This window comes from Arachis stenosperma, chromosome 2, assembly GCF_014773155.1.
Source record: "Arachis stenosperma cultivar V10309 chromosome 2, arast.V10309.gnm1.PFL2, whole genome shotgun sequence".
Lineage (NCBI taxonomy): Eukaryota > Viridiplantae > Streptophyta > Magnoliopsida > Fabales > Fabaceae > Arachis > Arachis stenosperma.
Window position 1 is genome coordinate 88,945,965 of NC_080378.1, and position 72,089 is coordinate 89,018,053.

Consider the following 72,089-nt stretch of genomic DNA (forward strand, 5'->3'; position numbering starts at 1 on the left):
CTGCAGATGCTGTTGGATTCTGACCTCCCTGCACTCGAAGTAGATTTTCTAGAGCTACAGAAGCCCAATTGGCGCGCTCTCAACGGCGTTGGAAAGTAGACATCCTGGGCTTTCCAGCAATATATGATAGTCCATACTTTGCCCAAGATTTGATGGCCCAAACCGGCGTTCAAAGTCACCTCAAGAAATCCCAGCGTTAAACGCTGGAACTGGCACCCAAATGGGAGTTAAACGCCCAAACTGGCACCAAAGCTGGCGTTTAACTCCAAGAAGAGTCTCTGCACGAAAAATGCTTCATTGCTCAGCCCAAGCACACACCAAGTGGGGCCCGGAAGTGGATTTTTATGTCATTTACTCATTTCTGTACACCTTAGGCTACTAGTTTTCTATAAGTAGGACCTTTTACTATTGTATTTTCATCTTTAAAATCTTCGGATCTTTGGAACCTTTTTCTTTAGATCTTTTGATCACATTGGGAGGCTGGCTTCACGGCCATGCCTAGACCTTGTTCTTATGTATTTTCAACGGTGGAGTTTCTACACACCATAGATTAAGGTGTGGAGCTCTGCTGTACCTCGAGTATTAATGCAATTACTATTGTTCTTCTATTCAATTCCGCTTGTTCTTTGTCCAAGATATCACTTGTTCTTCAACTTGATGAATGTGATGATCCGTGACACTCATCATCATTCTCACTCATGAACAAAGTGACTGACAACCACTCTTGTTCTACAAGCATCCGAGGCCCTAGTGAATATCTCTTGGATTCCTGATTGCACGATGCATGGTTGATCGCCTGACAACCGAGTGCTTGCCTGACAAACGAGCCAACCATTCCGTGAGATCAGAGTCTTCGTGGTATAGGCAAGAACTGATGGCAGCATTCAAGAGAATCCGGAAGGTCTAACCTTGTCTGTGGTATTCTGAGTAGGATTCAATGACTGAATGACTGTGACGTGCTTCAAACTCCTGAGGGCGGGGCGTTAGTGACAGACGCAAAAGAATCACTGGATTCTATTCCGGCCTGATTGAGAACCGACAGATGAATTCCGCTATGCTGTGACAGAGCATATGCAATCGCTTTCACTGAGAGGATGGGAGGTAGCCACTGACAATGGTGAAACCCTTGCTTAAGCTTGCCATGGAAAGGAGTAAGAAGGATTGGATGAAGGCAGTAGGAAAGCAGAGAGACGGAAGGGAAGGCATCTTCATGCGCTTATCTGAAGTTCCTACCAATGAATTACATAAGTATCACTATCTTTATCTTTTATGTTATTTTCGTTCATCATCATATACATTTGAGTTTACCTGACTAAGATTTACAAGATGACCATAGCTTGCTTCAATACTAACAATCTCCGTGGGATCGACCCTTACTCGCGTAAGGTTTATTACTTGGACGACCCAGTGCACTTGCTGGTTAGTTGTGCGAAGTTGTGTAATGCCATGGTATTGAGCTACCACGTTTTTGGAGCCATTACCGGGGATTATGAGAGTTGTGAAAAAGTATTGTTCACAATTTCGCGCACCAGCGTTTCACTTGCCTATGATGCAAGGAGATGAACGCCCCTACACTAGAAGGGTCAACTTTAATCAAAGGTTGGACCAAGTCCTTATGGACATATGTGTGGAAGGAGCCCAATGGAGAATAGACTCCAAAGGCAAGCCAGTCCAACTAAGAAGACTGGACCTCAAGCCTGTAGCTAGAGGATGGTTGGAGTTCATCCAAAGATCCATCATTCCTACAAGCAACCGATCTGAAGTTACTGTGGATCGGGCCATCATGATCCATAGCATCATGATTGGAGAGGAAGTAGAAGTTCATGAGGTCATCTCCAATGAACTCTACAAAATAGCCGACAAGTCCTCACCCATGGCACGGCTAGCCTTTCCTCACCTTATATGTCATCTATGTTACTCAGCTGGAGTTATCATAGAAGGAGATGTCTCCATTGAAGAAGACAAGCCCATCACCAAGAAAAGGATGGAGCAAGCAAGAGAAGCTCCTCACGGCCCTCAAGAAGTGCATGAGGAAGCTCATCATCAACAAATTCCTGAGATGCCTCAAGGAATGCACTTTCCTCCCAACAACTATTGGGAGCAACTCAATACCTCCTTAGAAGATTTGAGCCACAATGTGGAACAATTAAGGGTGGAACATCATGAGCACTCCATCATTCTCCAAGAAATAAGAGAAGATCAAAGAGCAATGAGGGAGGAGCAACAAAGGCAAGGAAGGGACATAGAAGAGTTAAAGAACATCATTGGTCCTTCAAGAAGAAGACGCCACTAGAGGTGGATTCATTCCTTGTTCTTTATTTCTTTCTGTTTTCGGTTTTTAGTATTGTGTTTACCTATGTTTTTGTGTCTCTACTTCATGATCATTAGTGTGCAACCATGCCTTAAAGCTATGAATAAAATCCATTAGTCCTTCACCTCTCTTAAATGAAAAATGTTTTAATTCAAAAGAACAAGAAGTACATAAATTTCGAATTTATTATTGAATTTAATTTAATTATATTGATGTGGTGACAATACTTTTTGTTTTCTGAATGAATGATTGAACAGTGCATATGTCTTTTGATATTGTTGTTTATGAGTGTTAAAATTGTTAGCTCTTGAAAGAATGATGAACAAAGAGAAATGTTATTGATGATCTGAAAAATCATGAAATTGATTCTTGAAGCAAGAAAAAGCAGTGAAAAAGAAGAAGCTTGCGAAAAAAAAAATGGCGAAAATTTTAGAAAGAAAAAGAAAAAGCAAGCAAAAAAAGCCATGAGCCCTAGGCAAGGGTAAAAAGGATCCAAGGCTTTGAGCATCAATGGATAGGAGGGCCCAAGGAAATTAAATCCAGGCCTAAGCGGCTAAATCAAGCTGTCCCTAACCATGTGCTTGTGTCATGAAGGTCCAAGTGAAAAGCTTGAGACTGAGTGGTTAAAGTCGTGATCCAAAGCAAAAAGAGTGTGCTTAAGAGCTCTGGACACCACTAACTGGGGACTCTAGCAAAGCTGAGTCACAATCTGAAAAGGTTCACCCAGTTATGTGTCTGTGGCATTTGTGTATCCGGTGGTAATACTGGAAAACAAAGTGCTTAGGGCCACGGCCAAGACTCATAAGTAGCTGTGTTCAAGAATCAACATGCCTAACTAGGAAAGTCAATAACACTATCCCAAATTCTAAGTTCCTAAGAGACGCCAATCACTCTGAACTTCAAAGCAAAAAGTGAGATGCCAAAACTGTTCAGAAGCAAAAAGCTACAAGTCCCGCTCATCTAATTAAATTAATATTCATTGATATTTTAGAATTTATAGTATATTCTCTTCTTTTTATCCTATTTGATTTTCAGTTGCTTGGAGACAAGCAACAATTTAAGTTTGGTGTTGTGATGAGCGGATAATTTATACGCTTTTTGGCATCGTTTTTAGGTAGTTTTTAGTGAGTTTGAGCTACTTTTAGGGATGTTTTCATTAGTTTTTATGTTAAATTCACATTTCTGGACTTTACTATGAGTTTTTGTGTTTTTCTATGATTTCAGGTAAATTCTGGCTGAAATTGAGGGACTTGAGCAATACTCTGAAGAAGGCTGACAAAAGGACTGCTGATGCTGTTGGAATCTGACCTCCCTGCACTCGAAATGGATTTTCTAGAGCTACAGAACTCTAATTGGCGCGCTCTCAACGGCTTTGGAAAGTAGACATCCAGGGCTTTCCAGCAATATATAATAGTCCATACTTTATTGGAAGAATGACGACGTAACTTGGCGTTGAACGCCAAGTTCATGCTGCTGTCTGGAGTTAAACGCCAGAAAAACGTCATGATCCGGAGTTGAACGCCCAAAACACGTCATAACTCGGAGTTCAACTCCAAGAGAAGCCTCAGCTCGTGGATAGATCAAGCTCAGCCCAAGCACACACCAAGTGGGCCCTGGAAGTGGATTTATGCATCATTTACTTACTCATGTAAACCCTAGTAGCTAGTCTAGTATATATAGGACATTTATCTATTGTATTAGACATCTTTTGATCACTTTAGATCTTAGGATCATATCTCTGAATGCATAGTTCTCAGATTATGGGGGCTGGCCATTTGGCCATGCCTGAACCTTTTACTTATGTATTTTCAACGGTGGAGTTTCTGCACACCATAGATTAAGGGTGTGGAGCTCTGCTGTACCTCAAGTATTAATGCAATTCCATTGTCTTTTATTCAATTCTCTTTTATTCTTATTCCAAGATATTCATTCGTACCCAAGAACATGATGAATGTGATGATAAGTAACCCTCATTATCATTCTCACTTATGAACGCACGTGATTGACAACCACTTCCGTTCTACATGCAACAAGAGCTTGAATGTGTATCTCTTAGATTCCCCAACAGAATCTTCGTGGTATAAGTTAGATAGATGGCGGCATTCATGAGGATCCGGAAGGTCTAAACCTTGTCTGTGGTATTCCGAGTAGGACTCTATGATTGAATGACTGTGACGAGCTTCAAACTCCTGAAGGCTGGGCGTGATGACAAGCGCAAAAGAATCAAGGGATTCTATTCCAACCTGATTGAGAACCGACAGATGATTATCTTCATTCGCTTATCTGAAATTCCTACCAATGAATCTGCATAAGTATTCTATCCTTTTTATTATTTATTTTCTTATTTCAATTTTCGAAAAACCCATGAACCAATTTAATCTGCCTAACTGAGATTTACAAGGTAACCATAGCTTGCTTCATACCAACAATCTCTGTGGGATCGACCCTTACTCACGTAAGGTTTATTACTTGGACGACCCAGTACACTTGCTGGTTAGTTGAACGGAGTTGTGATAACAACTGATGCCACAATAATGATTTCATACAACTTAAAGAATAGTGATCACAATTTCGTCCACCAGACACCAAACTTAAAGATTGACACAAGACTCAAACAAAGGCAAAGATTACTAAAGAAAAGAAAAGATTTTGAAAAAATTTTGAAAAAGAAAATAAGAAATAGGTAAGACTCAAAAGTAAGAAAATCAAAAGAAAATACATAACCAAAAACAGAAAAGGTTTTGAAAATTTTTAGAAGAAAGACTCAAGAAATTCGAAAATTCACAAGAACAAAAACAAAAGATTCAAACCAAAAACAAAGATTAAACAAAGAAAAGAAAAGATTTTTGTTTAAAAAAAAGTTTTTGATCTTTCGAAAAAAAAGAAAAATAAAATAAAAGAATCTAACAAAATTAAAGATAATACCTGATCTAGAAAACAAGATAATCCGTCAGTTGTCTAAACTCAAACAATCCCTGACAACGGTGCCAAAAACTTGGTGCATTGGGCCATCCAAGTAATACATGAGCGAGTCAAGGTCGATCCCACGAGGATTGTGGTTTGAAGCAAGCTATGGTTATCTTGCAGGTCTTAGTCAGGCAGATGGAAGAGTTATTGAATTTGTTTAAATACAGTTTGATTGTTTAAAAGTAAATAAATAAAAAGGGTAATCAGAACTCAGAAGTCGTGTAAACTATGATAAGAAGATGGTTAAAGCTTGGAGTTGCTTTGTCCTTCTGGATTAACTCTGGTTTTACTGTCTTCTTCAATTGTGAATGATTTCTTCAATGGCAGACTGTATGTGATCAACACCTTTATTGAGAGGTCGTCAATGCTCCTCCAGATCTGAACACCAGGGTTAGTGCGCATCCAGCTAATTGAGGGTGAAGCTTATGCAGTCCATTCTCCTTAATGATCCTACTAAAAATGCCAAAGATAATGTCGGATCTTCCGGATCAGAGAATGCTACATCTTTGGATTCTAGCCTCTACCATAGAGACCCTAATCTCCCCATACCTCGGCTGAACTGGTATCTCGAGAAGTCCCCAACAAAGTTCTGGATTAGCCGTCTGAGAGATGTATAATCAAGCTGGCAGTTCGATGCTTTCCAATCACGTATTCACAGGAACTCAAGAAGACATGGGTGGTTGTCAAGAACGCGGTCTTAGTATGAAGAACGGAGCTAATTGTCACGGATCATCCCATTCATCATGCTGAAAAATGAATATACATCTTAAAATTAAACCAAACACGGATTGAAGAGAAACAATAATACTTTTATTAATTCATAGAACTCAGCAGGGCTCCTCGATCTCCTCAACCTAGGAAGTTTAGAAACTCATACTGATAGTAAATACAATGTGAAAAACGAAATATAGCTGATCTCCTTCAATGAGAGGTGTAAAAGTTTTTTAAATATTAAGCTAATGACTAAGGATTACATAAGAAAGGGTAAAATAGTCTTTTAGTGCTAAAATTCACTTCTGGAGTCCACTTGGTTAGTGTTTGGGCTGAGTTTTGATGAGATCCACATGCTAGGAGGCCTATAGGGCATTAAGTGTTGGCTAGGGGTCCTCTTTGGGCATTTGGAAGCCTGGTCTCCTCCTTTGGGAACTTGACGCCTGGAATTGGGCAAGAGGCTAGCATTGGACGCCAGTTTTGGGCCTTCTAATAATCTAAAGAAAAGTATGGACTATTGTACATTTCTGGAAAGTTCTAGAAGTCAACTTTCCATAGCCATTTAGAACGCTCCATTTGAACTTCTATAGCTCCAGAAAAGCTCTTTCGAGTGCAAGGAGGTCAGATCCGGACAGCACACTGAGATGAGTTATGTCAAGACAAGGACGATGGTTAATCTTGCTTGTTAATGATTTTTAGGTAAGGATGGTGGTTAATCCTACATGCTCGATATTTTTTTGCAATGGCAAAGACGGTGGTTAATTCCGCTTGCACATTAACTGATATTTGTTCTGTGATAAAGAAGGTTAGTTAATCCCGCTTGTTCTATGTACCCGGTAAGGACGGTGGTGAATCCCGCTTACTTGTGGGTTAATGTAATAGGCAAGGATGGTGGTTAATCCCGCTTGCGTGTTCTAGACAACGACGGTTGGTGAATTCCGCTTGCTTGTGGAACCTAGAGTAAGTACAGTTGGTTAATCCTACTTATTCGTGTTGAGTTCTGGCAATAAAATCGACGCGTGAGCTCAGAGCCTGTAGGACAGGCATACATCATTTTTATTTGTGAGTATTGATTGTGTGTGCATCTTGTATTTAAGATCACTAGTATGACTGAGACTTAGAACATTGAATGATTGCAGTTTAGGATTGTTGGTGGACGAAATTGTGATTCATTCTTTTCCAACTCGAATAATATTCCTTGGTAATGGCTCCAAAAACTTGGTGCACAATACCATGGGGTAAAATCAACTTCACAGTCTCGTTCAACTAACCAGCAAGTGTACTGGGTCGTCCAAGTAATACCTTACGTGAGTAAGGGTCGAATCCACAGAGATTGTTGGTATGAAGCAAGCTATGGTCACTTTGTAAATCTCAGTTAGGCACATTAACTAATTTAAGAGATTATTGGATTAAATTTGATTAATAAAAATAAACAGAAAATAAAAGGGATAGAAATACTTATGTAAATCAAGAGTGGGAATTTCAGATAAGCGTATGGAGATGCTGTGTTCCTCTTTGAAACTCTGCTTCACTATTCTCCCTTCCAATCCTTCTTACTCCTTTCCATGGCAAGCTTTGTGTAGGGCATCACCGTTGTCAGTGGCTACATCCCATCCTCGCAGTGAAAGCTAATGCTCACGCACTCTGTCACAGTACGGCCAATCACCGGTCGGTTCCCTCCCCTACTGGAATAGAATCCCTCTTTTGCGTCTGTCACTAACGCCCAGCAGGTTACAGGTTTGAAGCTCGTCACAGTCATTCAATCCTAGAATCCTACTCGGAATACCATAGACAAGGTTTAGACTTTCCGGATCCTCATGAATGCCGCCATCTATCTAACTTATACCACGAAGATTCTGTTGGGGAATCTAAGAGATACACATTCAAGCTCTGTTGCATGTAGAACGGAAGTGGTTGTCAATCACGCGCGTTCATGAGTGAGAATGATGATGAGGGTTATCCAACTCATCACATTCATCATGTTCTTGGGTACGAATGAATATCTTGGAATAAGAATAAATGAAGTTTATAAGATTATAAATAGTAATTGCATTGAAACTTGAGGTACAGCAGAGCTCCACACCCTTAATCTATGGTGTGCAGAAACTCCACTGTTGAAAATACATAAGTGAAAGGTTCAGGCATGGCCGAGAGGCCAGCCCCCAAAACGTGATCACTAGATCAAAATACAATCCAGGATCCAGGATGAAATTATGATAGTTAAATGTTCTATTTATAATAAACTAGCTCCTAGGGTTTACATGAGTAAGTAATTGATGCATAAATCCACTTCCGGGGCCCACTTGGTGTATGTTTGGGCTGAGCTTGATCAATCCACGAGCTGAGGCTTCTCTTGGAGTTGAATTTCGAGTTATGATGTGTTTTGGGCGTTCAACTCCGGATCATGACGTTTTTCTGGCGTTTAACTTCGGATAGCAGCATGTACTTGGCGTTCAACGCCAAGTTACGTCGTCATTCTTCGAATAAAGTATGGACTATTATATATTGCTGGAAAGCTCTGGATGTCTACTTTCCAACGCCGTTGAGAGCGCGCTATTTGGAGTTCTGTAGCTCCAGAAAATCCATTTTGAGTGCAGGGAGGTCAGATTCCAACAGCATCAGCAGTCCTTTTGTCAGCCTTTTTCAGAGTTTTGCTCAAGTCCCTCAATTTCAGTCAGAATTTACCTGAAATCACAGAAAAATACACAAACTCATAGTAAAGTCTAGAAATGTGAATTTAACATAAAAACTAATGAAAACATCCCTAAAAGTAGCTTGAACTTACTAAAAACTACCTAAAAACAATGCCAAAAAGCGTATAAATTATCCGCTCATCACAACACCAAACTTAAATTGTTGCTTGTCCCCAAGCAACTGAAAATCAAATAGGATAAAAAGAAGAGAATATACTATAAATTCAGAAATATCAATGAATATTAATTATAATTAGATGAGCGGGACTTGTAGCTTTTTGCTTCTGAACAGTTTTGGCATCTCACTTTTTCCTTTGAAGTTTAGAATGATTGGCTTCTCTAGGAACTTAGAATTTTGGATAGTGTTATTGACTTTCTTAGTTAAGCATGTTGATTCTTGAACATAGCTACTTTTGAGTTTTGGCCGTGGCCCTAAGCATTTTGTTTTCCAGTATTACCACCGGATACATAAATGCCACAGACACATAACTGGGTGAACCTTTTCAGATTGTGACTCAGCTTTGCTAGAGTCCCCAATTAGTGGTGTCCAGAGCTCTTAAGCACACTCTTTTGCTTTGGATCCTTTTTACCCTTGACTTTCGGTTTTAAGGGCTATTGGCTTTTTCTACTGCTCCTTCTTTTTTTTTCTCTTTTTTTTTTCGCCATTTTTTTTTCAAAATTTTTTTTTTCGCAAGCTTTCTTTTTCACAGCTTTTTCTTGCTTCAAGAATCAATTTCATGATTTTTCAGATCCTCAATAACATTTCTCTTTGTTCATCATTCTTTCAAGAGCCAACAATTTTAACATTCATAAACAACAAGATCAAAAGACATATGCACTGTTCAAGCATTCATTCAGAAAACAAAAAGTATTGTCACCACATCAATATAATTAAATTAAATTCAAGGATAATTTCGAAATTTATGTACTTCTTGTTCTTTTGAATTAAAACATTTTTTCTTTTAAGAGAAGTGAAGGATTAATGGAATTTATTCATAGCTTTAAGGCATGGTTATATACTAATGATCATGTAATAGATAAACATATAAAAAAAACGAAAAATAAGAAAAAAAAAATTTTTTTAGAACAAGGAATGAGTCCACCTGAATGAGGGTGGCGCCTTCTTAAAGGTCCAATGGTGCTCTTTGAGCTCCTCTATGTCTCTTCCTTGCTTCTGTTGAATGACTCCTAGTAATTTTGGTGTTTTTAATATTATTTGCTCCCAATAGTTGTGTGGAGGATAATTCATCCCCTGAGGTATCTCAGGGATCTCTTGATTTGCAGCCACATGTTCTACCCAACTGAGCTATTCCAGTTTACATGAGTCTTTCCTTTTTCTCTTTTTTTTTTTTTTTTTGCAAGCCTTTTTCCTTGTTCCTGCTCATATAGGGAAGAAGAGAAGAAAACAAGAAAAGAAGAGGAATCCTCTATGTCACAGTAAAGAGGTTCCTTATTGTTAGTAGAAGAAGAAAGGGGATAAGGAAAGGAGAATGGTTCGGATTTTTAGATGAAGAGAAGTGAAGAGAAGTGTTAGTAAATAATTAATTAAATAAAATAAGAAAAGAGAAGGAGAATTTTCGAAAATAATTTTGAAAAAGGGGTTAGTAATTTTCGAAAATTAAAACTAAAATTTGAAACAATTAATTAAAAAGAATTTTTGAAAAAGAGGGAGGTATTTTCGAAATTTAGAGAGGGAAAAGTAGTTATGTGGTTTTGAAAAAGATAAGAAACAAACAAAAAGTTAATTAGTTAGTTGAAAAAAGATATTAAAATCAAATTTGAAAAGATAAGAGGATAAGAATTTAGAAAAGATATTTTAAAATCAAATTTTTGAAAAAGATATGATATAAAAGATATGATTTAAAAAGATATGGTTTTGAAAAGATAAGATTGAAATTAGTTTTGAAAAAGATTTGAATTTTAAAATCACAATTAATGACTTGACTCACAAGAAATCACAAGATATGATTCTAGAACTTAAAATTTGAATCTTTCTTAACAAGAAAGTAACAAACTTGAAATTTTTGAATCAAAACATTAATTTTTGATGCAATTTTCGAAAATATGATGTAAAGATAAGAAAAAGATTTTGAAAAAGATTTTTGAAATTTTCGAAAATGATGAAAAAATGAAAAAGATATGATTTTTGAAAAAGATTTTAAAAAGATAAGATTTAAAAAGATAAGATATATTTTTTTTTATTTTTGAAATTTTTTTTTTTATGAGAGAGAAAAACACTAAAAATACTCAATGCATGAAAAATTTGGATCAAAACACATGTTGCATGCAAGAACACTATGAATGTCAAGATGAACACCAAGAACACTTTGAAGATCATGATGAACATCAAGAACATATTTTTAAAAAATTTTCAATGTAAAGAAAACATGCAAGACACCAAACTTAGAAATTTTTCATGTTTAGACTCTATGAATGCAAGAATGCATATGAAAAACACCATACAACACAAAACAAGAAAATATGAAGATCAAACAAGAAAGTTCATCAAGAACAACTTGAAGATCATGATGAATGCTATGAATGCATGAATTTTTCGAAAATTTTATGCAAGAAAAAGATGAACATGCAATTGACACCAAACTTATGACTTGACAAAAGACTCAAACAAGAAACACAAAATATTTTTGATTTTTATGATTTTTCTAATTTTTTTGTATTTTATTTGATTTTTTTCGTAAAATATATAGGAAAAATAAAATAAGAAATTCAAAATTTTTAATATGAATTCCAGGAATCATGCAATGTTAGTCTAAAGCTCCGGTCCAGGAATTAGACATGGCTTAATAGCCAGCCAAGCTTTCAATGAAAGCTCCAGTCCAAAACACTAGACATGGCCAATGGCCAGCCAAGCCTTAACTGAAACATTCTATACAGTAGCCAATTTGCTAAGAAAGACAAAGAAGCTCTTCTATAAGGATGAGTGAAACCTCGGTCCAAAAGAATTTAGACATGGCTTTTACAGCCAGCCAGGCTTCAACATGCTTCATGAAGCTCTAGAATGCATATTAAATTTTTTTTTTTTGTATTTTTATTTAATATTTTCGAAAATAATGTTTTGAAAAAAACGAAAAATAAAAGAAAAATTTTTGAAAAAGATTTTTGAAAAGAAAATTACCTAATCTGAGCAACAAGATGAACCGTCAGTTGTCCATACTCGAACAATCCCCGGCAACGGCGCCAAAAACTTGGTGGACGAAATTGTGATTCATTCTTTTCCAACTCGAATAATATTCCTTGGTAATGGCTCCAAAAACTTGGTGCACAATACCATGGGGTAAAATCAACTTCACAGTCTCGTTCAACTAACCAGCAAGTGTACTGGGTCGTCCAAGTAATACCTTACGTGAGTAAGGGTCGAATCCACAGAGATTGTTGGTATGAAGCAAGCTATGGTCACTTTGTAAATCTCAGTTAGGCACATTAACTAATTTAAGAGATTATTGGATTAAATTTGATTAATAAAAATAAACAGAAAATAAAAGGGATAGAAATACTTATGTAAATCAAGAGTGGGAATTTCAGATAAGCGTATGGAGATGCTGTGTTCCTCTTTGAAACTCTGCTTCACTATTCTCCCTTCCAATCCTTCTTACTCCTTTCCATGGCAAGCTTTGTGTAGGGCATCACCGTTGTCAGTGGCTACATCCCATCCTCGCAGTGAAAGCTAATGCTCACGCACTCTGTCACAGTACGGCCAATCACCGGTCGGTTCCCTCCCCTACTGGAATAGAATCCCTCTTTTGCGTCTGTCACTAACGCCCAGCAGGTTACAGGTTTGAAGCTCGTCACAGTCATTCAATCCTAGAATCCTACTCGGAATACCATAGACAAGGTTTAGACTTTCCGGATCCTCATGAATGCCGCCATCTATCTAACTTATACCACGAAGATTCTGTTGGGGAATCTAAGAGATACACATTCAAGCTCTGTTGCATGTAGAACGGAAGTGGTTGTCAATCACGCGCGTTCATGAGTGAGAATGATGATGAGGGTTATCCAACTCATCACATTCATCATGTTCTTGGGTACGAATGAATATCTTGGAATAAGAATAAATGAAGTTTATAAGATTATAAATAGTAATTGCATTGAAACTTGAGGTACAGCAGAGCTCCACACCCTTAATCTATGGTGTGCAGAAACTCCACTGTTGAAAATACATAAGTGAAAGGTTCAGGCATGGCCGAGAGGCCAGCCCCCAAAACGTGATCACTAGATCAAAATACAATCCAGGATCCAGGATGAAATTATGATAGTTAAATGTTCTATTTATAATAAACTAGCTCCTAGGGTTTACATGAGTAAGTAATTGATGCATAAATCCACTTCCGGGGCCCACTTGGTGTATGTTTGGGCTGAGCTGATCAATCCACGAGCTGAGGCTTCTCTTGGAGTTGAATTTCGAGTTATGATGTGTTTTGGGCGTTCAACTCCGGATCATGACGTTTTTCTGGCGTTTAACTTCGGATAGCAGCATGTACTTGGCGTTCAACGCCAAGTTACGTCGTCATTCTTCGAATAAAGTATGGACTATTATATATTGCTGGAAAGCTCTGGATGTCTACTTTCCAGCGCCGTTGAGAGCGCGCCATTTGGAGTTCTGTAGCTCCAGAAAATCCATTTTGAGTGCAGGGAGGTCAGATTCCAACAGCATCAGCAGTCCTTTTGTCAGCCTTTTTCAGAGTTTTGCTCAAGTCCCTCAATTTCAGTCAGAATTTACCTGAAATCACAGAAAAACACACAAACTCATAGTAAAGTCTAGAAATGTGAATTTAACATAAAAACTAATGAAAACATCCCTAAAAGTAGCTTGAACTTACTAAAAACTACCTAAAAACAATGCCAAAAAGCGTATAAATTATCCGCTCATCAATTGTCTAGCGAGTTCGCATCTTTTTATATAGTCTCTATTTGAAATTATTACCCTACTAGAACTTTCGGGTTCTCACCCATTGTCGGATTTTCTTAATTTTCAGATACAGAACGTGACGTGCCTCGCTAAGTGTATTGGACTTTTAATGAAGCGAAGATTTTACTTTTGGGTTTTTTTTATCTATGTAATATTTTTCTTCACTTTTGACATATGTAATTGTATATTCCTCTTAGATGTTGATTTATGAAAAAAAGAAGTTGTATTTTGTATACTTTTAATTGTACTATATTTTCTAGTCAGCCTTGCTTTGCAGGTCGAGACTAGTACTTATTATGTATTTCTCTTGGAATCCTATATGTGTGTGTGTATATATATATATATATATATATATTCTGTTTTCTGATATCAACGTCTTTACCGTTAATAATTTTGAATGCGATGTGATTATTGTTTTGTTATCTTTTTCATAGGCTCATAATTAAATTATATTCTTTTAAATATTATGTATATATTTTTCTATTTTTAGATCAGAAATCATAATATTTCACCACTTCTTCTAATTTATTACTATATAAGAGTTTGTGTGATAAGATATTACATAGCTAAAACTAATTAATATATTCCTTTAGTTCATATCTCTTTCTTTTACCATGAGTTAGAAAAATACTAACAAAAAACCCTCTAATTTAAGCTAATGATGATTTTGCATAGTTAACTATTATATAAGCTTGAACATGCCTCTTAAACCATCATATTTGATAACTATTCATTAGATAATAATGTCGTTTAATTGTGTAAGAACATATATGATATATTGTAAACATAATAATATATAGATGATGAGGAGTCTCAACCAATTTGAGTTAATCCACCGATTAACTTACTAATTCGTTTATACGAGTATTAAAAGTTAGGAAGCACCGATACGACACGCGATATGGACACGACACGACACGGATACGCCGACACGTTCTTTTTATAAAAAATTAGATACGACACGTTTAAGATACGTTGTGAATTAAAATTTAAATAATATATTAAATTAATAAAATATCATATTGTAAATATAAGAGAAAATATAGTTGCATAAAAAAGTCTAAAAATTATGCAATTATTAAAAAAAAAAATTTAATCTACTCTTGCCATCTTGCTAACAGAAAATGTATCAATTTCTTCTCCTCCAAATCCATCATCCGCAAATACCACAGCTTCTATGTTTGGTTCATCTAAAGATAAATACGAAACATCACTCAGACTTGGACTGTTGTCATCAACTCTGCTTCTATTAATTATTTTATTTTTAAATTTAAATTTTGATTTGTTTTTATTTTAAAATATTTTAAAATTAAAAAAAAATCGGTTAATTGGGCCATAAAACCACAAAATCGGGCCGGACTCGTTCGGATTCGTGACAGCTTCACCAAAATTCTACACCGCAAGAAGACACACCACCGATACGCTCGTTTGAAGTATCCGTCGAGTGTCGGTGTCAGATTCGTGTCCGACACGGATACGGCGGCACCATAGGAGAATCCGTGCTTCATAGATTAAAAGTTCAAATTTCATATATGCAATAATTTATTAGTCAATATTAAATTTTTAAATAAAGTTTCAATTGACAAGAAATTTGTTCTTGTTGTATCAAAGGAGTCCCTTGAGCTGTGTTTGTTTAATTTATAGAAACAGGACTCTGAGACAGGAATATGGAGATACAATATTATGTTTGTCAGAGAAGATATGGATATAGAGACACAATATGTCTAGGGACACTGAATTAGTATATTTTGTATCCATCTTAACAGAAAGGATACGAAGACACTAACAAGAGACACAACTTATTTTTTATTTTTTTATTATTATTGTTAATTTCTTATAATTATATTTTTTATTATTATATTTTTTCTCAAATTTTTTAATAGAAAAAAATAAGAATAAATTATATTTTTATAATTTGTTCTAGTTTATCATTAAACAAGATACAAAAATATAAAATTTTGTATTTCTGTCATTTATGTCTTGTTCTGAGTGTTTTATCTTATTCTATTCTCATAATCAAACACAATCTTAAAAAAAAGATGTTATAATTAATTTAGTCATGCATTGACCACTCAGTCGCTCTCTTTTTGTTTTTTTGCAATCATAAGTTTATGGTAGATGACTTAAAGACTTATAATATTGTACAAATACTTATTATGTATGATATTTTTTATAGAACTAAGATATGCCTTACTAAGTTCATGTCTTTTCCGTATATCAAGAGCTGCAAAATATTAACATGATGAAAACAAAAACCTCTAATTTTAGCAAGTTATTTTCAATTGTTAATTATTCTAGTTGAGCTTGGATATGTCTCTTCATTCTTCAACCACTAATTGTTTTATATATATATATATATATATATATATATATATATATATATATATATATATATTCAATAGAGGGTATCTTATTTATTAGTTGTGTAAGAACTTATATAATATTTATATATTAAACAGTGCTAAATATAAAATATAGACTACAAAAGGTAAAAAGCTTCATGCCTCATGAATACATTGAAAACATAATATGAGTTATTTGTGTAACAGAATTGTGGAAAAAATAGATTAAATAATTAATTATAAAAAATAATAGTTTAAAGCAAATAAAAATTAAAAAAATAGCTATTTTGGTCTCCACCATGTATATACATGGCAAACTGCCTTGATTTATTTTTTGAGAATATTAGAAAGATTTCGGTCTTTTATATATTATTAATGGGAATGCTAAGAAAATCCTAACTTTCCTATATAGACATATATGAATTTTTAACTTGTACAATTAGCTAAAGCAACTGGGACAAAGTTTGTAATTTCTTTTCTCACTTTGAATTATAGAAGAAACAAAATTAAGAATGATCTCCAATTTATGTTTGTTTTTGAAAAATGGGCTGCTAGCTAGCCAATATGCTGATAAACAAGTGAAAATATTAGTTTTGAGATATGACAGATTTTAGAAATCAAATTAATATTGTCTAAAATGTGTAGATATTTGCCATATATTTATAAAGAAATAGGTAAAATTGAAAAATAAGTTGCTGAAAACTTTTATAATGTCCAGTCAAATATAAAAATGCGGGAGAATATTGATATTGTTGGACTTTACAAATTCATGATCCCTGTCGCTTATTTTTTAAATCATAGGTGAGACATTCTATTTTTAATAACTAACTTCATTCATATGTTAAAATTAGAGGACTTTTGATCAATGTCATCTTTGCGTGAAAAAAATGGTTACATCTTCTAATTCTATTCTTTTAATTATCTGATAATGGAAGGGCAACAAAATAAAAAATAATAATAAATTCTTAAAAAAAAAACTGTGATTAAAGACTGAGGGTTAAGGCGTAGGGTGCTGAACATGTTCTCCTTCAAGTTCAGATATGACTATTAAGGAGTCCATCAATTCAAGAGAGAGGGGTTCTGACTTTGGAATTGGGTTCATTACCTGCAAATCAAACAATTAATATTAATTAATGGTTTAACCTGAATTATTATTACCATTGGCATAGGCACCTAGCTATACCTTCTTGTTGTTTTTCACATAACCTATGGCTACTTCTCTCCGTAAATATGCTCTCTCAGACAGCTCCCAAAATGTTGGGTTCTCTCCTTCCCTCATGTAAAGCCCAATGTCCTGCACAAACCAAAACTACAGTTAGGGATATTTATGATTCGGATGGAATATAGATAAAATTTTGATCCAATATACACTAAATTAAATTTATCATATTAAATCGGATCTAATATCTGTATTTTTTATGTTAAGATTCGATCCACATATTTACAAATCAGATCAGATTATATACCCGCAAAATGAAAATTCATTAAAAAAATTTGTTTTTATAAAAAAATTTAATAAAATTTTCTTTTGTTGCTCTTTTAAACTCTTAAAATATTATTAAATTAATTTTTTTATAAAAATAAAATAATACAATATCTATAAATAATAATTATTAATTAAAATAATACATAAATATAATACATATATTTTATTTATTTATTTATTTCATGCATATATGTATAATAAATCTGTAGATATAAATATGATATTTACGATTCGACCTTAACATATCAGATCATACAAATTAGATGCGAATGAATATTTTGGATTTGCGGATTATAATCCAATCTGTTAACACTCCTAAATATATAACAATGTAGTAATGTAATGTAAAAAGGTATTTATTATTTTACCTAAAAGTTTGGCGTTTAATTTATCAAAAAAGTTTAATAGTTAATATTTAATTTAAAAGTATAAAATTAATAAATTATAAATATTTGATATATATTATAAAAAATAAGTTTAGCAAGTTTGGCACACAAATGATAGACACTAAAAAATTGGTCATGTAATAATTAGTAATAAATACCACTCTTCCTAATAATATTGATATTGATTCTTATGTAATCATCAATTGTATTGGAATATATTACACCGATACTAAAAGTTAGTAACCAATTAAGTGAATTAACTATTTGTATAGGAATAATATACCATGACCTATTATATTCATATTATAATCACATATTTATAATCAAATTTCATAAATAATATAATTTAATTAATTTTATAACTTACCAAATTTGATACACATTTACAGTCAAATTTTATATCTAATATTGGTGGTTGATCTTTTTATATTAATAAAATAATTTGATCATTTTATTAAAAAAAAAATCTTTGATTATTATCTTACAAAAAGTTCAATTATTCACTATATATAAAAAATTTGATTATTTTAGTGACTAATTATTTTAGAAATGGACAAGCATAGTATAATCTACTGTTAAAAATAAGTTGAGTATTTTTTTTTTAAAAGTAAAAATAACAAAATTTGAAGATTAATTTTATGATGAAAGTTTAGGAGTAAATAAATTAGAGGGTTAGATTTGTAATTTTAAAATAATAAAAAAAGTTGACTCTTAGATTTTTTTATTTGAAAATTACAAACACAAATTTGATTTTCAGATGCTTGAATTTAAAAAATTAAAAAAATCATAAATACATATTTAACCTTTGATTTTGATATTTAAATTTGACTCAGATTTCTTCTACTTATCATTTATAATTTTTGTGAACACTTTTTCAATATTAAAATTAAAAAACGTATTTTAATAGTACCTAATTACTAATATTTTAGAGTTAATAAAATATTTTTTGTATTTATTTTTAAATAATACTACCTAGCTAAGTCTTTTTATTAATTAAAGATCAATTAAATTAAACAATAAAACTTAAATAATACTATTTATAACTAATTTTTATTAATATTAGACTAATTTAATTGAACTTATTAATAAAAACATTTAGATATATAACATTATTCTTTACTTTTTACCTTTACATATATTTCGTCCCCCTCTGCATCGAGAATATCTTTCCAAACCTCATTCAATTCACTGTTCTCAGCCACTGAAACATACAAACACTCAAGCCATTAATAGAAGCTACCGCTGTACAGTAATTAAAGGGACTGCAAGTAGTTAGTTGTGAGACCTTGAGCTGTTACAAGGCTCATTAGTTCCTCCCCTGCTATGTACGTCACTGATGGCTTGATTCTACTCATCTGCGTCCACCATTTTACGTAACTCCTTCATCAACACCAACCACATGCATATTGCTATTGCAATATAATCTAATACGAACTATTTCAAAGGCTAAATTAAGGTTTAAGATTTACTTGTTTTCCCAATTTTGAATCCACAATCTCTGCAACTAGATTTTGGACCTGCAATCACCAATTCAAAGATATCAGCTAAACATGAAAATGTATCATGTAAGTTACAATAAATATTCAAATTAAATGGGTCAGATTGGATATCATTAATTTACTTATTTAAACTATATAGATACTAAAACTACTCGATTATCCTAAAAGTACAATAACTATAATTTTGGGCATAGAATAAGTTTTAAAAAAAATATATAAAACCTACTGAAAACTAACCTATTTTGGATGATAAAACCACAATTTTATGATAAGTAGATTTTACGAATTTCTAAAATTTTATCTAATACAGAAAAAGACCACAAAAATGGATCACACTGGATATCAGTAATTTACTTATTTAAACTATATGAATACTAAAATTATCGGATTGTCCTAATAAAAGTAAAATAGTTATAACTTTGTCTTCCCGTTTTTAATATAAATCGTGGGCATAGTAGAAGTTTTAAAAAAATATATAAAATCTATTGAAAAGCTAACGTATATATTGTGGCCTATATATTGAGATTATGGATTATAAAAAACTAACTTATTTCAGCTGATATAACCAAAAAAAAAAGCATTATACTTTTTAATAGTTTGTATATATTTCTAAAACTATATCTAATACACAAAAAAACCACAATTTATGTAAAAAATTTGGTTCAGCCTAAAACCAATGTGAAACCCACAATTTACGTGAGAAAGGCTAGTTCTAGTTATTCGACATGATGGTCACCCATAATACTGTAACTTGGCAGAGGTATTCAAAGAGTTTCTAAGCTTTGATAACCCCAATCTTAAAACAAAAATGTAAACAATTTAAAATATCAATAATTTTTAATAAAACCTTAATAAGAGAATATCAATAATCTAAAAACATTTATAGAAATATAAAATTTTTAATAAGAGAATATCAATTTAGAAAAATTTATAAGAGAATATTATATTTGGTTGAAACCATATTTAAATTAACAAATTAATTGTTTCATGCAATAATTGATATACTTTATTTTTAAATTTTTGGATCTATAGTTACAAATACAAATATAACTCTTTCTTTTTCTAAATGCATTCATATTGATATTATTATTAATATTTTTTAATATAAATAATAAGTATTGATAATATTCATCTAATTAATTATAATGTTCTTTTACAAGAGATGTTTATTTTTAGAATAAGAGGATAAATATAAGAAATTAGTATTTAACTCATAAATATAAGCAATTAGTTAATATATGCAAGTAATTCTGATTAAATATAATTTTTAAAATAATTTAATGAAAATAAATTTAATATTAAAAACAATTAATATTTAAAATTTTGGTAAATAATATGAATTTAGTAAAATAATATGTTTCCAATATAGTGGAAAAAATTAGATTAGCAACTGTTACGGTAGGTAACCGGAGATTAATACGACGAACGGCGTTTAGCGGCCCAAGTGTGTGATGGAGGAGAACTCTGGGTAGGTCCGCAACTCGGGAGGCTCCGTCCAACTTGTGCTCGCGTGTGAATGGGGGGTGGTACCTGCAAAGACACTCCGATGCCTAAGTTAGCAAGAGTGTGAGCAGGTCTAGAGAGTATTGGACTTAGAGATACCTGAGGGGCGTCAGTGTACTTATAATGGTGAGCCAATAACCACCGTTGGTGTAGTGCCGTATCTTTAGGGTGGTAACCGTCCCTATTATCTTGGGGAGGTTAAGATATGGCTTTATGAGGTGGTTAGAGAGATTTTAGGGGCGGTTACTCATTTGAATGAGTGTTTATCTGCCAGCTAATCTCACATCCGACCTCTTCAGACCAAGTCGTGGTTGGCACCGACTTCTTATGTGAAGGTCGGCACTTAGCAAGGCTCTAATCCTTTAGATTAGACCTTTTAGTTGGACCCGGGCCTTCGCATTGGGCCAGGGTATGAACAGCAACTATTCTATATACAAAATATTTACGGTAAGTACTTTAAGTAAGTGCTCTATCTACAAAATTAGATTAGTCAGTAAGTACTCTATTTTATTATATATCTTAATGCTTATTCCCTATAAGTATTCTATTTAATATTATCCTTAAATCGTGGCTTTTCTCTTAGTGTCATATTTTTCAGTCTAAAAATAATAACTCTATCACGATTTATGCAGTCTGTGCCATGATAATTTTTGCTACGTCCATGCCTTTCTTATCAACGTAAATAATGATTTTGCCATGATTTATTCTCGCATGTTTTTTACTTAAATAATTACTTTTCAGTAGGTTTCATATTTTTATTTAAAAACTTGTCCTATGTCCACGATTGATTTATATTAAAAGTAAGAGGACAAAATTATGACTATTTTATTTTTAGGACAATTTGATAATTTTGGTATCTATATAATTTAAGATAAATTCTACTTGATACTCTCTAAAATTAAGGATAAGTTATAAAAAACATATCTTATTATTATTAAATGAAATAGATTGGCTTACCATGATTACACTCTTAATCTAACCTAAATTTTGTTAACCTAAGCAATAGACTATGGTATAATATATTTTTTTTTTTACAAATTATAAAAATTACTAGAGAAGTTTTATTTTATAATTTTAATTTTTTTTTTCAAAAAGAAAACAAGGAGAAAAAAATTTGACAATTTAAAATTTTTTGTGCCTTTTGAATTTTCATTTTATTTATCCTTTTTGTCTTTTGAGATTTTTTTATTTTGTGATTGAAATTGATTAATAAATGTATAATTTTAAAAAAATAACTTTTTAATAATTTTTTTATAATTGCAAAAAAATTATATCATAACTAATTGATTAGATTAACAAACCTTAAATTAAATTAAAGTTAATCATATTAAGTCAATTCATTTTATTTTATTTAATAATATAAAAATATGTCACAAAGGTTAACTTACTCCTTAATTTAGACAAAGTTAGATAGAATTTACCATAATTTAAATACATAAATTATCCTATTGGATATTATGTTCCTTAATAAATTTTGTTCTCTAAAATCCTAAAAATTAAAATTAATTATGTTTGACAAATTGGTCAATTTTGAAAGAGAGGAATCAAATTTGCAGTGCATTTTTTTTTTGACAAATTGTCTTATAACAAAATATGTTAACAGAAAAATTAATTATATCAGATACATTATTTCTTTTTTTTTTTTTGCATTGAAGAGAGAATAATTTGTCTTATAGTAATATGTTTTAGATATAATTATCTTATAATTAAAAAAAAAAAAAACTTATATGTCCAAACTAATAGTAAAAGTTTGATTGAAAGCATGAGAGGAACTAATTTGTCTAATGGGACAAGAGTAATTATCAAGTATTTCAAGCTAGTAAAAATTTGTCGGAAACAAGTTTGATCTGGAATTGATCAATTTGGTATTTACTATTTTTAAGTTAGTTATTTCAATTGAAAGAAACATCACCTTAACCCCAAATTTGTTGCAGATATTTTCAGCAAGTAGGATAGAATAAACAGATTTCTGCTCTGTCATGGATGCATCTGCAAAGAAAATAACATAGAATATAATATTAGAAAAAGTTACTTTAATATGACCTAAAAAGAACTTATTTCTATGCTAAAGAAGTTACCTCCAAAAAGCCATTCTCTGTCAAATATTACAGCAATTGACAGAGGAATATCTTCATCTTTCATAGAACTCTGGATATTCAATATGGTTTCCTTTAAAGTCTCGTAGTCCATAGGATTTCCAATCTAGTATAAAAAAATAAGTTTAAAGCAAGTGAAAGATTGCAGCAAAAGCAGTACCAATCTATTCAAATTTGATCACATAGTTTTCTGAATGAAACAATACCCTATGAGAAACACGGACATTCTTGAGTAGTTTGTTGTGACCAAACCTCTCCTCTAATGACGTATCTGATAATATTTCCTGCAAGAAAGAATCTCTAATGAACAAAGGGTTATTAATGAAATTCATATAGAGTTTAATTTTGATATACCAATAGTGTAAAATATTTTTGAGTGGTCCAATTTTATCGGATTTTTTTGGATGACCATTCATGTGATCAAAGTAAAAAATAATTATTTTTTAGTGACATGATATTATTTTACTCATTAAAATTAAATTCATTCATATATTAAATTTATGTCTATTTTAAGCATATTGTAGTTTAAATATATGTATATTATACGAATTTACCAAAACACTTCCAGGACCAAGATAATTATCATATTCTTGAATCATATCTATGACATTTGGTCGCCACCCAAGTAAAAGAATGCACTCTCTTGGTCCTTGATTCGTGTCTGATGCCTACAAGACGATCACAACAACCATCGATAATTAAAGCTTTAAACACAATTCCAATGGTATATATCAAAACATATCCAACTGTCTAAGGTACAAGTTGTAGTATGTACCTTGGAACCTGATTTTTTCGGACGCTTCACAACATTAGCAAGTCTTGTTTCACTCAATTCCATCTTTTCAGGAACTTGAAGACTTTGAATTTTATCGGTGCCTTCCATCTTATCTTTAGTATTCTGAAGTGATCCGATGAGTAGTACCTAAACGACGACAATGGCTTTTAAAACTTTTTTGCCTTGATCACAAAGAAAGACAAGTTTGATGAAAACAGAACCTAATTTAGGAAAATACTTGCCAAGAAAGATATGTACATGAAATAGATTTAATTTGTGTTTGACATACTTTATCATTTTTTTGCATAATCTCGTCGTCATTAGGGTGGAAGTATATTCTTCCGTTCCGGCATAAACCACACACAACAGCCTGAAAAATATAAACAGTTACAAATGGAATTCACATTTGAATGTCATTAATAAGAGTAATAAGCGTAATAAGAGTAAAGTGACAATTACATGCAAGTATTTCGATTTCAGACTAGTTACCCTTTAAAGAAAAAAAAGTACCAATTAGGTCTTTAACGATACTAATGATAGAAATATATGTCTTTCCGTCAATAGATAGTGCGACACGAAATGGAGTTGACTTATGTATTTCATTACCTACAAAAGTACATGTCCTATTGTTGCAACATGAGCATGGAAACAATGTGATTTTGAATAATGAAACATTTATTATCTTTTGAATTTTCATATAATCTTTATCAACTGCTTTTTATTTATCACAAATCATATTAAAACATGTGAAGAATCAAATTGATACTTTTTTTTTCTTCATAGACTAATTATTTCAAGGTCAAAATCTTCAGAGACCTAGCTGTTACTTTACTCCACTAATAATTATCATTTTACCTCCTGAAATCCATGTCTAAGCTGCGAGTAAGTTATTCCTTCGAGATTAGGCAAGCTGCAAAGATTAAACACATTCTCTGTAACAAGTTAAAATACTGAATGTTAGACTTCATAGATGAACACAATCAAAGGGCCCAAAATGCTTGATGAGAGTGCAAATGCAGTACTTTGATAGTTTAGCAAGTGTCTGTAGATCTTTATGAGGTCTTTCTGTCGCGAGCACTGAACAAATAATTTGGATGCAACATTTTCCACTGGCGCCACTTTTAGTCCAGAGATTGACTTTAAAAGCTCGCTGCTGATGGAGCTCGAAACCTGCACTTACGAATAAGAATAAGTCAAGTCAACCAAGCTTTCTTCTTCTAAGTCACTGGTTAAATAGAGTTTATATATACCTCAACTATGGTGGGGACAGAATCCATGTTTGGAATTGGTTGTAAGGCTAAAACCGACAGAAATGTATCTGTGTCAACTTCATACCTAAAAATATTAAGAATCTAAAATCAATTAACTTCATCACCAAATAACAAAACGGAAATTAAAGGTAAAAACTATATATTCTTTATTATATACCCTCAAGTCCTTTAGCTACCGTTTGTTTTGAGCCATTGGGACGGAGACTAAGATATGGGACTTAGTATCATATTTGTTAGTTTAGAAATTAGTACTAAAATTTCAGTCTTTATTCTTAAAATTTCAGCCGTATTTCAATACTTCCAAAAAGTAAAAACACAGGAGATTAACTTTTTAAGAGACGGAGACCGAAACTTTAATAACATTTTATACCTAAAATATTTCCATTTCAATTAATTAATTCCAACTTTACTTTTGTGCAAATTAAATTAGAACTTCATTCTTATTTCAGTCTCTATCTCCTACTTTACATTAAACACAATACTGAGACTTATTCTAATTTCTATCTCTTGATCTCAGTCTCTGATTCTCTGTCTCTCTTCCAAAGGCTACTTAGTTTTTCCAGTGAAGCAGAAACACCTTAAACATGAACTAATCAAAGATTAATTACCGGTCCCCTTTCGATGGCAGTATAATTATTGCGCGTGCCTTGTTTGCTGCTCCCCTCTCAAATGATTCCGTTAAGCTTAGGCTGCTACTGCAAAGACAGACATTTTACATGGAACACAAAAATTTTATTAACAATTAAGAAAATGGAAGTTGAATAATGCAATTTCACAGAATCCATAAACCATACCTTTTTGAAAGGATATCAATGTGGCGCAAATCTTTAGTAATACTGACAGCTATTTTGTCGATCTTTTTTCTTGGAAGATCAGCCATAAGGAGAATTCTCTGCCTCCTGCATGAGAATGAACAAACATATTACTTACAGATCCAACAATTTGGTCATATTTCTAGACTTGTGGATCACTTAGTTACCTCGTTGTCGCCGTGCCTAACCGAACTGCGAATCCATGATACTTATTTAACTGCTTTAATATGAATGGCAAATGACTATTCATCCCACAAATTATGATATGATCAGTCTCCTGCACTTGCATCTGAGCCCCCTCTCTGAGTTTTTCCATATTGTTCTGTCCTAATAGCCAGCAAATAGTGATTAAATTATCGATCCACGAGCACAAAAAACTAACATTCTTGATTCCTCAAGAAACCTTACCCTGAATTCTTCTGTCATAATACTTAGGAGGCGAGAGTACAATAATATTCCCCACATTGCAAGAACAAAGCCAATAAACCGCTCCTTGCTTGTTTGTTGCTGCGAAAAAAAAAAAAGACATTCTTTAGCAACTGAATATGCTTATAATTTAAGTAACATGAGATGCAGTCTATATACATATATATATATATATATATATATATATATATATATATATATATAAAGAAATGATTATGAAATCAACATTGTACATACTACTAAATGAGTAGATGAATCACAAAGGCATGCCCAAGCATCCCAGAGACAGTCCTCTAGAGATTGTTTACCATTCCTGGATGATTCAAAACAATTTAGGAACTTCCAAAGCTTCAAAGAAAGCCATTAAAGTATTCTCATTCTCAACAAAATCTAGAAAATACAAATTAACTCTCTTTGCATTACCTGAACTTGAAGAACAGGAAACCACCAATGACAGTAAATAAGACACATGCTACAAGCAGCACCACAAAGAATCTGAAACAATCCATATCAGACATTGGAAAACAAAAGTTTAAACTATTAGGTAGATGAACTCAAATGAATGGACTCTGCAACTTACATTGCAACATTTTTTTCAAGTCGGATGTTAAATAAGTACAAGAGCCTTGATAAACTCCATCTAATATAACTGAAAGAAGGAAGAGGACTAGGTTTATTCAGGGAATTAGAAACGCAAGCAAGGGGCAATCGAGTCGTCGTCTGAAACACAGTTGGTATAGTTGCTTGGATAACTTTGATGATCTGATCCAGAAGTTTCACTTTTGCCACTCTTAGTATGAAATACAATGTCATAGATTGGATCATCCTTTTAGTCTTTAAAGCCTACACCACATATTTGGAATCCAACTATAAAATGTGAGTGCAGTGTAGAATAAACTTATCCTCAACAAATTGAAAGGTTTTCCCAAAGATTAGTTACCGGAGAAGCTCCATTATCTTTGTGGGATTTTAATTTATCTTCTGAATTGTGCCTTCTCCCTACAAGGTTTCCATTAAAGAGTGATTTGGTTATCTGATAATTGCTCCATATATATTGTTTTAAAGCTCACCTTCACTGGGTATTTTACGAGAATGCACATGAAATGATGAACATTTGATTCTGTTTAAGTAGCAGGGCAGAAACCTCCTGTGAAGTAGAAGTTTTCAAAATGATCAATCTTGTAAAATAATGTTGTGAACTCGTTGTACCAACTACTGATACCTAACACCTTAACGCAAACTTACTTTTCATCAAAATTTTTGTAAAATCAATTTTATGCAAACTCCCGTTTATAAACTGTAATCCAAACACACACTATATAAGCCATCAAATTAGACCGCCTACATTACACCATGTGGATACGGCCTTTACCTCATCTTACATAATGCAAGGTGCTTTGCAAGTATAGAAATACTAGTAGTAACAAAAATGACAAAAGAGGATGAAGTTGAACAAGTACTAACCTATTAGTAACAGAGAAGTGCATGAGGGTTGGAGTTGAAGGATGAGGAAGTAGCAGAATACATGGGTATGGTTGTGCCTGACACAAGACCATAGCTTCTTGCCTTCGTTTGTTTTTTTTCTCAAAAAGCACAACACACAGCAGAATACATGGGTATGTCAATCAATGTAGAAGCGTGAGAAAGGAGTAAGATGAGTCAGTTGAATGTAACATGAGCTTATGTGGCCAAGCTACAGGTTATTTAGATAAGGTCCTATATTGAACAATAATGATATATAGTCTATATATCCATTTTCATATCTATTTATCTGTATTTATTTTCTAAGAATTCGTACAAGCTAATATGGAATGGAATAAGGATGAAAACTAAGGTCCTCTCGACTTCACATGAAGTTGATAGTTGAGAGCTGTTAGATAAAAATTTAGTCAAATTAATCAAATAATCTAATGGCTCTCAACTATCAACTTCACGTGAAGTCAACTCCACCTGAGTTTTCACATGGAATAACTGTTTACAGTATTATTTTTTTTAATAAGAGTTTACTATTATTGATATTTTTAATTAAACTATTTATGTTTTTAACAGAAAAATTATAATTGTGTTAACATACAATAAGAAATTAAGAATACATATTTGCCTTTATTTTCTTTTATAATTTTTGTGTATTCTTCGTTCAAGACAATTTCATTATATATATATATATATATAAGAAATGTGATATTTTAAATAAATGCATACTGCTAATAATAAATACATGGATTAATAAGAAATTGACAGATAAATTATATAATCTACATCAACTAAAAGATTATTAAAATTTATTATTTTTTGTTATAAATTAATTATTAATATTTAAAATTATAGATTAAAAAAATTAAATTAATAATTAAAAATAATGATAAAAAATAATAAATTATAATAATTCTAAAATACTTTTTTATTTTAATATGAATATATCCTTTAAATTAATTATTAAAATACTAAAATATCCTATCTATTGTCTCCATTCATAGAGACCCTATTTCCATACCAGAGTCAAGATATGTGTATTGAGTTTTTTATATTAACGAGCATCATCGAAATATTAGTGCAAATAGATATAATCCGTATTATCATAAAAATTCAAAAAATGAAAAGTATATATAATAATATTCAGAGAGACTAAATTCTCAAAGTGGTTTTTGAAATTAATTCTGTGCATTAAAATTGTTCTTGAGATTCTAATGGTATTAATTATGTTTCTGAGATTAAAAAAATTGTATTATATTAGTCTCAGATTCGTTTTCCGTTAACAACACGTTGATGTGACTTGATGACGTAGACTTTTGGTGACACATGCCACTTTATGATTTAACCACGTATAACAATATGATGATGTGTCAGTCAGTGACACATAATATGCTGATGTAGATGGTTATGTCATGTGTCACAATGCTATTTTGCCACGTGTCAGATTCTGCCACGTGTTACAATATTATTTGTCCACGTATCATCTACTATGTCATCGTTACATATGCACTAAATTAGTCTCTTACTTTATATCAAATGACGCATTTTAGTCCCTAAAATTGAATGTCAATGTACTAAATTAGTCTCTTCATCAGTTTTTTTCTTTTTTTATAAATTCAAAATTTTTAATATCTTTGAATAAACTAATTTTAATTTTATCTTTCAATAAGCTATTTAAATACAAGTACTTTTATAAAATATTTTTAAAATTTTAGTTTTAATAATACAACTTTTTTTAAAAATATTTTATTAAAAAATTATATGAGATATTGATATTGATTTAGTAAAGAGTGTAAGTTAAGAGTATAATAATATTTCTTAATACAAACTTTTTAATATTTAACACCTTAATAAATATTTTAAGAATATTTGCTAAGTCATTTGTTAACTAATATAAATTTATTATTCCCATCCGTTTTAAGAATGTCCGATTCCTCATATAATTGACTTCTCACTAAATTAATAAGACAGCTTTATACTGTCGATTATAATAATTTATTTTATCTATAACTTAACTAGGCGGCCTTTTCATATATTACACAATTAATATAAGCACTTATTGTAACCATAACTTGAACAGTATTAAAACAGATACAAATAAACACAAAAGGTAATAATAAAATTTTGGATTTAACTAACATGTGCCTCTAATGATACAAGTTAAAATTATTAATTAAAAAATTTATTATAAAAAATTGTATAATAAAAAATATAATTAAATTAGTGTATAAAAAATATTGAAAATTTTAAATTTACAAAAAAAACTGAGAAAAAACTTACGAAGGGACTAATTTGGTGCACGACATTCAATTTCGGTGACTAAAATGAGTCATTTGATGCAAAGTAAGAGACCAATTTGGTGCCATATGTAATGATGACATATTGGATGACATGTGGACAAATAACATTGTGACACATAGCATAATCCAACACGTGGCAAAATAATATTGTGACATATGGCATAACCATCCATGTCAACATGCCACATGTTGCTAACCGACACATCATCATACCGTTACACGTGGTCAAACTATATGAGGTGACACGTGTCACCAAAGGTTTATGTCATAAAGCTACGTCAGCGCGTCGTTAATAGAAAACAGGTTCGGGACTAATATGGTGCAGCTTTTCCAATCTCAGGGATGTAATTGGTGCAATTAGAATCTCACAGATAATTTTGGTGTACGACGTCAATCTTAGGACCAATTTAAAAATTTAGTCTATTATTAACAGATATAGGAAAGGTTAAAAAGGGAAAAAACTATTTTAGTACCAATTTTTTAAGACGCATTTCCACTCAAAAATTTGAATAATAAAGTTGTTTCAAATTATTCGACCAACTTACTTGGAGAAATTTATATTTATCATACTATATATAAAATTTAATTGAACGACAAATACTTAATCTTCTTTTTGTAGTTTGTGGGTAGATGGCCAGTTAAAAAATTTAGTTGTTTGAGATATAACAAATTAATATACAATTTTTTAAATTGTAAACTGTCTTGGGAGTGCTTTTAATTTGATGCTTAAGGTTGTACCAGTTCATTTGTTCGTTGCATCTCCAATGTTTGTAATTGATTTGAACTGTACAGATGATGATGGTTCTGGAGCATTGGGGAACTGTTTGTTCCGGTATCTGACAGTTGAAATGGCTAATTCTCTTATCATGATTCCTAATTGTGTAGGGTTGGGTGAACCTAATTGAGTTGAGAATGCAATGCGAGATGATGATTTGGCCAAAGAGCTTGTCGATATAGTTGAAGATAGTGATGACGAAACAAGAAGCAATCCACATACACAGCATGACTCATCAAGTTTCGACACACAATAATATCTTTCGCACTTTTCAACCCTAAACTTGGAGGCTATAGGGTAATAGTTAGACGTAGATGCTGCTTTTAGGGGTCAAGAATTGCATCATAGAACTGCTCCTACATAATTTTAGATTGGACAATCATTCCAGAATAAAGAGGAAGCTGTCTTGAGTGTGAAGGATTATAGCATCCGTCAAGGTGTTTAGTACAGAGTGTTAGAGTCAGATCATCTTAAGTACCATGGAAAATGCAAGAAATTCGGCAAAGGTTGCACTTGGTTAATTCGCATCTCACTTCGTGCACGAAAAGGTACATGGGAAGTTAGAAGGTATAATGGTCCGCACACTTGCTTGGCTACATCGATTTCGAGCAATCACCAGCAGCTCAATTACCACGTCATTTGTGCGAGGATCTTTCTATTCGTTAGAACGGATGCTACAGTTACGATTAAGGTGTTGTAAGAAGCAACATAAGCAACTTATGGATTCAGGCCTGCTTACAGGAAGGTTTGGATGGCAAAGCAGAAGATAATATCACAGATATATGGAGATTGAGAAGAGTCCTACGACGAGTTGCCACGTTGGTAATAGCATATCTCTATGTTATGAAATTCTGTAAACGTGTCTGTGTGCTTTTGGTTAATTGACTTCTGAGTGAATTACTCGTCATGCTTTGTTGAAGTTTGTCTGTGTTTTATGGTGTGTGGCTGTTGGCTAAAGATTAAAATAAAATGAAACTAATTATCCACCCTGACCCTACTAAGAATTTCCTAGTTCTTTTCCCTTCCTTCTTTCCCTTCAGACAGAAATAGGACCCACAGCAGGATATGAAGGTGAAATAATTCTCGTCTTTTGGCTGCAATGATTGATCAGGGACAGTAAGAGTTAGCAGCATATTTTGGGTGGTGCCTTCAGCTTAGCGTAGAAATTTTGGTTTAGTCTCACAAAAAAAAAAAAAGGCCTATGATTACGGTAAAAAACCGTGACCATAACTAGTAAAAAGGGTGACCATAGATCTATGGTCACGGTTTTGGATCTATGGTCACGATTTTTTACCGTGACCTATTCTCTCGTAGCCATAGGTCTATGGTCACAGTTTCTATGGTCACGATTTCAATTTTCAAATTCTGACACTTTAGGCTACGTTTTTTCAGCGTGACCATGACCATAGGTTAATCAAAGATTTAGTTAGGTTCTTAATTACAGATGCTTTCAATTTGAAGAGAAATATTCAGTCAACACTAATATTTTTTACACTATGAATGATCTAATTACAAAATTAAAACTAGTGTAAAAATTCAATTGAAAATAAAAAATATATATAAAAACCTAATTAAAATTTGGTTAAATTACACAGTTGGTCCCTACACTTTAAAAGTTTGTAATTGGGTCCCTAAAGAAAATTAAAATTTTTAATTTAGTCCCCGCCGTTCAAAAAGTGTTTAATTTAACAGAATATTTTTAGTATATGCTGAGAATATTCTGTTAAATCAACACTTTTTAAACAGTAAAGACTAAATTATAAATTTTAATTCTCTTGAGAGACTTAGGGCCCGTTTGGAAAACTTTAGAAGTAATTTTTTTTAACTTTTGACTTATGAAAAGTAGTAGTATTAATGTCGGGTGCAATTTTCAAAATCAAATTACAACTTTCTAAGAAGCTATTTAGGAGTTTATAAAGAAGTTAAAAAATGACTTCTTTCATAATACTTCTACTTTTTATCACATTTCTATAAAATAAGCACTTTTAGAGTTAAAAATTCAAATACAAAATAACTTATTTATAAATTACTTTTAACAGAGTCATTTATTGTTTAAGTTATTTTATCAAAATGAGTTTAATTAAGTTGGTTATCCAAACTGGACCTTAATTACAAACTTTTAAAGTATAGGGACCAATTTGTAATTTCACTAAAAATGTAAGGACTAACCATATAATTTAACCTTAAAAATTTAATAAAATTATATAGAGACGAATAAAATAAACAAACTAGAAAGCACAAAATTAACAATTACAAAAACCAACATCAATTCAAAAAGTAGTACGTCAATAAATCAAATCATCCAAATCCAAATACAAATATACTTCCTTTTGGATTTTGGAATGATTCTAACAAGAATCTCAATCATGTCCCAAAGAAATGAAAATACTCCTTTTAACAACAAAATTTATCAAATTTGACCTCGACAAAAAAAAAAAAAAACATAAAATGAAAAGACCCATTTTTAACTATCAAATTTGTTAGTCTATGACAAGCATAACATTAATAATAAAAAAAAACACATAACAATGTAACATTAAGGAAGAAGAGTAGATATGAAAAATGGTAAAGTTGAACAACTCCCTCCTGCAAACTATTTGCTTCCCGCCAAAAGTCATGCCTCACCTGGCATTCTCTTGCCGAAAACCTCTCATCATTTGCTTCCTCATTAGGGTTCTGCGTTGTTCCAGAATATTCCGTAGGATGTAGGTTCTGCTTTGGATCTAATGTTTAAGGAGTTTTATTTGATTTTTGTTGTTGTTTTTGGGTTTGGTTTGGTTTTTAGTTGACGATAGAAATGAAAAATAAAAAATACTTTGGATGTACATATAGTTAACGCACGGTGGAGGGTTTCAAATATTTGGATGCGTCAAGATTGTGTTTGGATTTAGAAATCTTCGTAATCTTTAACTATGTATGCTTTTTGCAGGCCTTATCCTCTCTTGGCTAATTGTTGTTGAAATCCATCGGATCCCTAACACTATTGAAACCAAGCTTTAAGATCTAATCCAACAAAAAGTCTTCAAAATGAAAACAAAACTTTGAAATAAACCATGATTAATTAAATTATCTTCGAGAATTTTGTTTTATATGATATTGTAAATGCCACAAATACTTTCTTCGATAAATGATTGATCCTTCTGCTATATAAAATACATTAATTTAGGATATTATATATTATTATAGTATACATTTAGATATATCTTGTATAAATTAATATGTAATATGTTAAGAAAGTCAATCAAATAAAGATGTTTAAAATGTCTTTTTTTAAATATGTTTTTTAATAATTAAAATTTGATACATATAATCAATTAAATCGTGTTATTTTTTGTCAAAATTAGGCCAGACAAATTAATTTGACTGAAAAAATAGTGAATCAAATCTTAAACTAGTCTAAATTAATATTATTTTCTATAAAAAATGACTACAATACCTCTATTATAAAAAATAACCAAAATATTTTTATTATATATAACAATTTTAAAAATCCTAACTAAATTCTAATCTTTTTTTCTTTGCAATCATAGGATTAGGAATTATGATTTAAAATTTTAAAATTAATATATATATATATATAAAATAAGAGTAATTTAGTTATTTTTTATAATAGAAATATTGTAGTTGTTTTATAAAAAAAAATATTAATTTAGACTAATTTAAAATTTAATTATTGGTTTTTCGGCTAAACTGATTTGCTCAGTCTAATTTTAATAAAAATAAAACAATTTACTCGATTATATGTGTATGTTGAATTTTAATTATTAAAAATATCTTTAGAAAAAAAAGACACTTTTAACATCTTTATCTTTATCGAAGTAACTCCTATATATTAAATATGTTCTAATAGACAAAATTTAAAAATAAAAAAGTTAAAGAAATGATCATATCAAATATATATAATTAATAGAAACCAAAACTTAGATATACTTACAAGAATTTCTTGTTGTACTGAGCAACAAGACGGACAGTGCATTCGATCTGTTTTGTTTCATCTGTCGGAAAAAGTTGACTGCATTTGCGGATAATGCAATTCTTAACACATTCTTTCTTCATTTTCAAATTGTTCTTATAGCGTATCGTGCACTCCTTGGCACAGTATTCTAGAGAGCCAGATGCAATATAATAAGATGTAGTCCAAATCTCTTCAGGAATAGTTTCATGAAATTCATCTATCGCACCAGAACAAGTAATTACTAAAATCATTAACATTGCAATTGCAAGTGCTGCACTATTCTTAGCCATTGATCACTCTTCTTTTTTATCTTGAAAACATTAGTATATGATATGTAGTTCATATGCTTTATATAGGCTTAAAATATTCCCTAAATATTTGTTATGATTATTCTAGCCAGAACTAGTATATTCCTTTCTTAAGTCATGTCCCCTCGTTGTAACAAGAGTTAGAAAATATTAATATATAAAAAAACCTTCTAATTTTTAGCGAATGAGGTTTTTGCATAGTTAAGCTTGAACATGTCTCTTGAACCATCTATGATAACTATTCATTAGATAATAATTTCATTTAATTGTGTAAGAACATATATGATATGATATTATGATATGATATTATGATATTATGATATAAAATTTGAAAAGCTTTATATGCCTCATAAAATGTTATAGTTAACTTGGTCATTGGCCACTCATCATCAATCACTCTCCTTTTGTTTTCTCGCAATCGTAAATTTATGATAGATGATCATGTTTTATAAATACTTATTTTGTAAGATATGATTCCAGAATAACTAAGAACGTCTTACTAAATTCATGTCTTTTCCTTATATCAAGAGCTGCAAAATAGAAACCTCCAATTTAGGCATTGTTTTCAATTGTTAATCATTCTAGTTGGAAAGACATATATATTCTAGCTCAACTAGAGGATATCTAATTAATTTTTGTGCAATAAGAACGAACTTATATGACGATATGGTGTGCATTAAACGGTGCTAAATATAAAATATATATATAGACCACAAAAGGTGGACATTAAGGCTTCATGCCTCATAAAAACATTGAAAAAATAATATTAATTAGGAGTTGCTTGTGTAACAAAAGTGAGGGGAAAAAGATTAAATAATTAATTATAAAAATTACGTGATGTATGTACAATGGTGGCATAATGTAAATTATAGTTTAAAGCTAAAAAAAGGGAAACCATTTTGGTTTCTATGCGTGGCGCAAAACTATCTTCACTTAATTCTTCTGAATATTGAAAAGATTATATTGTTCTATAGTTTGAAAATGTGAAGAGAATTCACAACTTTCATCCATAGACAGAGCCAGAACTAGTATTTTTTGGAGGAAACCAATACAAAAATATATAATTTTAGAAGAGAGGAAAAAAATAAAATTAGGAGAGACTAATAATATAAAAATTAAAGGACTATATATATAAAAAATTTTAAATTGGAGGGTCTTTGCCCCTTACAATGTATGAGGCTCCGCCCGTCCATAGACATACATGAATATAGTCCTTTACTAAAAATAATAATATATTACAGCAACAACTATACTTGCAAGACACTATAAGAAATAAGGGGTTTATGATAGTTGATGTTTTATATAGGGTTAAAATATTTTCTAAATATTTATTCTATATGACTAGCTTGAACTAATATATTCCTTTAGTTCATGTCCCCTCTTATACCAAGAGTTAGAAAATACTAGTTTATGATAATTAATGTTTTATATAGGTTTAAAATATTTATTTGCTAAATATTTATTCTATATGACTAGCTTGAACTAATATATTCCTTTAGCTCATGTCCCCTTCTTATACCAAGAGTTAGAAAATACTAATAAAAAAATCTCTAATTTAAGCTAATGATGTTTTTGCATGGTTAATTAAGCTTGAACATACATGTCCTCTCTTGAACCATCATATTTGATAACTATTCATTAGATAATAATGTCGTCTAATTGTGTAATTAAGAACATATATGATATATTGTAATAAACATAATAATTCGTTCATAGGTTAGGAGTCCCAATCAATTTGAGTTAATCTAATAGTTAATTCACTAATTTATTTAAATAAGTGTTAAAATTTTAAATTTTACCTTATATATGTAGTAATTTATATTGGCGAATATTAAATCTTTAAATGAAACTTCAATTAACAAAAAAATTATTCTTCGTCTGCCAGAGAAGTCCCTTGTGTAACAATAATGATTAAGAGAAAAAAGATGTTATAGTTAACTAAGCCATGCATTGATCACTCAATCACTCACCTTTTGTTTTCTTGCAATCATAAGTTTATGGTAGATGAGTTAAAGGCTTATTATAATATTGTATAAATACTTATTATGTATGATATGATTTCAGAACTAAGATATGCCATACTAAGTTCATGTCTTCTCCTTATACCAAGAGCTACAAAATATTAAAATAAGGAAAATAAAAACCTCTAATTTTAGCAAATTGTTATTTTCAATTGTTAATTATTCTAGTTGAGCATTGATATTTCTCTTCATTCTTCAACCAGTACATCTTTTTTATATAAATATTCAGTAAAGGGTGTCTTATTAATTGTGTAAAATCTTATATAATATTTACGCATTAAACGGTGCTAAATAAAATATGTACCACAAAAGGTAAAAAACTTCATGCCTCTTGAAAACATTGAAAACATAATATTAATTGGGAGTTGCTTATGTAACAGAAGTGAGGGGAAAAAAGGATCAAGTAATTATTTATAAAAATTATTTGATGTACAATGGTCAATGGTGGCATAAATTATAGTTTTAAGCAAAGAAAAGAAGAAATAGCTATTTTGGTCTCCATGTATGTGCATGACAAACTGCCTTGATTTAATTTTTGAGGATACTAGAAAGATTTCGGTCTTATATATTATTAATGGGAATGCAAAGAAAATTATAACTTTCATATATGTCATATAATGAATTTTTAACTTGTACAATTAGCTAGACCAATTGGGACAAAGTTTACAATTTCTTTTCTCATCTTGAACTACAGAAGAAACAAAATTGGGGCAATTAAGCCCTTCTAGTTTATCGTTTCTTTTGGCTGATCAATGGTTCATTCGAGGGAGAGATCGGACTTTAAGAAATAGTGAATAATTTTATCAATATACAAATATATAATTCTCCAAAAATTTCAATTAGGTTTATATTCATCACTATAGAAATTGGGTTCAACCTTTTTCTAACTCCTTCTCATCAATAGACTCCTAATGTATACGAAGGAGTGTGGTTCGTTCGATAAATTTTTATCTCTCTATTTATTTTTGAGATATTTAAAATTTTCAAAAGGAAAAACTACCAAAAGTACCCATGAAGTTTACGAACGCTGACAAAAGTATCCATAAACTAAGGAAATTAACGCTGTACCCATGAAAGATGGATTCCGTATGACAAAAGTATCTAAATCCTAATTTTTTGTTGATTTTTTAATAAAATTCCTAAACTACCCTACACTCAACCTCAACTCACTTTTTCAACCTTTCATAACCCAATCTGCACCAACCTTTGCCATGGAGTCCGAAACTACTCCTACAACAAACCAGACCGAAATCAATGGTGGTGGTGGTGGTGGTGGAGGATCGGACTTCAACCGATTCATTCATAAGTTTACAATCCATACCCAAACCAAATCAATCAAACACCAAAAAATACTCAACATATAAAAATTTTCAAATTCATTCATCCAATTTCAATTCACTTTAGCAAAACTAGAAGTAGAAATAGCCATCAACCATAAAAAACTAATAAATCCATTCATCAAATTTGAAATTTATTTCAGCAAAAATCAGAAGTAGAAGTAGCCATAAACCTGATCTTCTGTAAATCAATCTCAGCCTTCATAAAAAATAGAAGCAGATTTAAAAAAATAGAACAATATCATTTTAGTAGTAACTAAATCAATTTCTGAAAAGAAAAAAAATAAAATAAAAAATGTTTAAAAAAAAAAGAAATACCTTTTTTTTCGCTGGCTGTAACATCGTCAATGGCAGAACCTCCATCCACAGCGCCACCTCCCTTTCTTCTTTGATTTCTCTTTACCGAACCCTCTTCCTGCATGCAAGAGCACCACGACCCCTCTCTCTTCTCAGGCGTACGACGATGGTATTCTCCTCTGCTGGGTCAGACGCGCCACGATGACGTTCTCCTCGGCTACAACAGGTGCATCATGGCGATATTCTCCTTAGGTTGGGTCAAAGGCGCGTAATGAAGGTGTTGTAGTCACCTTAAGAGTGAAAGGGAGAAGACTCTATGAGGGTTTTTGAGAGAGGAGTGACGATAGAATGGGGTAAGGGTGGGGTAGTTTGGGAATTTTATTAAAAAATCAACACAAATTTAGGATTTGGATACTTTTGTTATACGAAATCCATCTTTCAAGGGTACAACGTTAATTTCCTTAGTTTATGGGTACTTTTGTCAGCGTTCGTAAACTTCATGGGTACTTTTGGTAGTTTTTCCTTTTCAAAATTCCATAAACATACAGAAGAAAAATGTTATTCCCACTCGGATAAAAACATAACTTGTGCAAATAACAATTAAGGTGAAGAAGATAAAAAATAACAAATTTCTTTATGATTAATAGGTTTATTTTGGGGCAAAACACTAAAATAAGCCAAGGGGAAGAAATTTTTACGTAAATCCGCCAAACCAAAATTTTTTTCATGAATCAACCAAAGCATGTTTATATGTAGTTCGAATCAATTAGATTCGAACTCAATCTACACATAATTCGAATCATATTGCTTCGAATTATACACAAAACTCACACACATACTAATTCGAATCAACTTGATTCGAATTACACACATACAATAATTCGAATCAAGTTGATTCGAATTACACCCTGATTTATTAAAAAAATTAATAATTTATTAAAAAATTTATTAAAAAATAATAATTTAAAATTAAAAAAATATATATTTTATTTCATGTATTAAAAAAAATCTAACAAAATATTTAATTACGAGACTTTTTTTAAATATTAATGAGCTATCAATTCAAATTCCATACAATACTCTTTTGTCCATTTTTAATAGCTCATGAATATTTTTTAATAAATTTTTTTAAATTATATGGTGAGATATTACATGATTCGAATTACGCATGGAAAGTTCAATCACTCTGATTCGAATTATATGGTGAGCAATTTGAATTCTATACAATACTCTTCTGTCCATTCTTGATAGCTCATGAATACTTTTTAATAAATTTATTTTAATTATATAAACCACAAAAAAATAATGCAAAATAATTTAAAAAATGACTTAAAAAATATTAGGAATACTATAAAAATTTGTAATGTTCTAATGATTTAGGTAAATACATGCATGTACACAAATTTTAAATAAAATACTCTAGATAGTCAATAATAATTTAAAAATTAAAGAAAATATTTTATTCCATCCAAAATAATTAAAAAATATATTTTATTCTATACAAAATAATTTAAAAAAATGGCTTAAAAATGTTACGAGTACTATAAAAGTTTGTAATATTCTAGTGATTTAGGTAAATACATGATAAAAATATATTTTCTTTCATTTCTAAATTATTAATGTCCTAAGTCATTGCAAATTTTTATAGTACTCCTAACATCTTTTAAGCCATTTTTAAATTATTTTGCATAGAATAAAATATTTTTTGTGGTTTATATAATTAAAATAAATTTATTAAAAAGTATTCATGAGCTATCAAGAATGGACAGAAGAGTATTGTATAGAATTCGAATTGCTCACCATATAATTCGAATCAGAGTGATTGAACTTTCCATGCGTAATTCGAATCATGTAATATCTCACCATATATTGAATTGATAGCTCATTAATATTTAAAAAAAGTCTCGTAATTAAATATTTTGTTAGATTTTTTTTAATACATGAAATAAAAAATATATTTTTTTAATTTTAAATTATTATTTTTTAATAAATTTTTTAATAAATTATTAATTTTTTTAATAAATCAGGGTGTAATTCGAATCAACTTGATTCGAATTATTGTATGTGTGTAATTCGAATCAAGTTGATTCGAATTAGTGTGTGTGTGAGTTTTGTGTATAATTCGAAGCAATATGATTCGAATTATGTGTAGATTGAGTTCGAATCTAATTGATTCGAACTACATATAAACATGCTTTGGTTGATTCATAAAAAAAATTTTGGTTTGGCGGATTTACGTAAAAATTTCTTCCCCTTGACTTATTTTAGTGTTTTGCCCTTTATTTTGCAAGTAATAATCTCCAGTTTATGTTTTGTTTTTAGAAATGGCTGCGAGCTAGCCAATATGCTGATAAAAATGATGCTAAGGAAGTGAATAAATTAATTTTGAGATATCACAGATCTTGAAAATCAAATCAATATTGTCTAAAATGTGTAGAAATTTAAAATTAGCCATGCCATATATTTATGAAGAAATGGATAAAATTAAGAAACAAATTCCTGAAAACTTTTATAATGTCCAATCAAATATAAAAAAATGCGGGAGAATATTGATATTTGTAGACTTTACAAATTCATAGTCCTGTCGCTTATTTTCTAAATTATAGGTGAGACATTTCATTTGTAATAGCTAACTTCATTCACATGTTAAACTAGAGGACTTGTGATCAATTTTGATAACGGAAGGGTAATAAAATAAAAAATAATAATAATAAAGCCTTAAAAAAACTATGGTTGAGGCCTTAAAGGTGAATATTGAATAGTCGTAGTAATTTTAGATCATTTAAAAGTTAAAATCTTAAGGACTAAGGGCTAAGGTCAAGCAAAGGTGGAGGCATAGGGTGCTGAGCATGTTCTCCTTCAAGTTCAGATATGACTACTAAGGAGTCTGTCATTTAAGAGATAGGGGTTCTGACTTTGGAATTGGGTTCATTACTTGCAAATCAAACCCCATTAATATTAATTGACGGTTTAACCTGAATTGCCATTGGCATAGGCACCTATACCTTATTGTTTTTTACATAACCTATGGCTACTTCTCTCTGTAAATATGCTCTCTCAGCACCCAAAACGTTGGGTTCTCTCCTTCCCTCATGTAAAGTGTAATGTCCTATACAAACCAAAAATACAGTTAGGGAAGCCAATTTGGGTAAACAGCTTAATTAAGTTATTTTTAAAAAAATAACTTAAACAATAAATGATTATATCAAAAGTAGTTTATAAATAAATTATTTTGTATTTAGATTTTTAGTTTTAAAAGTGTTTATTTTATAGAAATGTGATAAAAAGTAGTAGTATTATGAGAGAAGTCATTTTTTTTAAATTCTCTATAAGTTTCTAAATAACTTTTTAAAAAACAGTGTTTTGGTTTTAAAAATTGCACCAAACATTAATACTACTACTTTTCATAAATCAAAAGTTAAAAAAAGTTACTTTTAAAGCTTCCCAAATAGACCATAAATATAGTCAAAATCTCAATTTAATCCACTCGATCAGATCAAAACTAATATCAACACTTTTTATGTTAGATTCGATGCGATCTGGATCGGAGACCGAATAAGATTGGATATTATATATAACGACAAAAAATATATTATAAAAGATTTATTTTTTAAAAAATAATAAAATTCTCTTTTTTTCTTAACTCTTAAAAAATTAATAAACTAACTTTTTATAAAAATAAAATAATACAACACATATAAATAATAATTATTAATTAAAATAAATTATAAATACAATATATATTTTATTTATTTATTTATTATTTCATGCAGATATGTGGATCAAATCCACACATACAAATATGATGTCTACGATTCGATCTTATTTAAGTGCATATTGAATCGTAAATTACAGATCGGATGTAGATAAATACTCTGAATTTGTGGATATGATCCAATCTAAAAGCATTCTTGAATAATAATGTAGTAAGGTAATGTAATAAAGTGTTTATTATTGTGAGTTTAATTTTAATGGCAGTCATACAATTACATCTGTTTTTTTAAATGACTATTCACACGACTAATAAAAAAAGTAATTATTTTTTATGATGTGACATTACATGATTGAATGTAAGAGTAAAACTACTTTATAGTAACAATACATCAAAATTAAATTATTATTGTACCTAAAATTTTGATGTTTAATTTGTCAAACTCAAAAACGTTAAATAAATAATATTTAATATTCATTATAAAAGATAAATTTAATAAGTTTGGTACACAAATGATAGACACAAAAAATTAGAATTTTTTATATTAAAATGTGTAGTCTGTAATACCCTAACTATCAAAACTCACGCTTCCGGCTGTGCGACTCTGATAGTTCGGACATTACGACGACACTTATATTATTTAATACTAAAAAATGAGCATGTTTAAAACTTTAAACCGCAAAACCGCTCCCAAAAATATTTTTGTTATACAACGTATATCCATACATACCATACAACTTACAGAAACTCGTAAAGAGTACATTCATATATATACATACATACATATAAATAATATTACAAACATTAACCAATACAATCCCTATTTCTCTTACAAAATATATCAGGATAAAGGTGAGGGTACAATAAATAATAACTAAAGCAGCACAGAGCATCTCAACAACAATTAAATAAATTCTTCGTGACATCTGCGTCCATATCTTGAAAGGAGAAAAATGTAGGGGGGTGAGAACATCATCATCGAAAGGGTTCTCAGTAGAGGGTTTTTGGGAATTACTGTAATAGGATACGTGAAGATAAACCGTACCAGTGATTAATAACCGTCTTATGCCTCTTTTCAAAAATAATGGTTTACAATAAAAGTAAAGTCAGAAATCTTTTCTAAAAGAGGAACCGTTCAATTCTCAAAAACTCAAAAGCCTTTTAAAAAGGTTTAACCATGATGAACCAAATTAGCATTTCATACTTTTCCAAACCAAAAACACAAAACCGGAACCAATCATTGGTCCATCTCATTTCAACCATGGCCCTAGGCCCAAACAATCAATCCATCAACAAATCATCACAATCCAACAGAGTCCCAGACACAAACACAGATAAGAAGTTCAGGCACAAACAAACAGTTATAGCAAGTAGAACAATTAGCAGTTAATCACAAAGGCAAACCACATACAATATGCACACCCAAACAATGTCACATAGATGCATATGATGCATGCCTGTCCTAGTGGCTGCTGATATCATCTGTTAGTTATCAAGCCAATCCGACGTGTCCGGTATCTAACCCGGGCACAGTCTCTCTGTTGAGCATTAATATCATTAGAGGGAATATGTGCCCTATCACCATTAGAGGGTATCTGCGCCCTGTCACCATTAGAGGGTATCGATGCCCTGTCACCCTTACAACCAGAGAGAAAACACAAGCGTACTCACATTCAACATTCATCTCAGCCATCCGGCTTAAATTCATAATTCATTCAATTGCATACATGCATTTATACTCAACCATGGATCACCATCCATCTTAGCCATCCGACTCACGGTTCAATCCAGAACCAACCAATTTATCAATAAATACAGCCCTTCGGCTTAAATTCATAATTCATAGTCAGCCATACGGCTCATAACTCATTCGGCAATCAGCCGTGACTCAATAGCATACACAGTCATTCCAGCTCATAACAAAATAGCACTTCCACCATTCAACATCATCAAATTCATAAAATCGGCATTCAAGCCATAATTCACTTTTTCTCAAATCATTTCACTTTGAAATCAAGTTTCAACTCTTTTCAGCTTTGGCTTTGAGGATCTCCTTTTTCAAATCATCTCAGGCTCATAAGCCAAATTTACTCAAAGTGAGTTCCCTTTTTAAAACAAAGCCACTCTCGACATTCTCTTTCCAAAACTTCCAAAACCATGGCAAGTTAAGGATTTACTTCAAAGTATTCAAAATCACCCATCCAACAATGGGATTTTATAACAAAAGTTTCTCGACAGAGTCCCAAGTCTTTAGGGGAGGATATCATAACTCATTTTGCCAAATTCACTTAAAATCATTAAACACCTTAGTTTCCTGATTTGAGTAATAAAATAGGATCTAAGCCAATCTGAGTCATGTAATCAATTACTCTTCTCAAAGTCATTTCCTTTACTTAAACAAAACCGGCTTCAATTCCATAATTAAATCTGAAGCGTTTCAAACTGCTAAGAGAATCATTTTTGTTGTTTTAAACTAGAGTTCGAAGGATACTCTGAATCTTATTTAAAACATCAAAATAATGAGGTTCATCAATCGAAATTCAAGTCCTTTAAAATCACAAAAACTCTTCCAAGGGACAATCTTTATGTTAATAGAGAAAAATGTAAACCCGTTTTACCTTTTAAAACAACCGCAAGGTAAAATTCTCTTTCGAATGACTTGTACCCAAATGCATACTATTCTTCTTGGAAAATAAGGGAAAATCATGATTCTCTTTTAACAATTCTGTCAAAGCGTAGCTTCATCGCTTTCATAATTGTTCTAAGTAAAGATAATAAAAGAAGCCCTAAATTTACAATCCTCGAAGTAAATAGGAAAGGCATTAAACTCAAAATTTTTGAAATAACATTTCAAATAAAGACTCAGATTTTATAGAAATTTTGGCAGCATCTCTCCTAAAACTTGGACTTTGCCACCCGGTTCGGGTCCCAACTAAACCGTTTCTCATTCCTTTTCAACAGCTCAAAACCAGAAATCAATTCAAAAGCAAGCTAAATCCAACAGTCGCCTCAGTGGCATATCTCAAGGAAACCATTTCAAAATCAACTCAATATCAACCGATCTAACTCATTTCCAAAGCTTAAAAGAATCGGTTCAGCAATAAATTATTTGTCCAAAACCAAGTCAATTAAATTAAACCAGGCTGAATTCAAAAGTACATTCAACTTTTCACATCATCAAAATAATTAACTCAATTCAAATCAATCCTCAACGGATTAAATTCAGATTTCAAATCTTTAAATAATCAACTTCAAAACATTACATTTCACAAAGCCGCACAACAATTCAGCCAAACAAACATCAATAATCATTCAAGACAATCAAATAATACATAAGGCAGATACAATCACCAAATACACAGCGTCTCACCTCAATATCCATATGTAATAATTCCAATACATAAAACATAATTTTTGAAAAGCGCTCCTACCTCAAAACGCAATTCCATAACCCAACGTCTCACAGAGTCCTTTCTGCCTCAACTCGAAATCACCGGCAACCAAAACCTCAGCTCCCAGCCACTTTCGCAATAACCATAGCAACACTATTCGCAACATATAATAACCAAAACTCAATCGTATAGCAATTAACGCCACAAACCTCAGCGTATGATAACAGAACAGTAACTAAAGGGCTTTCAAATCGAAAACGCTTACCGAATCGAAGGAGGAAAGGCTGAACCGACACCGCGGCGGTCTTCGAACCGGCTCGGCGGCAGCCCGACAGCCACCTCAAGCGGCAGCGGCGATGAATTCCAATCACGATGACTGAAACCAGCAGGCAGTGACCATAGTAACCTCAAAATTCAAAAAGAACAAAAACCTCAAATAAAACCCTTACTGGCAACTTTTTTGACAACGACAGAAGTAGCCAGAAGCTCCAGCGGTGGTTCAAGAGGCCTCATAACTTCTCCTGGCGGCCAGAACAATGCCACAGCTTTTCCCTCTTTCAGCAGTGACAACAATAGTGTCTTCCGGCAACCACCGATCTCCAGCATCAGCAACAGAAGCTCCAGCTACGCACCGCAGAGCAGCAGATCGGCAGTACCGTCGGCCAAGGTGCAGTGGTGGAGACGCCCTCAACCGCGGGGAAACGCAGTGACTATGGACGCTTGGTGGCGGCGGCTGGCTCTGCAGTAGCTCCACGCGAGCGTTCTCCCTTCTCTCCTCCATCGATGGTGACAACGACGGCACTGGCGGCGCAGCGCGGCGGGGCTTGCAATAGGCTGAGCATGGCAGCGAGGACCCCTTCGCTCTCTTCCTTCTTTCTCAGATCTCCCCTCTGGTCGCGACGACGACTCCACGCGTCTCTCTTCCTTCGACTCGACCTGACGGCGGACTCCGAGGCGGTTGTGCTTCCTCCATGCTTATGAGCTCGACGGTTGGAGTACCATGAGGACGACGGCAAGCTCGACCGCAGCGGCCTCTTTCCTCGGCTCTCACTTCTCTATCCTCTGCACGACATGACGGCGCGGCGGCAGTAACGCCCGCCGGCGCCATCCTCCCCCTCCCCTCTCCTTCTTCACGTTTCTCTTCTCCCCTTTTCTGCGTTGAGTGTATGCGCCTGCTGTGTGTGCTTGTTGTGTTGCTGTGTATTTGGGTTGCTAATGGGTCTTGGGGGGAAACGGGTAACCGGGTAGGGTTTCAGGGTTAGGGTTTCATTATTTTGAAAATTAGGGTTAGGGGTAAATTGGTAATTTCAAATAAAATTGGGAATAATATAATAATTGAAATCCAAATTAAATCCAACACTAATTGTATATAGAAAAATACCATTTTGCTCATCAATTTCACAAATTATTTTCAATAAAATGTTCAAATCCAAAAATTAGAAATAATACACTTAATTTCTTCATTTTCCAAAACAGCAGTATTAATATTTAAAATATTAATTACTTAGTCCAAATCATATAAAATTCTTATTATTTCATAACTAACAACTTTATAATTCAAATATAGAAAATAATCCAATAATTATAAAATTGGATAATAATCATAACTCATCTCAAATTTAATATATCAAAACTTGCCTTAATTATCTTTAATAAAATAATTTCTGAAATTAAGGCTATAAATAACTATATGATTTGAGACTTGATCATAATCAGACTTTTCAAAGGTTTTGGGTCTTACATTCTACCCACCTTATAAAAATTTTCGTCCTCGAAAATTGATACAAAACGAAAGAAGTCTCATAACAGTTCACCCTTGAACACATTTAAGGAAGAAACAAAATATCTCAACATATAAACATATATACGATTTTTCAAATACTTGGATGGTCGTATGCATAAAGATACAAAGGTAGGAGTGTGATTGCAAAGCAAACGTTACAAGATAGGCTCAATGCACAAGGTCATATGATCTCAAGGCTTTACAAAAACTTGAGGTGCCAAAATAGGGTACAAATCAGGATAGACATTCACAAGGAAAAGTGGTAATTAGTGTGGCAAAAGGCTGCAAAGCATGTTGGTATTTAAACAGCGGCATAACGTTCGCCGACAAATCTTGTTCCCACTTCAGAACTTCAATTTTCCAACTCCACCAATCATTTTACAACCTCATAGCCGATCATAAGCCTAACAATCGCAAACCCGTTCGCAAGGAACAAAACACACACAACTTATAATATTACACACCTACCGCTCCAATTTTCGTATACACATATCATGTCTTAAAGAACTAACGCATCGCGTTACTACGTCTACAAGCCGCACGTGATATCAAAACAATTTTTGAGTCTACTCAAAAGGATACAAGATTCAAAAAGGAGAGTCAAATATCAAGGATAGTACTCATAGATCCAAGAGAACGTATCCAATTCCAGATAAACAAGGATGCTCAAGCATTGAAGTTTGCTAGACACAATTCGATTGACAACTTCAAAGATAACCCTCGGATCAAAGAAATTCAATAGAACCAATAAGAGAAGATCCGCGCATTAGTTTGAAACAATTTCAAGCTGAGTTGAAGAAGTATTAGGTTTACAAAAAAGAATATCTCAGACCCAAGACAAAGCTCACAGAACTTGAGCATAAATGAAATACTTCCGAATACTCTGTTCGTTAAAAGAGCCGAAAACTTGCAAAAGAATCAATTCACAGTTTAAAAGAAAGTCAAGTAATAAACATTCTTCAAGAGAGTAACAAAAGCATAAACGTGGCTTCGCTCTAATTCAACTTCATGTTGAAGTAGATTATGCAGAGTTTTAAAAACAAAATGCACACAAGTTTGGCTAAGAGCCAAAATATTTTCTCAAATATGTTAGAAAGATAATTAGGTGCACAATCTTAACCAAAAGTAGTTCAGAAGACTCGAAAGAACAATCAATGCTTGTTCAAAAATTTCCAAAGTCCATATTCAGACAAGCGTGTATAAGAGTTTTAGGAAGGACGAAAGAGAAAGTTAAACTCTACTTGGAAGAGAAAATCTGAGGTAAAAGTTTGCTTATAAATTGGTAAAATAAGTGGTGCGTTACAAACGAACAGATTTCCACTAAACAAGAAATTTCTTCAAAACTTTATTTAAAATAGCGCATGCCAACTTTAAAATAACTTTGCCAAAATTTGAACAATGGTTTCTATCATAACCAAGCAACAGAAAATAAATTTCGTTTAGTATTTCTTCAAAGAGAATTCAAAACTTCTTTAAAAAGTTCAAAACAAGACTCTAAAAGTATACTTGAAATCACCATCTCAGAAGGGTATTCACGAAAGTTAGGATGTACTTAAAAGGAGTGAAGCCATACAAGAAAAGATCTTAAGCCAAGGTAGTTAAAACAAGATCCACTAGGCATGCGACATCAAACAAGCTTTCAGTTGATCCAAAAGAACACAAAAGTCATAGAAAAGGACAACTCAATCATTAGTAATTTTCTAAGGATAAACCTTTGACTAAAAACTCTTGTAAGGATAATGAGAGGATAAACGATGCACTAATTTTGAAATGAATCAAATTGACCCACATAAGAATGTGATTCACAAAAAAGGAAAACCAAGATTAATGACAATGTTCACAAGATGTAAAAGGTCAGTTAAAAACAAAGCCAATCACGACACCTATGGAGATGGATGGCTTAAGAGAAACTTTAGTCCGTTCATAAGAAGAAAGCTATGAGGCCAACATTTTCAAAAGAACAACAATGGCATAAACCTTATAGCATGCTGAATCAAACTCAATTCAAAATAAGTTAAGTTAAGCTTATCAAACGAAACTCAACCAGGACAAAAGTGATAAATCCTTTCTTTTCAAAATGTTGAAAAATATCCAAATACATAATCAAATAAAGATGTGCATTGGAACTATAGTAAAATTACCAGAAAGCAAAATTGTAATTTAAGGTAAATGTAGTTCCATAAACCAGTAAAACTACAGGCAAGGTATTAAAAATAGATAGTTGCTAAGCGATATGAGAAATCTTCAAAATTGGTTGTGCTCACTGTCAAATAAGAGAAAAACTGAATCAACAATTTCTCTAATAATGGACTCGGAATCCCAGAGTTAAAATGAACAGCGCACTAGGACAAGTTCAAAGCCATATCAAAGAATACATGAATCAAGAATAATTCAAACAGAGGAAGATAGATGCAACAAGGATTTTAAACAAGCATATGCACTTAAGATCAAACAAAAATGCATATGAATAGAGAAACTGAGTGGAAACATCAAATTACTTTTCAAGAGGAGTAGCAAACAAGAACTTCAAGTTAGGATATGAAAGAACAGGTCGACTCAAACAAAATCCAAGTAACACAACTGAATAGCCTCGAGAAATAGTTTCTAACGTTCCCAAAACCCGCGATTCGCTTTACTCAAAACTCGTATATCATCTATGATAACCCATTAGTGCTTTCATATACAAAATTTACTAGTATTAAGTCGGCCAAATTTAATACCAAGACTCATGCAATGCAAGACTAACAGCGTTAATCAATAGACCATCATGTGCATAAAGCTCTAATCCTCGTCATTCGACAAGACTTAGTACATGACAAATGCTCAGAGTATGCAACTGAAGTATAGTCGGTCCATTCCTCAGGCTCTACAGGAAGGACTACTCTTATAGCATAATGTAATACCCTAACTACCAAAACTCACGCTTCCGGCTGCGCGACTCTGATAGCTCGGACATTACGACGACACTTATATTATTTAATACTAAAATATGAGCCTGTTTAAAATTTTAAACCGCAAAACTGCTCCCAAAAGTACTTTTGCTATACAACGTATATCCATACATACCATACAACTTACAGAAACTCATAAAGAGTACATCCATATATATACATACATACATATAAATAATATTACAAACATTAACCAATACAATCCTTATTTCTCTTACAAAATATATCAGGATAAAGGTGAGGGTACAATAAATAATAACTAAAGCAGCACAAAGCATCTCAACAACAATTAAATAAATTCTTCGTGACATCTGCGTCCATATCTTGAAAGGAGAAAAATGTAGGGGGGTGAGAACATCATCATCCAAAGGGTTCTCAGTAGAGGGTTTTTGGGAATTACTGTAATAGGATACGTGAAGATAAACCGTACCAGTGATTAATAACCATCTTATGCCTCTTTTCAAAAATAACGGTTTATAATAAAAGTAAAGTCAGAAATCTTTTCTAAAAGAGGAACCGTTCAATTCTCAAAAACTCAAAAGCCTTTTAAAAAGGTTTAACCATGCTGAACCAAATTAGCATTTCATACTTTTCCAAACCAAAAACACAAAACTGGAACCAATCATCGGTCCATCTCATTTCAACCACGGCCCTAGGCCTAAACAATCCAACCATCAACAAATCACCACAATCCAACAGAGCCCTAGACGCAAACACAGATAGGAAGTTCAAGCACAAACAAACAGTTATAGCAAGTAAAACAATTAGCAGTTAATCACAAAGGCAAACCACGTACAATATGCACACCCAAACAATGTCATATAGATGCATATGATGCATGCCTGTCCTAGTGGCTGATGATATCATCTGTCGGTTATCAAGCCAACCCGACGTGTCCGGTAGCTAACCCGGGCACAATCTCTCTGTTGCGATTAATATCATTAGAGGGAATATGTGCCCTGTCACCATTAGAGGGTATCTGCACCCTGTCGCCATTAGAGGGTATCGGTGCCCTGTCACCCTTATAACCAGAGAGAAAACACAAGCGTACTCACATTCAACATTCATCTCAGCCATCCGACTTAAATTCACAATTCTTCAATTGCATACATGCATTTATACTCAACCATGGATCACCATCCATCTCAGCCATCCGGCTCACGGTTCAATCCAGAACTAACCAATTTATCAATAAATATAGCCCTTCGGCTTAAATTCATAATTCATAGCCAGCCATACGGCTCATAACTCATTCGGCAATCAGCCGTGACTTAATAGCATACACAGCCATTCTGGCTCATAACAAAATAACACTTCCACCATTCAACATCATCAAATTCATAAAATCGGCATTCAAGCCATAATTCACTCTTTCTCAAATCATTTCACATTGAAATCAAGTTTCAACTCTTTTCAGCTTTGTCTTTGAGGATCTCCTTTTTCAAATCATCTCAGGCTCATAAGCTAAATTTACTCAAAGTGAGTTCCCTTTTTAAAACAAAGCCACTCTCGGCATTCTCTTTCCAAAACTTCCAAAACCATGGCAAGTTAAGGATTTACTTCAAAGTATTCAAAATCACCCATCCAACAATGAGATTTTATAACAAAAGTTTTTCGACAGAGTCCCAAGTCTTTAGGGGAGGATATCATAACTCATTTTGCCAAATTCACTTAAAATCATTAAACACCTTGGTTTCCTGATTTGAGTAATAAAATAGGATCTAAGCCAATCCAAGTCATGTAATCAATTACTCTTCCCAAAGCCATTTCCTTTACTTAAACAAAACCGGCTTCAATTCCATAATTAAATCTGAAGCGTTTCAAACTGCTAAGAGAATCATTTTTGTTGTTTTAAACTAGAGTTCGAAGGATACTCTGAATCTTATTTAAAACATCAAAATAATGAGGTTCATCAATCGAAATCCAAGTCCTTTTAAAATCACAAAAACTCTTTCAAGGGACAATCTTTATGTTAATAGAGAAAAACGTAAATTCGTTTTACCTTTTAAAACAGCCGCAAGGCAAAATTCTCTTTCGAATGACTTGTACCCAAAGGCATACTATTCTTCATAGAAAATAAGGGGAAATCATGATTCTCTTTTAACAATTCTTTCAAAGCGTAGCTTCGTCGCTTTCATAATTGTTCTAAGTAAAGATAATAAAAGAAGCCCTAAATTTACAATCCTCGAAGTAAATAAGAAAGGCATTAAACTCAAAATTTCCCAAATAACATTTCAAATAAAGACACGAATTTTATAGAAATTTCGGCAGCATCTCCCCTAAAACTTGGACTTTGCCACCCGGTTCGGATCCCAACTAAACCGTTTCTCATTCCTTTTCAACAGCTCAAAACCAGAAATCAATTCAAAAGCAAGCTAAATCCAACAGTCGTCTCAGTGGCATATCTCAAGGAAACCATTTCAAAATCAACTCAATATCAACCGATCTAACTCATTTCCAAAGCATAAAAGAATCGGTTCAGCAATAAATCATTTGTCCAAAACTAAGCAATTAAAGTAAACCAGGTTGAATTCAAAAGTGCATTCAACTTTTCACATCATCAAAATAATTTAAATTAATTCAAATCAATCATCAACGGATTAAATTCAGATTTCAAATCTTTAAATAATCAAATTCAAAACATTATATTTCACAAAACCGTACAACGATTCAGCCAAACAAACATCCATAATCATTCAAGACAATCAAATAATACATAAGGCAGATACAATTACCAAATACACAGCGTCTCACCTCAGTATCCATATGTAATAATTTCAATACATAAAACAAAATTTTTGGAAAGTGCCCCTACCTCAAAATGCAATTCCATAATCCAACATCTCACAGGGTCCTTTTCGCCTCAACTCGAAATCACCGGCAACCAAAACCTTAGCTCCCAGCCACTTTCGGAATAACTACAGCAACACTATTCGCAACATATAATAACCGAAACTCAATCATATAGCAATTAACGCCACAAATAAAACCCTTACCAGCAATTTTTCTGGCAACGACAGAAGTAGCCAGAAGCTCCAGCAGTGGTTCCGGTGGCCTCAGAACTGCTCCTGGAGGCCAGAACAGTGCCACGGCTTCTCCCTCCTTCAACAGTGACAACAGTAGTTTTCTGGCAACCAGCGATCTCCAGCATCAGCAACAGAAGCTCCAGCTAGGCACCGCGGAGCAGCAGATCGGCCGTACCGTCGGCCAAGGTGCGGTGGTTGAGACACCCTCAACCGCGGTGAAACGCGACGACTATGGACGCACGGCGGCGGCGGCTGGCTCTGCAGTAGCTCCTCGCGAGCTTTCTTCCTTCTCTCCTCCATCGATGGTGACAACGACGGCACTGGCGGCGAGGCGTGGCGGGGCACGTGACGGGCTGAGCACGGCGGTGAGGACCCCTTTGCTCTCTTCCTTCTCTCTCAAATCTCCCCTTTGGTCGCGACGACGACCCCGCGCATCTCTCTTCCTTCGACTCGATATGACGGCGGACTCCGAGGCGGCTGTGCTTCCTCCATGCTTGTGAGCTCGACAGTGACAGTAACATGAGGACGACAACAAGCTCGACTGCAGCGGCTTCCTTCCTCGGCTCTCACTTCTCTCTCCTCTATGCGACACGACGGCGCGGCGGCAGTGACACCCGCCGGCGCCATCCTCCCCTCTCCTCTCCTTCTTCCCGTTTATCTTTTCCCCCTTTCTGCGTTGAGTGTATGCGCCTGCTGTGTGTGCTTGTTGTGTTGTTGTGTGTTTGGGTTGCTGATGGGTCTTGGGGGAAATGGGTAACCGGGGTAGGGTTTCAGGGTTAGGGTTTTATTATTTTGAAAATTAAGGTTAGGGGTAAATTGGTAATTTCAAATAAAATTGGGAATAATATAATAATTGAAACCCAATTTAAATCCAACACTAATTGTATATAGAAAAATACCATTTTGCTCATCAATTTCACAAATTATTTTCAATAAAATGTTCAAATCCAAAAATTAAAAATAATACACTTAATTTCTTCATTTTCTAAAACAGCAGTATTAATATTTAAAATATTAATTACTTAGTCCAAATCATATAAAATTTTTATTATCTCATAACTAACAACTTTATAATTCAAATATAGAAAATAATCCAATAATTATAAAATTGGATAATAATAATCATAACTCATCTCAAATTCAATAAATCAAAACTTGCCTTAATTATCTTTAATAAAATAATTTCTGAAATTAAGGCTATAAATAACTATATGATTTGAGACTTTATCATAATAAGTCTTTTCAAAGGTTTTAGGTCTTACATAGTCTGTAGTGTATTTTTGCATTTGCATAAGCCTTACATACTCCAGATACAGAACCAACAAAACCATAAAAAGCACAATTCGAATACTCTATAACTTAGATACATGAAATTTAAAAATTTGTGTATAAATCCGGAATAGAGCCATAGCAAAATTCTTGACATTGTACACGAGATACATATAGTTTATAAAAAATATTTTTTAATTTACTTTTAAATACTATTTATTTTTCTTTTATTCTTATATTAATAAAATAAAATATAACACATGTGATCTAAAAATAAAATTATTTAATTTAATTATAAAAATAAAAGATAATTTATTTGAATTAGATTAGACAAATTTTGAAAGTTAAATCTAAAATTTAATTTAAAACCAATGCAAATTGTTTTTAATTTTGATATATTTTATAATTAAATTTAAATTAGATCATATTAAATTAAATTAGATTTTAAATTTTTAACACCCTAAATAATTGTTTTATAATTAAATAATAAATAAAATATAAATAAACACACTAGAATATCATTATAGTCAAGTATAAATATTAAAATATCATCCAAATTTAAGACACTATATTTTTTTATAATCTTATCAAAATACCAACTCAAAAATTATTAGTTAAATAACAAATATTTTTCAACTAATACTATCATTCATAACTGAAATTATAAATCATAAATGTATAAATAACATTTGATCTCATCAATTATTAATAATTTAGCACTTTTTATATGAAAACAGTAACAATTTATGCAAAATTTTAACAAAGTTGTTGGCATGAAAATTAATTTTATTTTTAAAAATTATTTTATTAAAAATATTTAAATTTAATTTAAAAAAATGTAGATTTAAATTTATGAAAAATCTTATATAATTTTTATAATAATTGAGTATTTCATATTTAGAATTTTAATAATTAGAAAATAATAAAAATTAAATATATTTATTTTTAGATCGTATGTGTTATAGTTTATTTTATTTTATTAATATAAGAATAAAAGATAGATAAATATTATTTGAAAGAAAAAAATTATTTTTATAAATGGCATGTATCTCGTGCCAAAAAATTTGTTATGGCTCTATTCTAGATACAATGCACCTGATTTATGCACGAATTTTTAAACTTTATGTATCTCGGGTATAGAGTATTCGAGTTGTGCTTTTTTATGTATCTAGAGAGTTTGGTTCAAGACATACCTTTGGAAGATAAGATTTTCTTAAGAGGAGATTTAAATAGCCATGTTGGGAGAGAAGTAACTTGATATGGGAGTACTCACGGAGGTCATAGTTTCGGGGTGATCAATGCCGAGGGTAAAACTATTTTAGACTTTTCCTCAACCTTTGATCTTCTCATCACAAATATATATTTTAAAAAGAGAGACGAACATCTTATAACCTATAAGAGTGGCATGACAAGCTCTCAAATCGACTTCTTCTTGTTGAGGAGAGTCGACCGGAAATTTTGCATTAATTGTAAAATTATCCTGGGAGAGAGTTTGACAACACAACATAGGGTGCTAGTCATGGATTTTTGCGTTGAGCAAAAATTGAGAAAAAGACATCATACGAAGAACCAAAGAACGAGGTAGTGGCGGATGAAAGGTGAGGAACAAAGAAGCTTCCTAAGACGGATAGGAGAAGAGGCAAAGTGGGATGGGAATGGAAGCGCGGATATGTGGAGGGAGATGGCAGAAGTTATTAGAAGAACATCAAAAGAAAGCTTTGGTGAATCTAAAGGAATAGGACCAAGAGACAAGGAGTCATAGTGGTGGAATACAAGTGTACAAGAAAAGATAAAGATAAAAAAGGAGTGCTTTAAAGAGTGGTCTTTATTCCGCAACGCAGATAACTGGGGAAAATATAAGGCGGCTAAGAAAGAGACAAAAGTGGCTATAAGTGAAACAAGAACAAGAGCATATGAGGGTCTCTACCAGTCTTTGGGCACGAAAGAAGGAAAAAAAGGTATATATAGAATCGCAAAGAGCCGTGAAAGAAGAACGAGAGATTTGGATCAGGTTAAGTGCATAAAGGATAAGGATAGAGAGGTGTTGACTCAAGAGGAGAAGATTAATGAAAGGTAGAAAAGCTACTTCTACGAGTTATTTAATGAGGGACAGAAGACTCTTTCGAGCCTTGGTCGGTTATGAACAAGGGAAGAAGATCAAAACTTTGACTACTATCGAAGGATTCGAGACTTCGAGGTAAAAGAGGCTCTAAAGCAGATGAAAAATGACAGGATAGTAGGACCTGATAATATCCCGATTGAGATTTGGAAGGGTCTTGTAGAAAAAGCATCAACTGTTTAACCAAGCTTTTTAATGAGATTTTAAGGTCAAAGAGGATGCCTGATGAGTGGAGAAAGAGCACCTTGGTACCTATCTACAAGAATAAGGGGGATATACAAAGTTGCAGAAACTATAGAGGAATCAAGCTTATAAGTCATACCATGAAGTTATGGGAAAGTTTGATAGAACGGAGGTTGAGAAAAGAGACACAAGTAATAGAGAACCAATTTGGATTTATGCCAGGCTGATCTACCATTGAAGCGATATACCTATTAAGAAGGATGATGGAGAGGTATCGTAGTAATAAAAGGGATCTACATATGGTGTTTATTGATTTGGAAAAAGCGTATGATAGGGTACCAATGGAGGTCTTATGGAAGGTTTTAGAAAAGAGGAGAGTAATGACCGCATATATTCGTGCAATTAAAGACATGTACGATGGGGCCACAACTAGTGTGAAGAGTCAAGGTGGTGTGACAGAGGAATTTCCTATTGGTATAGGATTACACCAGGGATCATCTTTAAGTCCATACCTTTTCACATTAGTCTTGGAAGTACTCACAGAGCACATCCAAGAGCCTGTGCCATGGTGCATGCTTTTTGCCGATGATATCGTCCTTATGAGAGAGTCAAGGGAAGACCTAAATAAGAAGTTGGAGTTATGGAGAGAAGCTCTAAAAGTGTATGGTCTGTGCATAAGCCGTAGCAAGACGGAATATATGGAATGTAAGTTCAGTCTAAGAAGGGAAAACCCTAATATAGAGGTGAAGATTGGAGAAAACATCCTACGAAAAGTTAAAATTTTTAAGTATCTTGGGTGCATCATACAAGATAATGGAGAGATTGAACAGGATGTAAATCATAGGATCCAAGCAGGTTGGTCAAAATGGCAGAGTGCATCTGGTTCTATATGCGACAAAAAAGTGCCTTTAAAACTTAAAAGTAAATTCTATCGCACCGCTATAAGACCGGCTATGCTTTATGGTACGGAGTGTTGGGTGGCTAAAGGGGAGCACGAACATAAGCTGAGTGCGGCAAAGATGAAGATGTTGAGATGGATGAGTGGTCATACGCGATTGGATAAAATAAGGAACGAAGATATAAGGGGAGATTTGGAGTAGCACCCATTGTGGAAAAGATGGTTGAGTCACGTCTCAGGTGGTTTGGACATGTGAGAAGAAGACCGGTAGAACATCCAGTCAGGAGGGTGGATGAGATGGAAGACGGACAAGGGAAGAAAGGCAGAGGAAGACCTAAGAAGACCATCTATGAAGTGGTCAAACGAGATCTACATGTAAACGGTTTCTCTGTAGATATGATACATGACAGAGCACAATGTGATCGTTTGATTCATGTAGCCGACCCCACTTAGTGAGACAAGACTTTATTGTTGTTGTTGTAATGTGTAAGGTTTATGCAAATGCGTAAATATACTATAAATCACACATTTTTATAAATATTACATTTAAATAATTTAAATAAAAAAATTAGTGATGTAATAATTAGTAACAAATACGACATAAATTTTTCTAGAATAAATTAAAACATTTATTATACCTAAAAAAAATAAAATGACTTTAATAACCATTATCCTTTTTTTTGCAAAAGAATAATACCAAAATTTGTTAACAATATTACCAAAATTTTTTAATTGACACCAAAATTATGTTACAAAAATGCAGAAATATCTTTTTTAATGCTGTATTTTTGCTTATTATTCTTCTTTCTTTTTTCTTTCCTTTTTCTTTCCTTTTTGTTGCTCTTATTTCTTATTTTAGGAGCATTATTTTTTATATTAGACTTGAATGAATATATATGTACTGTATTACAATTTTATTTAGTTGAATGAATATAAATTCACACTTATTGAATTGAATTCTCGCCAGAAATAAAAATAGCACTGAAATTTGTTTAAAGTGACACTGGAATTTAAATACAATTATACAAAATGTAGAAAGTAAATTGCATACTAGAAAATCATATTGACTCTATAAAATAAAATAAGATAGCACCGAATTGACATTAGAAATTCAGCAACACGACAAAAAAAATATTGAATCTTTCTAAAATAACATTACACATTTAAAGAATTGAATCTTATCTTTTATATAAAATAACACATAAAAATCTAAAAATAACACCAAAATGTCCTTATTCGAATACCAAAATTTTCAACTAAATGATGTAATAAAATTAAGAACTTATTTTATGAATACTTGAGTTGCAAAATCACAAATTTTAAAGAAAAGAGAGTATGTGAAAAAAATTCATAGATAACAACAAAATTAAGTGGAACAAGTGCAAAATTCGAAAGAGAATCAACAATGATATTTTCGTATAAGAAGACGATGATGTATCTGAAATATAAAACAACACATAAATTTTTGAAGAGTAACACCGAAATTTCTTCACTCTAATATCGAAATATCTTTACTCTTACATCGAAATTTTTAACTAAATGATGTGATGTAATTAAAATTTTATTATATTAAAATTTATCCTCTCTCCTTGTCGTTCTGCTAGGGCACAAAGAGAGTAGCAAACAGTACCGTTTCTTTAGCAAATCGTGAATAGATTCGCCATACATGCTGAGACAGCGGTACAATCCTGAAAAATGGAAACTGCAATGTCAGAACCAATAGAGGAAAATGTGCAAACAACTGAGGTAGAAGAAGGAAGGGAAGAATACATTGAATATGAAGAAAGAGACGTAGAAGAAGGGGTACAAAAGTCCAAACACAGTGTGGTAGGTAAGTTGATAACTACAAAAACCATTAATCCTGTGTGGGTCCATACAACCATGAACAACATCTGGAGGAAGCCTGTGGGTTTTAATATGATAGAGATCAGACCCAAACTATACCAGTTCTTTTTTGAAAGAGAGGCTGGCATGAGGAGAGTACTCAAAGGCAACCCTTGGACATTCCGAAATACATGGTTGCTTGTCAAGAAATGGGAAAGGAGCATAAACCCCATGGACATGGATTTCTCAAGTGCTGAAATACAGATTCAGATCTGGAACATGCCCGAGCACTGCAAAATAACAACTCTGGATAGGAAGATAGAAACACAATGGGAAGAGTAAAGGAATGCGACCTCTATTCAGCAGGCCCAGGAAAAGATAGCTTCATCAAAGCAAATATTCAGATGAACTTGGTTGAACCGATGAGAAAAGGAATCTATATGGGAAGCAAGGAGGACGGGCAAACTTGGGTGGATTTTAGGTTTGAAAGGATTCCAACCTTTTGTTATTACTGTAGCTTAATAGGACATGATCAGGTAAGTTGTAAAAAGTGTGAAGCTGAAGAGGACAGTGGTAGAGCGAAGTCAAAGGAGCTAGGGCCATGACTAAGGGCAGAGATAACAGGAACAAAAATAGAACAGTCAGGACCACAAAAGTAAACATAAGAAAGATGACTAGTAGCTGGAGCAAAAGGAATAACACAAGCTGGAAAAGGGGATGTCATAGAGAAAATGACTGAACTAACAGTGAAAGAACCCATTACTAGCACTGAGAAGAAAGTAGAGCAAAACCAAGGAGAGAAAGAGCACGGGAAAGCCCAAGAAGAGACCGAACAGAACCAAAAGACAGAAGAGGAAGGGACGATAAAGGGGCCAAAGGAAAAAGATATAGATAGTTCCAGGAAGCTGGACAATACAAAAACAACCAAAGATACCAACAACAAACAGTAGCAACAACCAGGAAAAATTAAAAGCCAAGAAAACAACTGCAAGAAATGAAAAAGGATGGCAAGAAAAAACTCAAATACAACATCCACAGAGGAAGGGAAAGCAAATGAACTGGGAAAGAGAAAGATGGATGAGGTCAGAGAAGTAGGGATTAAAGAGGCGGAGATGTCTACCAAAAAATAGCAACGAGACACACTACAAAATATGGCAGAGGCTGCTTTGCCGCCCTGCCCCCATCAATGAGGCTTATAAGTTGGAACTGCCATGGGCTTGGGAACCCATGGGCAGTTAGAGCTTTAAATGAGCTCTTGACACAACAAGCTCCCAACCTTGTGTTCCTAATGGAAACAAGGAGAAAAGCAACGGAAATAGGAAGGATAAGGAACAAAGGAGGCTTACAAAATGTGGTGGGTGTGGACTGCGAAGGGAAAGCGAGACATGGAGTAGGAAGACTAGCAGTTTTATGGGACGATAGCATAAACATGTGTGTTAACTCTATGTCTTTAAACCACATAGACATGGTGATTCAGGCAAAGACTGGAGGCCAGCCGTGGAGGGTTATCGGTTTTTACGGCTGTCCAGACTCATCAAACAAGCAAAAATCCTGGGAGCTACTGAACACCCTAGGCCAAGCGCAAAGTATGCCATGGATGGTATTAGGAGAAAAAAGGAAGGTTGCCCATGACTTCCACCCAAACAAGAGGTTTCTGAGAAGCATTACAACTAAACCAGCTCCTTGATTTGGGGTTTATAGGGCATTCCTTCACCTGGACAAATAACCAACCAGGTGATTCCAATGTCCAAGAGAGGCTAGATCGAGCTGTAGCAACTATAGATTGGCAAGAGGCCTTTCCGGAAGCAGTGGTACAACATCTACAAAGGTATAGGTATGATCATTGTCCTATATTAGTTGATGTTGCAGGGACAAAGGTAAGAAGAAGGAAGAGGCCACATCTCTTCAGGTTCAAAGAAATGTGGTTGGAACGTGCAGAATGTAAAGAGATAGTGAACAGGGCATGGACAAACAGACAGAACAAGATTTGGGAAAAGCTAAAAAACTGCAGCAAGGTGTTAGATGAATGGGGGCAGGAGAATTTTGGGAAAATACCAAAGGAAATAAAAGAACAACAAAGAAAACTAGATTAGCTAACAACAATGGAGCAATCTAAAGAAACAATCAGAAAAACAAAAGAGGTCCAAGGAAAATTGGATGAATTGCTCAAACATGAGAAAATCTGGTGGGCTCAAAGGTCGAGGGCCAATTGGTTGAAATTTGGAGACAAGAACACAAGATATTTTCACCAAAAAGCATCCCAAAGGAGCAAGAGGAATCGGATAGAGAGAATCGGTGATGATGCTGGGATCTTATATGAAGAAGTGATGAGCGGATAATTTATACGCTTTTTGGCATTATTTTTAGTATGTTTTTAGTATGTTTTAGTTAGTTTTTAGTATATTTTTATTAGTTTTTAGTTAAAATTCACTTTTCTGGACTTTACTATGAGTTTGTGTGTTTTTCTGTGATTTCAGGTATTTTCTGGCTGAAATTGAGGGACCTGAGCAAAAATCTGATTCAGAGACTGAAAAGGACTGCAGATGCTATTGGATTCTGACCTCCCTGCACTCGAAGTGGATTTTCTGGAGCTACAGAAGCTCAATTGGCGCGCTCTCAACGGCGTTGGAAAGTAGACATCCTGGGCTTTCCAGCAATGTATAATAGTCCATACTTTGCCCAAGATTTGATGGCCCAAATCGGCGTTCCAAATCAGCTCAAGAATGCCCGGCGTTTAACGCCGGAACTGGCACAAGAATGGGAGTTAAACGTCCAAACTGGCACAAAAGCTGGCGTTTAACTCCAAGAAGAGTCTCTACACGAAAATGCTTCAATGCTCAGCCCAAATACACACCAAGTGGGCCCGGAAGTGGATTTTTATATCATTTACTCATCTTTGTAAACCTTAAGCTACTAGTTCTCTATAAATAGGACCTTTTGCTATTGTATTTTCATCTTGGTAGCTATCTTTAGTCTTATGCTATCTTAGATCATTTGGGGGCTGGCCTCACGGCCATGCCTAGACCTTGTTCTTATGTATTTTCAACGGTGGAGTTTCTACACACCATAGATTAAGGTGTGGAGCTCTGCTGTACCTCGAGTATTAATGCAATTACTATTGTTCTTCTATTCAATTCAGCTTGTTCTTATTCCAAGATATCGCTTGTTCTTCAACTTGATGAATGTGATGATCCGTGACACTCATCATCATTCTCACCTATGAATGTGTGACTGACAACCACCTCCGTTCTACCTTAGATTGGGTGGATATCTCTTGGATTCTTTAACCGGAATCTTCGTGGTATAAGCTAGAATTGATGGCGGCATTCAAGAGAATCCGGAAGGTCTAAACCTTGTCTGTGGTATTCTGAGTAGGATTCAATGATTGAATGACTGTGACGAGCTTCAAACTCGCGATTGTGGGGCGTTAGTGACAGACGCAAAAGAATCACTGGATTCTATTCCGACATGATCGAGAACCGACAGCTGGATAGCCGTGCCGTGACAGGGTGCGTTGAACATTTCCACTGAGAGGACGGGACTGTAGCCATTGACAACGGTGATGCCCAATATACAGCTTGCTATGGAAAGGAGTAAGAAGGATTGGATGAAGACAGTAGAAAAGCAGAGAGACGGAAGGGACAAAGCATCTCCATTCGCTTATCTGAAGTTCTCACCAATGAATTACATAAGTATCTCTATCTTTATGTTTTAGTCATATATCATCCATAACCATTTGAGTCTGCCTGACTGAGATTTACAAGGTGACCAAAGCTTGCTTCATACCAACAATCTCCGTGGGATCGACCCTTACTCGCGTAAGGTTTATTACTTGGACGACCCAGTACACTTGCTGGTTAGTTGTGCGAAGTTGTGTTTATGCCATGGTATTGAGCACCAAGTCTTTGGGGCCATTACTAGGGATTATTTGAGTTGTGAAAAGTAGTGATCACATTTTCTTGCACCAAGTTTTTGGCGCCGTTGCCGGGGATTGTTTCGAGTATGGATGATGAGCGGAAAATTTATACGCTTTTTGGCATTGTTTTTAGGTAGTTTTTAGTAAGTTCAAGCTACTTTTAGGGATGTTTTCATTAGTTTTTATGTTAAATTCACATTTCTGGACTTTACTATGAGTTTGTGTGTTTTTCTGTGATTTCAGGTAAAATCTGGCTGAAATTGAGGGACTTGAGCAAAACTCTGAAAAAGGCTGACAAAAGGACTGCTGATGCTGTTGGAATCTGACCTCCCTGCACTCGAAATGGATTTTCTGGAGCTACAGAACTCCAAATGACGCGCTCTCAACGGCGTTGGAAAGTAGACATCCAGAGCTTTCCAGCAATATATAAGAGTCCATACTTTATTCGGAAATTGACGACGTAACTTGGCGTTGAACGCCAAGTACATGCTGCTGTCTGGAGTTAAACGCCAGAAAAACGTCATGATCCGGAGTTGAACGCCCAAAACACGTCATAACTCGGAGTTCAACTCCAAGAGAAGCCTCAGCTCGTGGATTGATCAAGCTCAGCCCAAGCATACACCAAGTGGGCCCCGAAAGTGAATTTATGCATCAATTACTTACTCATGTAAACCCTAGGAGCTAGTTTATTATAAATAGGATGATTTATTAATGTATAAGATATCTTTGGTCTCAGTTTTGTTTTATTCTTCATCTTAAGAGGCTATTGATCACGTTAAGGGGGCTGGCCATTTGGCCATGCCTGAACCTTTTACTTATGTATTTTCAACGGTGGAGTTTCTGCACACCATAGATTAAGGGTGTGGAGCTCTGCTGTACCTCAAGTATTAATGCAATTCTATTTTCTTTTATTCAATTCTATCTTATTCTTATTCCAAGATATTCATTCGTACCCAAGAACATGATGAATGTGATGATTATGTGACGCTCATTATCATTCTCACTTATGAACGCGTGTGATTGACAACCACTTCCGTTCTACATGCAACAGAGCTTGAATGTGTATCTCTTAGATTCCCCAACTGAATCTTCGTGGTATAAGCTAGATAGATGGCGGCATTTATGAGGATCCGGAAAGTCTCACCTTGTCTGTGGTATTCCGAGTAGGATCCTGGGAATCCGGAAAGTCTAACCTTGTCTGTGGTATTCCGAGTAGGATTCCGGTAATGAATGACTGTGACGTGCTTCAGACTTGCAAGTGCTGGGCGTTAGTGACAGACGCAAAAGAATCAAGGGATTCTATTCCAGTAGGCGCGGGAACCAACCAGTGATTAGCCGTGCTGTGACAGAGCGCGTGAGCGTAGTTTTCACTGCGAGGATGGGATGTAGCCTTCGGCCAGGTGATGCCTCCAGACGATTAGCCATGCGAGTGACAGCCGCAGAGGACCATTTTCCCGAGAGGATTGAAAGTAGCCATCGTCGAACGGTGAACCCCTATAAACAGCTTGCCATGGAAAGGAGTAAGAAGGATTGAGTTGAAGCAGGAGGATAGCATGCGTCCTTGAGCATACAGTATCTCCATTCGCTTATCTGAAATTCCCACCAATGAATCTGCATAAGTATTCTATCCCTTTTATTATTTCTATTTTCTTATTTCTATTTTAGAAAATCCATAATCAATTGGTTTAATCTGCCTAACTGAGATTTACAAGGTGACCATAGCTTGCTTCATACCAACAATCTCTGTGGGATCGACCCTTACTCGCGTAAGGTTTATTACTTGGACGACCCAGTACACTTGCTGGTTAGTTGAACGGAGTTGTGATCACTCGTGCCAATTTCAAATTCCATAATTTTACAATGAGTACAACTTAAAGAACATGGATCACAATTTCGTCCACCAAGTTTTTGGCGCCGTTGCCGGGGATTGTTCGAGTATGGACAACTGACGGTTCATCTTGTTGCTCAGATTAGGTAATTTTCTTTTCAAAAATCTTTTTCAAAATTTTTCTTTTTATTTTTCGTTTTCCAAATTATATTTTCGAAAAAAATTAATAAAAATCCAAAAAATTAGGAAATCATAAAAATCAAAAATATTTTGTGTTTCTTGTTTGAGTCTTAAGTCAACTTTTAAGTTTGGTGTCAATTGCATGCTTTTAAAAATTTTTCTTGTATTTTTCGAAAATCCCATGCATTCATAGTGTTCTTCATGATCTTCAAGTTGTTCTTGATAAGTCCTCTTGTTTGATCTTGATGATTTCTTGTTTTGTGTTGTTTGTTGTTTTTCATATGCATTTTTTGTTTGTTAGAGTCCATGCATTAAAGATTTCTAAGTTTGGTGTCTTGCATGTTTTCTTTGCATCAAAAATTTTTCAAAATTATGTTCTTGATGTTCATCATGATCTTCAAAGTGTTCTTGGTGTTCATCTTGACATTCATAGCATTCTTGCATGCATTCATTGTTTTGATCTAAAAATTTCATGCATTGAGTATTTTTGTTGTTTTTCTCTCTCATAACTAAAAATTCAAAAATAAAAAAAATATATCTTTTCCTTATTTCCCTCCAAATTTTCGAAATTTTGGGTTGACTTGGTCAAAAAATTTTTAAAATTAGTTGTTTCTTACAAGTCAAGTCAAAATTTCAATTTTAAAAATCTTATTCTTTTCAAAATCTTTTTCAAAAATCATATCTTTTTTATTTTTTTTTATTATTTTCGAAAATTTTAAAAATTATTTTTCAAAAATCTTTTTCTTAGCTTTTATATCTAATTTTTCGAAAATTAGCTAACAATTAATGTGATTGGTTCAAAAATTTGAAGTTTGTTACTTTCTTGTTAAGAAAGGTTCAATCTTTAAGTTCTAGAATCTTATCTTGTAGTTTCTTGTTAGTGAAGTAAATAATCTTAAAATTTTTGAATTAAATCTTTTTTATCTTTTATTTGATCTTTTTCAAAAATTTTATTTTTTTCAAAATTTGATTTCAAAATATCTTATCTAACTTATTATCTTCTTATCTTTTTCAATTTTGATTTCAAATCTTTTTCAATCAACCAACTAACTTTTTGTTTGTTTCTTATCTTTTTCAAAACCACCTAACTACTTTTCCCTCTTTAATTTTCGAAAATATCTCTCTCTTTTTCAAAAATTCTTTTTAATTAATTAATTGTTTTAAATTTTAATTTCAATTATATTTTATTTTGAATTTTCGAAAATTACTAACCTCTTTTTCAAAATTATTTTCGAAATTTCTCTTCTCTTTCCTTCTTCATTCTTCTACCCCTTCCTTTTTCTACTAACATAAAGGAATCTCTATACTGTGACATAGAGGATTCCTCTTTCTTTTCTTGTTCTCTTCTCTTTCATATGAGCAGGAACAGGGATAAAGGCACTCTTGTTGAAATTGATCCAGAACCTGAAAGGACTTTGAAGAGAAAATTAAGAGAAGCTAAATTACAACAATCCAGAAGCAACCTTTCAGAAATTTTCGAACAAGAGAAGGAGATGGCAGCCGAAAATAATAATAATGCGAGGAGAATGCTTGGTGACTTCACAAAGCCAACGTCCAAGTTTGATGGAAGAAGCATCTCCATTCCTGCCATTGGAGCCAATAACTTTGAGCTGAAACCTCAGCTAGTTGCATTAATGCAACAAAACTGCAAGTTTTATGGACTTCTATCTGAAGATCCTTACCAGTTTTTAACTGAGTTCTTGCAGATCTGTGAGACTGTAAAGACGAATGGAGTTGATCCTGAAGTCTACAGACTCATGCTTTTCCCTTTTGCTGTAAGAGACAGAGCTAGAATATGGTTGGATTCACAACCCAAGGATAGCCTGGACTCCTGGGATAAGCTGGTCACTGCCTTCTTGGATAAATTCTTTCCTCCTCAAAAGCTGAGCAAGCTGAGAGTGGATGTTCAAACCTTCAAACAAAAAGATGGTGAATCCCTCTATGAAGCTTGGGAAAGATACAAGCAGCTGACCAAAAGATGTCCATCTGACATGTTCTCAGAATGGACCATATTAGATATATTCTATTATGGTCTCTCTGAATTTTCGAAAATGTCATTGGACCATTCTGCAGGTGGATCTATTCACCTGAAGAAAACGCCTGAAGAGGCTCAAGAACTCATTGACATGGTTGCAAACAACCAATTCATGTACACTTCTGAGAGGAATTCCGTGAACAATGGGATACCTCAAAAGAAGGAGTTCTTGAAATTGATACTCTGAATGCCATATTGGCTCAGAACAAAGTGTTGACTCAACAGGTCAACATGATCTCTCAAAATCTGAATGGATGGCAACATGCATCCAACAGTACTAGAGAGGCAGCTTCTGAAGAAGCTTATGATCCTGAGCACCCTGCCATGGCAGAGGTTAATTACATGGGTGAACCTTATGGAAACACCTATAACTCATCATGGAGAAATCATCCAAATTTCTCATGGAAGGATCAACAAAAACCTCAACAAGGTTTTAACAATGGTGGACGTAATAGGCTGGGCAATAGCAAGCCATATCCATCATCTTCTCAGCAACAGACAGAGAATTCTGAACAAAACACTTCTAATTTAGCCAATGTAGTCTCTGATCTATCAAAGGCCACTTTCAGTTTCATGAGTGAAACAAGATCCTCCATTAGAAATCTGGAGGCACAAGTGGGCCAGCTGAGTAAGAAAGTCATTGAAACTCCTCCCAGTACTCTCCCAAGCAATACAGAAGAGAATCCAAAAGGGGAGTGCAAAGCCATTGACATAGTCAATATGGCCGAATGCACAAGGGAGGAGGAGAACGAAAATCCTAATGAGAAAGACCTCCTGGGACGTTCCTCAAGCAAGAAGGAGTTTCCTATTAAGGATCCAAAGGAATCTGAGGCTCATACAGAGACCATAGAGATTCCATTGAATCTCCTTCTGCCATTCATGAGCTCTGAAGACTATTCATCCTCTGAAGAGGATGAAGATGTAACTGGAGAGCAAGTTGCTCAATATTTAGGAGCTATCATGAAGCTGAATGCCAAGTTATTTGGTAATGAGACTTGGGAAAGTGAACCTCCCTTGCTCATTAATGAACTGGATACTTGGATTCAGAAAATTCTACCTCAAAAGAAACAAGATCCTGGGAAGTTCTTAATACCTTGTACCATAGGCACCAAGATCTTTGAAAAAGCTCTATGTGATCTGGGGTCAGGGATAAATCTTATGCCACTCTCTGTAATGGAGAAGCTGGGGATCATTGAGGTACAACCTGCCTTGTTCTCATTACAACTGGCAGACAAGTCATTGAGACAAGCCTATGGAATAGTAGAGGACGTGCTAGTAAAGGTTGAAGGCCTTTACATCCCTGCTGATTTCATAATCTTAGACACTAGGAAGGAAGAGGATGATTGCATCATCCTTGGAAAACCTTTCCTAGCCACAGCAGGAGCTGTGATAGATGTCAACAGAGGTGAATTAGTCCTTCAATTGAATGGGGACTACCTTGTGTTTAAGGCACATGGCCATTCCGCTGTGACAAAAGAGAGTAAGCATGAACAGCTTCTCTCAGTTCAGAGTCAAGAAGAAGAGCCCCCACAGTCAAACTCTAAGTTTAGTGTTGTGAGGCCACAACCAAACTCTAAGTTTGGTGTTAAGATCCCATATCCAAACTCTAAGTTTGGTGTGGACAACTATACAACATTGACCTGATCACCTTGTGGCTCCATGAGAGCCACTGTCAAGCTATTGACATTAAAGAAGCGCTTGTTGGGAGGCAACCCAATTTTATTTATCTAATTTCTATTTTATACTATTTTATTGTTATTTTGTGTTTTATTAGGTACATGATCATGAGGAGTCACAAAAAAAATCATAAAAATTAAAAACAGAATCAAAAACAGCAGAAGAAAAAAATTTCACCCTGGAGGACGCACGGGCTGGCGTTCAACGCCAGTAAGATGCATCTGGCTGGCGTTCAACGCCAGAACAGAGCACCATTCTGGCGCTGAACGCTAGAAACAAGCAACATTCTGGCGCTGAACGCCAGGAATGTGCCCAGAAAGGAAAAACTGGCGCTGAACGCCAGTAACAAGCATGAAACTGGCGTTCAACGCCAGAAACATGCTTTACATGGGCGTTGAACGCCCAGAATGTGCACCAATGGGCGTTTAAACGCCAGAATGATGCACGAAGGCATTTTACATGCCTATTTGGTGCAGGGATGGAATTCCTTGACACCTCAGGATCTGTGGACCCCACAGGATCACCTCAGGATCTGTGGACCCCACAGGATCCCCACCTAACATATTCCCACCTTACCTTTTAATCCTAATCACACTCTCCTAATCCAAATTCACTCTTCCCCATGTCACACTTCCCAACACCTTTCACCAATCACCTCAATTCCTCTTCCCAATTACCCCATTCACCACTCACATCCATCCACTCTTCCCCATAAACCCCACCTACCTTCAAAAAAATTCAAACCAATTTCCCTCCCATTCCCACCCAAATGGCCGAACAAACCTCCCCCCTTTCCCTATAAATACCCTTCCATTCTACTTCATTTTCACACAACACAACCCCTCATTCTTCATCTAAGCCGAACCTACCTCTCTCCCTCTCTACCATATTTTCTTCTTCTTCTTCTTCTTCTCTTCTTTCTTTTATTGCTCGAGGGCGAGCAATATTTTAAGTTTGGTGTGGTAAAAGCATAAGCTTTTTTTTGTTTTTCCATTACCAATGGCACCTAAGGCCGGAGTATCCTCTAGAAAAGGAAAAGGGAAGACAAAAGCTTCCACCTCCGAGTCATGGGAGATGGAAAGATTCATCTCCAAGAGCCATCAAGACCACTTCTATGATGTTGTGGCAAAGAAGAAGGTGATCCCTGAGGTCCCTTTTAAGCTCAAAAAGAATGAGTATCCGGAGATCCGACATGAAGTCCAAAGAAGAGGTTGGGAAGTCTTAACCAACCCCATGCAACAAGTCGGAATCTTAATGGTTCAAGAGTTCTATGCCAATGCATGGATCACTAGGAACCATGATCAAGGTATGAACCCGAGTCCAAAGAACTATCTCACAATGGTTCGGGGGAAATACTTGGATTTTAGTCCGGAAAATGTAAGGTTGGCGTTTCACTTGCCCATGATGCAAGGAGATGAACGCCCCTACACTAGAAGGGTCAACTTTGATCAAAGGTTGGACCAAGTCCTTATGGACATTTGTGTGGAAGGAGCTCAATGGAAGAGAGACTCCAAAGGCAAGCCAGTCCAACTAAGAAGACTGGACCTCAAGCCTATAGCTAGAGGATGGTTGGAGTTCATTCAACGCTCCATCATTCCTACTAGCAACCGATCTGAAGTTACTGTGGATCGGGCCATCATGATTCATGGCATCATGATTGGAGAGGAAGTAGAAGTTCATGAGGTCATCTCCAATGAAATCTACAAAATAGCCAACAAGCCCTCACCTATGGCACGGCTAGCTTTTCCTCACCTTATTTGTCATCTATGTTACTCAGCTGGAGTTATCATAGAAGGAGACATCTCCATTGAAGAGGACAAGCCCATCACCAAGAAGAGGATGGAGCAAGCAAGAGAAGCCCCTCACGGTTCTCAAGAGGTGCATGAGGAAGCTCATCATCAAGAAATCCCTGAGATGCCTCAAGGGATGCACTTTCCTCCAAACAACTATTGGGAACAACTCAACACTTCCTTAGAAGATTTGAGCCACAATGTGGAACAATTAAGGGTGGAACATCATGAGCACTCCATCATTCTCCAAGAAATAAGAGAAGATCAAAGAGCAATGAGGGAGGAGCAACAAAGGCAAGGAAGGGACATAGAAGAGCTAAAGAACATCATTGGTCATTCAAGAAGAAGACGCCACTAGAGGTGGATTCATTCCTTGTTCTTTATTTCTTTCTGTTTTTCGGTTTTTAATATTGTGTTTATCTATGTTTTGTGTCTTTATTTCATGATCATTAGTATGTAACCATGCCTTAAAGCTATGAATAAATTCCATTAATCCTTCACTTCTCTTAAAAGAAAAATGTTTTAATTCAAAAGAACAAGAAGTACATAAATTTCGAAAATAGCTCTTGAATTTAATTTAATTATATTGATGTGGTGACAATACTTTTGTTTTCTGAATGAATGCTTGAACAGTGCATATGTCTTTTGATCTTGTTGTTTATGAATGTTAAAATTGTTGACTCTTGAAAGAATGATGAACAAAGAGAAATGTTATTGATGATCTGAAAAATCATGAAATTGATTCTTGAAGCAAGAAAAAGCAGTGGAAAAAAAAAAGGAGCAATAGAAAAAGCCACGAGCCCTTAAAACCAAAAGGCAAGGGTGAAAAGGA

At 33.6% G+C, this 72,089-nt stretch overlaps 3 protein-coding genes across 20 annotated transcripts; all 3 read right to left on the reverse strand.

Moving 5' to 3' along the window:
• Positions 1 to 16,810: 16,810 nt before the first annotated feature.
• Positions 16,811 to 27,889, reverse strand: LOC130960469 (putative ion channel POLLUX-like 2). Of its 16 annotated transcripts, none has more exons than XM_057885862.1 (24): positions 27,673 to 27,889; positions 27,279 to 27,355; positions 27,149 to 27,207; positions 26,789 to 27,051; positions 26,632 to 26,703; positions 26,446 to 26,521; positions 26,191 to 26,289; positions 25,950 to 26,104; positions 25,765 to 25,869; positions 25,579 to 25,665; positions 24,950 to 25,034; positions 24,722 to 24,869; positions 24,555 to 24,631; positions 23,989 to 24,069; positions 23,700 to 23,846; positions 23,479 to 23,592; positions 23,131 to 23,208; positions 22,907 to 23,030; positions 22,741 to 22,817; positions 19,296 to 19,343; positions 19,112 to 19,181; positions 18,954 to 19,027; positions 17,138 to 17,248; positions 16,811 to 17,059 (listed from the first exon to the last, which is right to left on the reverse strand). In XM_057885862.1, exons 1-24 carry the CDS (start codon positions 27,762 to 27,764, stop codon positions 16,952 to 16,954), a joined length of 2,427 nt encoding a protein of 808 aa, XP_057741845.1. In that variant the 5' UTR covers positions 27,765 to 27,889; the 3' UTR covers positions 16,811 to 16,951. The 16 variants fall into 16 exon arrangements, 2 of the variants coding, with proteins under 2 accessions (XP_057741845.1, XP_057741846.1); XM_057885863.1 differs by having other exon boundaries at positions 26,789 to 27,075; XR_009079118.1 differs by lacking the exon at positions 16,811 to 17,059 and adding an exon at positions 20,753 to 20,855 and having other exon boundaries at positions 17,163 to 17,248.
• A 3,859-nt stretch (positions 27,890 to 31,748) lies between these two features.
• On the reverse strand, positions 31,749 to 35,074 carry LOC130957535 (uncharacterized). 2 transcript variants are annotated; one of them, XM_057884384.1, is made up of 2 exons: positions 34,691 to 35,074; positions 31,749 to 31,850 (listed from the first exon to the last, which is right to left on the reverse strand). In XM_057884384.1, the coding sequence occupies exons 1-2, from the start codon at positions 34,999 to 35,001 to the stop codon at positions 31,793 to 31,795; spliced, it is 369 nt and encodes a 122-aa protein (XP_057740367.1). In that variant the 5' UTR covers positions 35,002 to 35,074; the 3' UTR covers positions 31,749 to 31,792. The 2 variants fall into 2 exon arrangements, with proteins under 2 accessions (XP_057740367.1, XP_057740371.1); XM_057884388.1 differs by lacking the exon at positions 31,749 to 31,850 and adding an exon at positions 33,193 to 33,736.
• A 7,822-nt stretch (positions 35,075 to 42,896) lies between these two features.
• Positions 42,897 to 46,957, reverse strand: LOC130957582 (uncharacterized). Of its 2 annotated transcripts, none has more exons than XM_057884436.1 (4): positions 46,228 to 46,957; positions 46,044 to 46,154; positions 45,818 to 45,931; positions 42,897 to 43,324 (listed from the first exon to the last, which is right to left on the reverse strand). In XM_057884436.1, exons 1-3 carry the CDS (start codon positions 46,382 to 46,384, stop codon positions 45,819 to 45,821), a joined length of 381 nt encoding a protein of 126 aa, XP_057740419.1. In that variant the 5' UTR covers positions 46,385 to 46,957; the 3' UTR covers positions 42,897 to 43,324; position 45,818. The 2 variants fall into 2 exon arrangements, with proteins under 2 accessions (XP_057740419.1, XP_057740413.1); XM_057884430.1 differs by having other exon boundaries at positions 42,897 to 43,400.
• Between the last annotated feature and the right edge of the window lie 25,132 nt (positions 46,958 to 72,089).

What these genes read in the sequence shown, in the direction of transcription:
- LOC130957535 (XM_057884384.1), bottom strand. Translation starts at nt 35,001, where the DNA reads ATGGCTAAGAATAGTGCAGCACTTGCAATTGCAATGTTAATGATTTTA. An exon ending in CAGTACAACAAGAAATTCTT is followed by an intron (nt 31,851 to 34,690) that starts GTAAGTATATCT and finishes CAATCATTGCAG; the next exon opens with CCAAAAGACGAGAATTATTT.
- LOC130957582 (XM_057884436.1), bottom strand. Translation starts at nt 46,384, where the DNA reads ATGCTGGAGATCGGTGGTTGCCGGAAGACACTATTGTTGTCACTGCTG. An exon ending in CGTTGTCAAAAAAGTTGCCA is followed by an intron (nt 46,155 to 46,227) that starts GTAAGGGTTTTA and finishes TGCTGGTTTCAG; the next exon opens with TCATCGTGATTGGAATTCAT. An exon ending in GCCTTTCCTCCTTCGATTCG is followed by an intron (nt 45,932 to 46,043) that starts GTAAGCGTTTTC and finishes TGTTGCGAATAG; the next exon opens with TGTTGCTATGGTTATTGCGA.
- LOC130960469 (XM_057885862.1), bottom strand. Translation starts at nt 27,764, where the DNA reads ATGGTCTTGTGTCAGGCACAACCATACCCATGTATTCTGCTACTTCCT. An exon ending in TTAGGCACGGCGACAACGAG is followed by an intron (nt 25,870 to 25,949) that starts GTAACTAAGTGA and finishes ATTCTCATGCAG; the next exon opens with GAGGCAGAGAATTCTCCTTA. An exon ending in TTAGACATGGATTTCAGGAG is followed by an intron (nt 24,070 to 24,554) that starts GTAAAATGATAA and finishes TATATTTTTCAG; the next exon opens with GCTGTTGTGTGTGGTTTATG.